Here is a 72,089-nt window from a genome sequence, read left to right on the forward strand (position 1 = left end):
TTTTTAAAAATCTGGAACAATAAAATGACTACTGAAGGTCTTACTACTCCTGATTTCAAATTATACTAAAAACAGTATGGTATTGGAATAAAACAAACAAAATATTTGATGGAATTAAATTGAAGACACACACATAAGTGCACATACCTACAGATACCTGAATTTTTATAAAAATAAATAGAAAGAAAAAAATGAAAGAAAGAAAAGGAGGGAGGGAGAAAGGAAGAAAGGAAGGAAGGAGGGAGGGAGGGAGGGAGGGAGGGAGGGAGGGAGGGAGGGAGGGAAGAGAGAAGAAATACACACTGGAAAAAAAAACATTTTCAATGAATTGTGCTAGTCAAACTTGTTGGCTACAGGTAAATTAATCCAAACTAATCCATACAAAAATGAACTACAAATAAATCAAAAACCTCAACATAATGTGAAATATACTTAATTTGTTGGTAAAGAAAATGGGGAATAGCCTTGAACACATTGCTACAGGAAAAAGACTTTCTAAACAGAAGTCCAATAACACAGCATTATAAACTATAATTTATAAATGGAACCTCATAAAATGAAAAGCTCCTGTAAAACAATGGACAATATCAATCAGACTAAGCAGCAGCCTATAAAATAGAAAAGGGTTTTTTCCCTAATTTTATATTCAATAAAGAACCAATACCCAAAATATATAAAGAATTCAAAAAACTAGATATTGAAAAAACAAATAACCCATTTAAAATGGGTTACAGATCTAAATAGAGAGGATTTCCAAACATTAATGGCTGAGAAACACAGAAATCTTCAGCAATCTTAATCATCAAAGAAATGTAAATCAAAACTACTTTAAATTTTTATTTTACACAAACTAGAATGGCCAAAATCAATTAAGACATAACTGTGTATGCTGTCAAAGAGTAGAATAAGGGTAACATTTATCTATTGTTGGTATGAGTTCAAATTTGTATAAAACAGTTTCTCAGAAAGATAGGAATTGATCTGCTTCAATATCCAGCTATAGCTATACACACAAAGGACACTTTTTCCTACCAAAGGGACACTTTCTAAACCATGTTCATTAATACTCTGTTTATAATAGCTAAAAATTGCAAAGAACCTAGTAGTCTGTTGATGGTGAACAAATAGAGGGAACATACTGTTGCACAATAGATATCACTCAGACATTATAAAGCATGAAGTGATAAAGTTTAAAGGTAAATGGATTAAAGTAAAAAAAATTAACCTGAATGAGGTAATTAAGGTCTAGAAAGACAAATAGGATATATAATTACTCATATACAGATAATAGCTATTAAGTCATTGATATCAAACTTCAATCCATAGAACCACAGATGTTAGGTATAGAGTAAGGGGCTGGAGTAAGGGAGAAGATAGATCTCCTCATGATTCAGAAATAAAATAGATAGCTATGAACAGATTAGAATGTGACTCAAACAGGAGAATCTAGTGGATGGGTGTCTGGGGGAGACAAAAGAGGAAATACATGGAGATACAGCTAAACTTTAGGGCCACTTGAGGAGTAGTATGCAAGCCTAACAGTAGAACTTCCTAAAATATATAGATATCTGAATGTGGTCTAAATGAAATTGTCAAATAATGGGGGAGAAAAAGTCCCAACTAGACATCTCCTGTCACCAAATGATGCTTAAAATGCCAGGATTGAGTAACATCTAATTGAGATGTTGGCCAAAGGAGTTCCATGGGGAGCCATTAACTAGCCCAGGCTGTTCCCAAGGATATTGGTAGCCCTCTACAAACTGAAGAAAACACTCCTGCATCTACATAGAACCTTCCTAACTACATGCTAGAATCATTGGTATAGTAAGTTACTTTCTGCATGCAACCAAAAAGTATAAACATTAACCCAGCCATAAGCCCTTTGACCTACAGTGAGGTGTTCCTTGAAAGATATGCAAGTGCAATAGTAAAACAAAGCTTGTTTGAATAACCAATGTATAAACACTTATAGCCCACTCTTTGAGATGGAATCCACACTCAACACTCTTTAGGTGACCAAGAACCTAAGACTAGATTGTCAATAGACCTGGGGTAAAACAAAATATTAGTACTATTTACAACCAACCAACAAAAACAAAACAAAACAAAAACACATAGCAAATAAAATGATTCCTGGTGACATTCTGCTATACTCTTAGATCCATGACTTTCTCAGTCATTATTAGAGAAGCTTCCTACCTCAGCAAATGGGACAAATGCAGAAACCCACAGCAGGATAATAAGCAGAGAATGAGAGGCCTTTGAACACCTAGCACTAAACAGAATGTCTCTATTAAATGTGTCTCCTCATGGTTCAAGGAAACCCAGGGCAAAGAAGATGGAGAGAGTGTGAGAGCCAGAAAGGATGGAGAACACCAAGAAAACAAGGCCTTCAAAATTGACAAGATCAAATTACATATGAACTCACAGAGAATGAGGCAGCATGCTCGGGACTGCACAGATCTACATGAGACCAAAACCTAGAGATGAAAGGAGGAGTGGACGTGTGCCCCCATCCATCCCTAACCTATAAATAATCTCCAATTGATTGATTGATTGATTGATTGTTGACTGATTCCCTTGCATAGGAAAATTTAGTTTACTTCAAGAGAGTCTCACTGGGGAAACAAACGACTCTAACAGATTGGCTGCATGCACAAGAAGTAACTGGCTATCAGGGAAGAGAAAAATAGGCAACAGCATTTTGGAGAGGTTTCTTTTATTATAAAGTTATATAAGAGATTTTCTTTTTTCTAAATTATTTTTCTTTTCTTTATATTTTCGTTTGTGTGTACATTAGAACTCCCAGTTCAGTGTTTCAAAGGATCCCTGAATATGAAGAAAAGTGAGTTTCCATTTCTTGTGCCTTCTTTTGGACTCTTTCTTCTTCTAGTTTTGTACAAGTCTAATGTATTTATTTCATTTTTATCTTACCTTATCTTATTTTATTATTTTCAAATGAAATGAATGTACAACTAGTCCTTATGTTGAAAACTTTTAACTTTTGAACACTAAAGAACTCTAAGAAATGTACCATTAGAAAGCTAAAAAGTGCCTGGATTGCCATAGCTTTGTATTTGAAGCACTGTATTTGGGGGTATGATTTCATGATAGAAGTGTGCTGGAAGAACACCCCTGTCCAAGCTGTCTCCTTTATAGAAATGAAATCTAAATTCGAGTGAAAGTGATTTTTGAGTGTCTGTCAAGCAGGGTATCTGGAGCGACTTTTCAAATTTACTAATAGGAACCAGTATTCACAAAGGCTCCTAGACCTTCTGATATCTTGACTTTTGAGTTCTTGGACAACTTTAAAGTAGCCTGAGACTTGCTCAGTCTGTAGAAAAGAAAGAAAGAAATGTCAGGGTCTAGAAAATAGCTCACTGGGAAAGTGTGGGGGTAAAATGCTTGGCGTGCAAACCTAAGGTCCAGATCCGGGATCCCAACACCCATGGATAAACCAGGATTAGCTGTGAGCACCTATGACCACAATATTGGGGGTAGGGGAAAAATTGGGGGTGGGGGAGAAAAGTATATTTATAGAACTTGATGGTCTAGACTAAATAATGAACTCGAGACTCAGTGAGAGGTGCTGTCTCAAAATGTGAGGTAGGGAGGAGTAAAAAAGGACTCCTAGTATCAACTTTAGCTTCCTCATGCACATTCATGAACATACACAGACACACACACACACATACACACACACAGACACACACACACACACAAGAAATGAAAGGAAAAAAGAAATATCAGTCAATGGCAGAAATGTAATTATTCTGTCTAGTAAAGGATGAAAGGAAATAAAATATATTTGAAATGACTAGTAGGAATTTTGTAAATATCTGTCTCTGGAAGGCATTGTTTCTATCTCAGCATGTAATTAAGACACAAAGAACCACGCCCGTTCTGCCAACTTTGGGTGCCACCCAGGGACTGGTAGTCAGAAGGCCAACACACTCTGCTTAGACAGTCAAACCCCAAGATAGTCACTAGATTTTCTACTTTAAACATATTTATCAGCTTAAGGAAACTCTGAGAGTTCAGGTTGAGATCCTGCCCGAAATTTTCTGAGGTTACAAGGCATATACATGCTTCCATGGCTGAAATAGACATGAAGCAGAAGTCTCTGTCATAGCACAAAGCAAGGTCTTCATTTTGTACCACTAGGGTCACTCACCCACTAGTCCCCTAAGCTTACTTTCTTCGTTCCTCCCTTGTCCATGTTCAGGACATTCTGGATCTGGGCAAACCACTCAGATAGAAATAACACTGAATTTCAAGGCAGCATTCAATGATCCCACTTAATTCTTCAGTAAGTCTTCTTAGCATTTCCCCCCTAAGATTACTAGTGTGCTCACAAAAGCTTCCAGATTCCTACTTTATACCTTCCTGAATTATTCATCACATTTTCTCAGCATGACTGGACTGTACCACATTAGAATTATGCCATGTATTCTTTATCCTCGGTCTCCATTGCCTCAAGGGGAAGGTGTTTCTCTTTAGTCTCAGAGTGTACCTGTCAGAGAACAGCCTTCAGTGATAAGAATAATCGTTTAATATGCTCTTCTAGAGAGCCTACAATTCCCAAGAAAATAAAATTCTACATTCATAAGAAGCAATAGAGGACACAAGAAAATTAGTTTGAACCAAAGCCTAAAGCAAGGAAGGGGGAAAATGCCTTTACTAACTCTTATATTCATTCTTTATTTAATAGCCATTGCCAGATGTTAGTTCTAAGTACTCATCCCCCATCTGGCAGCCAGGACATAAAGTTGGGACATCTGATCTACTTAGAACATGCTGAGTTGTGTCTGTGTTAGTTGTTTAAACTGGCACTGCTTTTGCCCTTGACAACATCATCACGGCATCTATGACACTTGTAAAAAGTCTTTCTTTCAAGATTCACTTTTATTTTAGTTTTGTGCAGAGGAGGGTTTGTGTGCATGTGAATGCAGGTGCTCAGGGCAGTCAGGAGACACTATCAAAGCTTCCTAATCTCTAGTTTTAGATGGTTGTAATATGCCTCACATAAGTGCTGTATACTATAGTTATCTGAAAAATTATGGTTATCTTAATCTCTGAGCCATCTATCCAGCCCCATGTTCATTTTAACATGAAAGAAATCAGAGGAACACAAAACCAATCCTGTCAGTTCATGATCCCTTGTTCTCACACCACTGATTTAAGGGTTCATAGCACTGATCTGGCCAATGAGTTTTCAGAGTTTTGAAGATTCTAATTTACTCACTAGATTGAGCCACAGCTGAAAGCTCCTTAGAACCTAAATTGTTATGCTTGGTCCTTTGTCTAATTCACTTATTCAAGTCAGATCTCATACATTTGCTCTCCAGAGCCCAAGTCTACCAGGAAAACTCTGTGGAGCTCAGAGATAGACTAAGAAGACAGGGACAACCAACTTCATGGACTGGGTACTTACAGTAACCCTGTTCCTTCCAGTATGTAGATGGCTATTGCTTGGCTATCAGTCCCTATCTGGTATAGGCCATTCCTGCAAACCCTTTTCATAATATGTGTGCATTCTTTAGTTCTAAATGTTTAGAGCTTTATTAGACTTTGCTCTCCATTGTCTGTCATCTGTACTTTCTATCTCTAGAAGTCTAGGTCTTCTAACAGATTCACCCATACGTTTAGTGTTCTAACTTAAAACTGAAATATTTCTCCATAGGATTGTGCTAGGAATGTCTGGCCCCCAAATTCTAACAGTATCTTGAAGGTTGTGAATGACTAGAAAAAGTAGCATCTTTAAGGCTGGAGCTTTGAACATTGAATGGATCAATGGTTCTGACCTGTTATCTCTGCTTCCTTATTCACCATAATGGGTAGGCCCTTGCTGCCATTTTCTCAGTACCTAAAATTCTGTTACTCTACCATTATTTTCCTACTACAAAATCTGCTACCTTCCGAAACAGTGAGCTATAATAAACATGGCCTTGGCTATAAGTACCTAACAGACTTGATCACTTGATGCTAATATAAATGCTTCAAATGCAAAGCCATTTTAATATTCACTCATATAACATCCAACCAGATAATTTTTTTAAGATTTAGTAAAGCAACAACAACAAAAAACACTAAAAAAAATTTAGTGGTCTCAATGGTGTTCTAAAAACATATCATGTGGAAATACTTAACCACTTAGAAATATCTTGCAACTTCCATGTAAGAAGGATGACTCAAAGCTGTATTCCAGGCAAACCCCAATAGTTCTACTTTGGTATCTATAAACTGATAACTGGTTTATTCTAAGACAATAATCTTCCACCTCAGCTTCCATCTCAATAATCTGAGTACCTTTTTAAAAAGTCTTATGCTAGGGGAATACCACACTGTAATAAGGGTATACTATGGGCAGAAATTTTTGGTTGACTTGGGTCAAGGATTAGCCATGAATATTTGTTCAAATCTTATCAATAATTCCATCTTACAATTAGGATTACTAATTGATAACTGATTTCCTAAAATGACTGCATTAGTAATGGATCTCAAGAGCAATCGTGTGTGTGTGTGTGTGTGTGTGTGTGTGTGTGTGTGTGTGTGTGTGTGTGTGTGTGTTTTAAAGAAGGGCTTTACTAGACTGAACTATAGCTAGCAGTAGCTGGCTAGTCCAACAGTGGCCATCTGTATGCTCAAGAGTCTGAAAATCCAGTAGTTGTTCAGCCCATGAAGCTAAAAGAATCAGCAGTTCCAGTGTGGCCCAGGACTGAGAAATTTCAACATGGTTGTCTTCTGCCCACAGTAGAAGACAAGAAAAGTTGCTTTTTGATGGCAGGAAGGATTGGCGATGTCTACTCCAACACCAACGGAATACATGCACTAGAAGAAAAGTCAGGCAAGTAAGCAGCCTTCTTCTTCCTACTTAGATCCCAGAAAATCCTGAGAAATGCCTCAAAGACTCAAGAGGAATGGTTTTTACTTGATTCCAGATCCAATCAAGTTGCCACTATGAACAAGGACACTTCAGAGATATTACTTTTTTTTTTCATTACACCCCTCCAGTATTACAGGTGGTCTTGCAAAATTTCTTCTATTTCTATAGCTATGTTAGGATAGGTTCTATAGTTGCTTTCTTCCTAGGAAAAAGTTGTTTCTAACTCCCAAAGCACTATACTACTCTTTCTTAAATGTTATGCTTCTGAGGGCTCTAGTCTCCCCAAACCCTGGGGGCTTGAAAATCTACTCATCATTCTCCATTAAAATCTACTTGTTTCTTACACAAGTGAATAAACCTAAATAACAATTATTCACAAATGTTGCAAGTCCTGTAAATAAATGAACTCTCTTTTGTCTTAGTTTTTCAAAGAGATCTTCAAGGGCAAAACATAAATAAAAGTGCATTTATAATTTCACATTACTAAGCCACTAGCATTGTGGAGCCTAAAACTGCAAACACCTGTCTTTTGGGGTCTTTGATAACTTTGTTCTAAACTTTACCCAGCTAATTAGAAGTGTTCAAAGGTTCTTATTTTGAACCACTTAGTTGATGAGAAATGCATGCTTAATGGGCATCCTTGAAGACAATTTAATGAATCCAGGAGCAAAGCAAATTGATTATTATGCAATGATTTGAGAACGCTCCTTGTGACCAGCTTGCAAACAGAAAGACACAGAGGTAACCAGAACGTGGGGGTTGGCAGCTCAGGTTATTAATGAGGACACCAATTGTGCTAATGATCAAGGAGCATTTTTAAAAAATTAAATCTTTGGGGGCTCTAACACAATATTCCAAGTTAATATTATTCAAATAGTACTTTGAAAGATCTAACTTAACCCCCATGAGCTATTTAATAGCTTCAGAAGGGATGAGAGAAAACTATTGGGTTTCTTTGGCTGAGAAGACTTGAAAGGCATCCTTCCCCCAAGAATTCTGTGGCCTCCACATGCAAGGTAAATTATGATAATTTGTCATGTTTGAACTGAGTTCCATCTGTATGGCTTTAGCAAGGTTTTTTTTTTCTGATACTTAATAAATGTTTGCATTAGGAATATGGAAGGGAAACAACAAAGTAGGTAGCATTTTGATTATTTCAAAATGAAAGTGGGATGGTTAGCGATAATGTCAAATTGACAGGATTCAGAATCATCTAGGAGATGAGAATGTTTGTGATACTTCCCAGGTTTGGTTAAGTACGATGGAAAGACGGGACCTAAAATGGAACCCCTAGACCAACTGCCCTGGGGTGCTGTGCCAGACTGAATACAAAGGAAAAAGCAAGAGAAGCACCAGCATCCATCTCTGATTCCTCTCTATGAATGGAATGTGCCCATGCCTCACACTCCTGCAGCCATGCCTTATGTGCAGTGATGGACTGTTCCCTGGAACTGTGAGCCAGTAGGAACCCTTTCTCCACTAAGTGTCTTTTGCCAGATATTTGGACTTAGCAGTAAGTACAGTACTAACATAGAAGGCCATCAGTCATACCATTTTAATAACATTGAGATCAAGCAGGCTGAGGTTCTCATTACCTCCTCCTCCATATTCCACTGGGTTAGAAGAACAGCATTATGAAGACCCAAAAAAGAAAAAAGAAAAGAGATTCAAAATAAAGTTTAACTCTTCCCATACGATGCCATCCATTGTGCCTTCGACACCTCCTTTATTTGCACACACACACACACACACACACACACACACACACACACACACACACACTTTCCTCTTCAGGTAGTTCAAAGACCTTAGTAAAACACATTATGAAGTTTCACTCCCACAGTTTCTGACTCAGTAGCTATGGGGAAAGCTTTAATAATTTGCATTTATAACAAGTTTTAATGGTGCAGAGTTCCTGAGCTAGAAACCACATTGGCATTCCCTCTCCTGGGCATCCACTGGTTTCAACAAGCAGTGTTAATTACTATTACTGTCTGCATAGATCTTGTATCATTCAATAGCAGATTTATCACTCTCCATACACCTAAACTCAATTAAAAAATAAACCCTGGACACCACTATCATATTGATATCCTCTGTTCTAGGTCATGGTGTGTGTGTGTGTGTGTGTGTGTGTGTGTGTGTGTGTATGTGTGTGTGTGTGTGTGTGTGTGCATGTCTGCTTGCCAGAGCAGAGGTGTGAATTTCAGAGGACAACTTGAAGAAGTCAGTTCTCTTTCATCATTTGGGTCTCAGAACTTCAGACTTGTCAACAGTTACATTTATCATCCAGCAATATCACTGGCCCTTGCTTCTTGAATTTCCTGTAAGCATTTGCAGCTTTGTTGTTTCAATCAAAGCATGCGTGTATTTTATGTTGGGATCTGAGTTTCTGTGTGTGCATATGTGTATCAGTAAAATAGTATATCCTTTTATATCATGTGCAGAAAAGTAAATATTAGGATGGTAATATATAGCAAACTATAAATGTACCTAAATTATGAAGATAAGATAAGGATCACCAAGATGGTTCAATAGGTAAAGTATTGACACGTATGAAGAGCTGAATTCAATATCCACAGTCCACAGGGTAGAAGTGAAGAACCAACCCTCACAAGTTGTCTTCAAATCTCTTTATTATGCATGCACATATGAATATAGACACATACACAATTAATTAGTAAAGATTATCATATAAATCATTTGAGATGTTTTTATTTTGTGAGTAAAGATGAGTTTTTAAAGGTAGATTTAACCTGTTTATGGTAACTGCCAAACTCCTTATCTCTGAGCTTTTTCTTTAAGACTGAGTACGTTTTTTTCAAGACTATATGGCTTATGAGTTGCTATTCTAGTTTTGATTCATTTGTTCCCAATAAAATGTACCTCTTTGGCTCTTTGTTATTGAGACATGAGATGAACCAGAATACTATGTCTACCAGTGTTTGCTTTAATAAGGGACCTCTCCTTTCATCTGTTTTCCTCAACCATTCCATTCCCTCTTTCAAATGAGACTCAAGCATCTTCACTTCTGCCCTCCTTCCTGTCCATCCTCCTTGGAATAGCATGGGTACCCTGTATTAATGGCTAATATTCACTTATAAGTGAATACATATCATGTTCATTTTTTGGACTGGGTTACCTCATTCAGATTGATATTTTTCAAGATCCATTCATTTGTCTGCAAAATTTATGATATCTTTGTTTTTCATAGCTGAATAGTATTTCATTGTGTAAAGGTACTACATTTTCTTTAATCATTCTTCAGTTGACGAACATTTTGGTTGTTTCTAGTTTATAGCTATTACAAATACAGCTGTTATAAATATAATTGAGCAAATGTCTTTGTAGGATTGTGGAGCATCTTTTATGTATCTGCCCAGGAGTAGTATAGATGGATGAAAGAGAGACTAGGAAGGATAGTGGGAGGGGTTTGAAGTCAGGTGTGAGTAGTAGGAGGTATGGGGGATGGCTGGCTGGATGACCATGAGAATGAATGGAAATCTGTAACTGATGGGGGTGAGAAGGTAGAGGGTATCTCCAGGAAAGGATAGAGACCTGGGATAGGAGATGTGCCCAAGAATCAATGAGGGTGTCTTTAGCTGTGACTCACAACATTAAGGATATGAAGCCTGGAGTTCCACCTCATTTGGCCAGGTAGGAACCCTGGTGGAGCCATAGGGACAACAACCCACCCACAAAACTTTTGACCTAAAATTTATTCTGTATACAAGAAATGCAGGCATTGTGAATACAGCAGAGACTGAAGGAATAGCCAGCCCATGAGGAAACACCAAACTCTGACACTATTAATGATACTTTCTTGTGCTTGTAGACAAAAGTCTAGTGAGGCTGTCCTCTGAGAGGTTCCACCCAGCTGCTGACTCAGACAGATATAGATATCCACAACCAAACAGTGGATGGAGCCTCGAGACTCTTATGGAAGAAAAAGATGAAGGATTGGAGCCCCTAGGGGGATAGGAAATCTACAGGAAGACCAACAGAGTCAACTAACTTGAACCCTTGGAACTCTCAAGGTATGAACCACCAACCAAAGGGCATACACAGGCTAGGCATAGGTCTCTACACACATATATAGCAAATGTGCAGCTTGGTCTTTATGTGGGTCCTGAAAAACTGGAGCAAGGACTATCCCAAAAGCTGTTGCCTGTCCCTGATGTCTTAGTTCCACCACAGAACACCTGTAAGAATCTGAGCCATGTGGCACAGGATGGTAATCTCAGAGGTAGGAAGGCAGATACAAGATCCCTGACACTCACTGCTAGCCAGTCTGGTGTCATCAGCAAGTTCCAGTACAGTGAGAGACCCTACCTCAAAAAAAGGGGTGGGAGTAGATGACACCCAAAGATCAACAGTTAAAGTTGTCTACATACCAAAATATTAAAAGAAGGGCTCTCTTTTAACTGAAAAGGCACTAAGCTCCCTTTGTGAAGAACAAGTAGACTAGTAATCAAAGACAGAATTCTGTCTTCTAATAGTCTCACTGAGCTTCAGACACTTAACATTACTCTCTCCTTCAGTAGAGCCCAACATAGAAATGCCTTATGCAGTGATCTGAGAGAAAACCAATTTATTTTTAAGTGGTACCGGAAGCTCACCTACTTGTGTGTTACAGTAATATTAAATTTAAAAAAATGGTTCAACTCTTTTTTTAATCTAATTTATTTTTTGTTATTTTTAATTTATTTATTTTATAAAATACTATTATAGCATCAGTTCCCATGGTCTGACTCCTCAGCTGCCACTTGATATGGAGCCGCATGCAGGGAATCTGTCACTCGGTCTAACTCCCCAACCCCTACTCTGTGGTCTCACTCCGTCCACATGACTACCTCCATCTGTGTGAAATTACTTTCCAGGCATGCTTTTTTACCCCAACACCCAACACATACATGACTCTAAGGCCCTATAGCTTTTCATACAAGTTTATATATTCAATTCTCAATCACAAACCCTCTATACAAAAAGATTGAATTCAATGGACAAAGATATAAACTGCCATACCATATGAGATAAAAGACCTATAAAATCCTTAAAATGTTCATAGCTACCTAAGGCAAATTAAGCCCACCTGGATCCAGCTCATCCTTCCCAAGCTCTATTTTGATCTTCCTCTGTCTCCTTCTCTCTCCCTTCCCCTGTGACCCTTTCTCTCCACATTCCCTTCCTCTGCCCAATCACCAGCTCTCGCCTTTATTTTACTAAGTAAAATGGTAAGGTTCTGATGAAATCACCTGAGTATGTGACTAGGCAGCTCTTCTTGAGGAAGTTGAATTAACATCAAAATACAAATGACTGTGGGGCAATCTACAACACTTGTGCCTTGTCATTGAATCTTATTTTATTTTTCCGGTGATTTTAGAACTAATATTCGGTGGTATGGTTATACTCTAAAGAGCTTTCTCCTTGAAAGTGAAGCCCCAGTGCAAGTCAGACCACCATCAAAGTAGATGCGCAGGACACAGCTGGTTAAGCGCTTAGAGCCTCTCAAGCAGGAGAACCTGAGTGTGGATTCCCAGAACTCTTGTAAAAATTCATGTAAAACAGCCACAGAGCACTTGTAATTGCAGGGCTGTGAGACCGGAAGTGGTGACCATGGTGACTCACTGGAAGCTTGTGAGTCAGCTAACCTGGTGGCATTCTAAGGTAATGAGAGACCTTGTTCCAGAAAAAAGACAGAAGGTAACTAATGAACAGCACTCAAGGCTACTTTCTGTTCTCCATACATGCACTGCTAACTGCCACAGGCCAACACACAAATAAGAACACAGATAGCCTACACTGTGACTGGTATGTTGTCCAGTAATGTATTAGGTAGTAAGTCAATTTGTCACAAGCTCCAGTCATTTTGGAAGAAGCTTCAATTAAGAAATGCAGCTAGGAGGTGGACAATCCTTTGGACAAGCCTCTGATTCATTTTCTTGATTGATGATTGATGTGGGAGGATCCAGCTCACTGAAGGCAGTGCGACCCATGGGTTGGTAGTGCTGGATGCTGTAAGAAAGCAGTCTGAACAAACCATTAGGAACAAGCGAGTGAGCAGCTCTCATCCATGGCCTCTACATCAGTTTCTGGCTCCAGGCTTCTGCCCTGAGTTCTTTGCCTTGGGTTTCCTCAGTGATAACACTTACAAGCTGAAAATTGAAATCAGCTCTCCTCCTCAAGTCATTTAGGTCATGTTGTTTATAACAGCAATAGAAGCCCTAAGACCAATGGTAAAATTAAAATATTACACAAACAGAACCGTTTATGGAACACACTATGTCTTGGGTTATTCTTGTAGGTCCTTCCCCATTATCGTTACATTAAGAACTGCATTGATTTTTTTTTCCAACCTTACCCAGAATGCCCTCTACTCCATAGTGAATGCTGTCTTGATAGATGTCTTTCAGAAGAAGTGTTATCACTGCCTACCAGAACCAGCATTTGAACACTTAGCTGACTTGTTCTTTAAGGTTCATACATCAAGAAAATTGAAAATTCATGCCTGCTGGAGACAGTGAGTCTTTTTTCTTTAGAGTTGTAACAACTGGTGAGTCTAGTAAATAATCTCTACACCTGTCACCATGGAAGTAACCCTAATTAAATGCAGTGAGTCACCAAATAGAGCCTGTTTAAGTGCTAAGAGCACTTGCTGCTTTGGAAGAACACTGGCGTTGGGCTCCAAGGTCCTAGAGCAGTTGGCTCACAGTGGCCTGTAACTCTAGCTCCAGGCAGGGGGTCCAATGTCTGCTTCTGCTCTGCAGCCTCCTTCATACACAGGCACACATACACACATAAAAAATGCAAAACATAAAAGCAAAATATTTTAAGAGACCTGAAAGTAGGAGAAAGACTTGGAAAGAAGAAAGGGTTCATGGGAAGTGAGAGAGGAATAAAAGGTAATGGGATGAATATGATCAAAACACAATATATGCGTGTGTAAAAGCATCAAAGAATAAACTTAAACTTCTTAAAAATCAAGAAAAGGGCCGCATATTTAACACAGTTTTTAGGTAGACTGGCAACTCTTTCATGCCCCTGATATCTTCAGGCACCCATTAGTACTCAGTTTCTTGCCAAGCTGTAGCACAGCCTTTGGTAATTAACATTAGTATTGCAAAAAGCTGAACAACAATAATTTGCTCCTTAAATATCTGCTATATTAACTCACTGTCATTTGGTAATTTGCATAATTACTTTATAATTACTTATAACTCACACTAAGCATGTATTTACAAAATGAATTTGTTGGTATTATCCTGTGTTTTCTTGCATTGGTTCTTAGGTGTATTGGTGTTCTTCCATTTAAAACCACATTTTTATGTGCATAAGATACCAACACTTTGTGGCATAAAAATTAGCATCTTTCATAAAGATGCTACAAGGTAAAGGCTCTGAACATTGCACTTGGTAACCAAGTTTCAAATAAGGGTTCAATTGGTGACATTTTATTTCTGTGCTGACTTTTTTTCCTTCCTGGTTGAATGTTCTTCTTTCTTTCCCACTAGACATGAAACACATCAATGTCCTCATGAGGTTTCTAGCAACGTCATACACCAGGAATCTACCTACATCTGGCACAGTAAAAAGTCTCAGGCTGGTTAGGTGGGTCCATTTATCTGGAGTTTATGTGTGTGTGTGTGCCTGCAATGATGTTCATTGTTAGTTCCAAAGCATATGAGACTAACTATGGACTAAATTTCTAAACACATCAACCAAAATAAACCCTTTGTCTCTGAAGTGCTTTAAGGTAGATATTTTCACACTGCGATGAGAAATGTGACAGGTAGTATACAAACGCCTTCTATTGCTAGGATACTTTAATCCAGTGACTTGCTTAAAATCTGTAATCTTAGTAAAGTAAAGCCCTGGGGTATGGTCACTATGACTCCAGCAACATTACAAACACAAAAAACCTAAGAACAGAAAAATTAGGTAAAATTGGTCATGGTTGTGAAAAATGATAGATTTTCTGTGGTGGAAATTGTTTGACTGACATAGAAAGTCATTCAGTGATACTTAAAAGTCCACACTGGCTCCTAAACCAAGAGCATCGATGTTAGGAAAGAAGTGGTCATCAAAGATTGAGGCAGGGAGTTCTCTCTGCAGATGAGGGTGACTGGGGCCAGGGTGTCTGGGTGGATATGATTAATAATAGTAATCACACTTCAGATATTTGAGAGGCTATGCAAGGGGATTTGCTGATGGATCTGGAGTTGATACACTCCAGTGAAAGACTGGAATCCAGGCTCACTGGCAGGTGCGGAGGAGCAGCAGGAAATTCTAGACCTGCTTCAACAATGGGAAGTGAAAGGGAGGAAGAAAATTTGAAATAAACCCAGAAATCTCCTTCAAACATTTAATCCTGACAAAGACTCAAGTGATTGCCATTCGTGGACACAAATGTAATTAAGAATCCATGAGAGTCTAGTTTGGAAGCATCTTAAGAGACAATGGTCATTTAAACCCAAGGATTATATACAATTTTCTGGTTAACAGGGGAGATAGAGAAATACACTGAAGGCTGAGGACTGAGATCTGGAGCCAAAAGGTGAAGCCTGACCTGAAGGATAAAAGAATCTAGGCTGAAGAGACAAGGAAAGTGTCATCAGAAACTATAGTCAGCAAAGAAAATGGGAGATGTTATTTTGGAAAGACCTGTGATAAGTTAGAAATGTTTACTTAACCTCTACCAAAACCAACTGCATGTGGCCAATGGAATATAAAATTATAAACTAAAATTTAGATTTATATTTTAACACTCACTTTCATTGAAGTGTAAATATCATAAAGTATTTATTTAAAATTAATAAATAAAACCTGAACTAGCTAGGTGGTGAAGTATTTTCCATACAGTGTGATGACCTCCCTCATTTTAGAATATGATGAATCATGTAAAGTGGGACACAGTAGCATGCATCTGGAATTCTAGATGGGAGGTAATGACATGATGATTTTTAGAAGCTTGTGGTCCAGCTACCCTGGCATGCACACCAGCAAACAGCAAGAAGACTCTTCCTTAAACAACATTAGAACATGAGGCATAAGACCTGTATACACTGTGTGGCATGTATACACTCAAATTCTCACAAACAACCCATGCTCACGTGCACAGAATACACACACACACACACACACACACACACACACACACACCACAAGAATAAAACCTAAGAGAAATCAAGAAGCAAGAGAAGTTAAAGAAAGATGGATGTGTTTGGTCCTAAGGATTTTTTTGTTGTTGTTGTTGAAGGTAAACTCGAACCTTTCTTTTGGTCATGAGTCGCAAAGTTCTAGCTCTACTAATGAAATGGAGCCTCATAGAACCATCCTAACTACCACAATGGTGGTATCTCAATGTCCTAGGCATCAGTAAGAGTATGATACAGAAGCAAAGTGTCCAAAATCATCCATTTCTGTACTATGTGTTCCAAAGAATATTCTATAGCAGCATGCTTTCTGTTCTGAATGAGTAGTTTACTGAGTATATAATAAGCCCAAGTAAAATAAATGTTAATATTTAGTTAGTTTAATAGATATAGATGATAAAAAGATGACAAATGGATATTTGGAGAATAGCACATAGATAGATAGATAGATAGATAGATAGATAGATGATAGATAGATAGTTGACAATAGATGATAGATAATAGCAAAAGATCATTATAAAGAATAATAAAATTATCCATAACAAATTTCCTGGGAAAGCAATGTTAAGACAATCAACTGGAACTCCTGATAGAGAAACTATAGAGCAGAACAGGGCTGATTATGCCCTAGATCAAGGCTTCTTAATAAAAAAGAAAGAAATGGATAGATATGATAAACTTGCATACAACATGCACATATAACCTTCATGCACATAAGCATATACACATACTTAACACACCCACATAGGTACATGCATGAACAGACATAGAGACAGACAAACAGATACATCAAAACTAAAACCGAGTCTTACACTTTTTGTAGCAGAGGATGGCCTTCTTTGGAAGGAAGAGAAGCACTTGATCCTGGGAAAGGCTCGATACCCCATTGGAGGCAAAAGCCAGGGCAGGGAGGCAGGGGAGTGGGTGGGTTGGTGAGAGAGCACCCTCATAGAAGCAGGCGTAGGGGAATGGTATAGGGGGTTTCCAGATTGGAAACTGGGAAAGAGGAATAACATTTGAAATGTAAGTAAAGAAAATACCCAATAAAAGAAAAGGAAAAAAAGATGCCTGATCCTACAGTGAAAGAGCTGGAAGAGAATGTATTTGACTTTCAGTCATATATTCCTTTCCCCTAAACCACTTCCGTTTCCCCCAATGCTATCTTAATCAGGCCAGCAGAATCTCTACTTACTACTTAAGAACTGAACTCATCACTTAATTATTTTTGGATCCTGAACATTAAGCATCTAGAGCTATGAAGATCTTTGAGCCACAGACAGAGAGACGAATTGAGCATTTTCTTAACCTTTAAAAGACATCAAGATCATAAATCAAAATACACCAAATTGCCTTCAGAGAAATGAGCAATTCTTTAATACAAATACCTTGGCAATTCTGTAGGTAAGCGGTTATTTTCTTCAAATAATGTTCAGACTGGTGTGGTTTCTTCAATGTGCTATACAAAAAAAAAGAAAAAGAAAAGAAAAGAAAAATCTCCCATTCATACTGAACAGCTGACAATTTAAGGTCTAAGAAAAGCAAGATAAAAATGGAACCAGAAAATGGTTATTTGAGAAATTCCCAACAAGATTTACTGAACTTTTAAAAAATAAAAGTAACCGTGTTAGCATTTGAAAACTTGGCTTTGCACTTGAAGTGATTAGATTTTTTTTTTTCCAGCTACTGAATGTTCAGGCAACTGTCACCTCAGCACCTCTGAAACTCTTGGAGGCTGACTATAAACATATGCCAGAAGGCTCCTTTTCTTAGCCCGAATAAATTCTACGTTTGTTATTTCTTTTGAATCATGGGTTTGCTGATTTGGTTTTCTTGTGAAATTCCCACAACCTAGAGAATTTCCTTGGAAGAGGGAACCTCAGTTGAAAAATTGCTTTTATCCAATTGGCCTATAGAATTGTTTGTGGAACGTTGTCTTGATGTGAGAGAGCCCAGCCCACTGTGGGTGGCATCATCCCTAAGCAAGTAGAGCTTGGCTGTTTAAGATATACAGTGAGTTAGATATTCCATGGGGTCTGCTTCAGTTATTACTCTGAGTTTTCTCAGTGATAGTTGTAACTTAGAAGTGTAAGCAGAAATAAGCCCTTTGTTGCTTTTGGTCAAAGATTATAATTCTGGTTATGATTGTTATTATTATTTATTATTATTATTATTATTGTTGTTGTTATTAATTAATGCCACAGAAAATCAAGCTAAAACCAAGGGTCATGGTTAAAGCACAGCTAAACTACAAAGTTTTGTTTTGTTTTGTTCTTGAGACATAGTTCACAGTCAACCACAGATAACTCTACACTGATCTAACAACTTCCGTGTAAACAATTGAAAGGCATTAAAATTTCTGCTTGGCCGCTGAAAAAATAAGATGCAGATACTTACACCCAACCAATGAAGAGAAGCTGTGGACCCCTGAGATTGAATTAGGGAAAGGCTGGAAGAAGCTAAGGAGGAGGGTGACCTGATAAGAAGACCAGCAGTTTCATCTAACCTGGGCCCCCGAGATCTCTCAGACACTGAGTCACCAACCAGGCAGTATACACAAGCTGATATAAGCCCCCCCCAACAAATATACAGCAGAAGACTCCCTGGTCTGGCCTAGGTGAGAGAAGATGCACCTAACCCTTTAGAGACTTAAGGGCCCAGGGAATGGGGACGTATAGTGGGGTGAGAGGTGAGGACAACCTCCAGGAGACAAGCGAGGAGGAATGGGATGTGAAACAGTCAGAGGGTGGATCAGGAGGGGGATAACAACTGGACTATAAAATAATTTAAAATAATAATAAAAAATAAATATAAAAATAAAAAGTATAATCAACATTAACTTAAAATGTAAAAAAAAAAAAAAATGTTTCTGCTTTGAAATGGCCTTAGCTGACTGAGGATTCAAATCAGACTGTTGTTTCTTCAGGCTGTATTAACACTGTTCTTCATCTATCGTGTGTGTATATGCCTTTCTGAACTGTGCTCAGATCATAGGACAAAATCCTCTTGTTTCTTTTCATTTCATTCATGTCTGTCTATTATATGCCTGTCTGTCTGTCTGTCTGTCTGCCTTTTAGACACAATATGCTTTCCTTTGTTTTTATTTTTATTTTCACATCACACAGTCGTTTGTGAAGGCCCAGCCTTCTTCACATTCACATTATTCTTCGATAAATTAAGCTACAATTTTATTTTGAGATAGAAGAAAGCAACAAGAAAGTTGCTTTTAAGAGGAAAAAAAATCTGATCTAAAAAGAATAGATGAGGGATGATGAAAGATAAACCTTATAAATGTGATTGAATTGTTCTTTCAATAGGAAAGAGGGGGAGGGGAGGGGAGGGAGGAAGGGGTGAGGAGGGGGATGGGAAAGAGAGAGAGAGGGAGAGAGAGAAAGACAGAGAGACAGAGACAGAGAGAGAGAGAGAGAGAGAGAGAGAGAGAGAGAGAGAGAGAGAGAGAGAGAGAGAGAGAGAGAGAGAGAGAGAGCAAGTGCTTACTGGGAGCCAAGGGGCAATTTTTCCAGAAAAGGTTTTATTATGAAGTCACAATCTCATCCCAGGCAGCTTTCAGATATAGCTGCAGGGCAAAAGACCTTCTGCCTCAATAAAGGCCAGTTGCTATTGAATATATTAAAATTACAGTTACCTCAGAACACAGAAAGAGATGTATCGGACTCATTACCATGTAAAGAAAAGAACAGTTATTGTAGTTCTGAAAACGAGACAAGGTTAAATCCTTCTCCAGTAAAATCTGGTGTTACCATAAGCACCTTTCAGCAGGTACCAGTGTTGTACGGTAATGTGACTATAGTGTAAGACAATTTTCTTCTGGCTCAGGACCATTGTAAAAGATTTTCTAGTTAGTTTACTCAGGGTTTTATCAGAGCTCTGGTCTTAGATGAGAGAAGAATGAGGCTATCTCTAGTGAAGTGTGCTACATCAAGGGTTAAATTTACTTCAAACTGTCCTTATTGGAAATCTGAAAACTGTGCAGGTTCAATGCATGTCTACATTAGCCTGAAACCCAAGAGAGTTGTGAAAAAAGGAAAAAGAATAATGTTAGAATAATGTTAGAATAATGTTAGCAAATGTTTACTTTTCAAAATCTAGACAGACAAAGCAAGAAGCTAAGGGATTGGAGTATAGTGCAGGGAGACATGATTCTGTGGCTAAAGCTATTGCCAGATGAGTATGACAAGAGTTCCCATCTCCATCACCTCATAAAGGTAGGGTGCATGTGACATGCTTGAAAGATGGATAAAGGATCCCCAGAGAAAGCCAGCCAGTGAAAATGGCCAAATGATTGAGCTCTGGGTTTTATTAAGACACCTGTCTCAGTGAATAATTTGCTGTGGTTGTGATATAGGATGATTTTTCATACTCATATTGAGCTTTCATGGGCATAAATCCTCACACACTAGTACAAACATAAATGCATACTCACATGCATACCACACACACATATACACAGAGACACATGTAGAGACACCTGTGCACACACGCTCCGCTCGCTGGCACACACACACACACACACATGAACACACATACACACATATGCACACACACATGTACATACACAAAGTAAACATGTAAAAAATGCATTATATAAATACACCCAGTTTCATTTAAGTGTGCACATACAGAATAGGTCGACAGACTTTGCAAGTACTTTGCATATGTTTGTATATACTCAGATATGTGCAAATGTGTGCATGCACATGTTTACATGCATATGTAGTTGTCAGAGATCAACACTGCTATCTCCCTCAGTCACTCTAACTTAACTTTGAGACAGGGTCCCTCACTGACTCTCCAGCTCATGAGTTTGTCTTGACTGCCTGACCAGAAAGCTCAAGGAAACTGCTTGACTATGTCCCTCTGGCATTGTGATCACAGACATGAGTTGCCATCCCCAGACATTTATGTAGGTCTGGGGATCTGAACTCTGATCATCCTGTTTCTGTGGCTCATTTCCCAAACCTGTGTGCTAGCATCTTCATAATCTAATACTTGTGTGTTGCATCAATAGTGAAAAACTGTGATCCCTCTTAAGCATTCAAGGATGTATGTATTGATGAAAGAATGTGCAATAACAAAAACCCTACTGGAACAAGAAAAGCAGTTCTAGTTTGTGCTTTGGCCTGCATACCTCTTTGAATCAAGTCATATGTATTTCCTGGGCCAAACTGCAGCAAAGCAAACCTCCCATGTACCAAGAGCTTATAACAGTACAGGTTTATTTCTTGCCCATTCATCACATTATATGAGGGCCAGCTACAACTCTGCTCTGAGCCTAATTTATTCCAAGGCTATAACCATTTTCAGTATCCATTCATCAGTTAAATGGCATTTAAGTTGTCTTGATTTCCTAGTGTTTTTTGTGAATGCAGAACCAATGAATGTGGTTGAGCAAGAATGTGTGGAGGAGAATGCCAAATCCTTGGAGCATATGTCAAGGAGTAGTATCGCTGTGTTGTGTGATGAATTTTTAGCTTGTGATGAATCTCCACAGTGATTTTCATAGTGCCTGTACCACTTTGCAACCACACTAACAGTGAGTGGGTGTTCCCTTTCTATACATCCTCTGCATCGTTTGGTTTGGGCTCTTTTGTTGAACTTTGTGATTCTGAATAGGATACAACATCATCTCAAAGTTGTCTTGACTTGCATCATTGATGGGGTCAATGAACATTACAAAAATATTTGCTAGCCATTCTTTTCTCCATTAGAGAACTTTCTGTTCAGATCCCAGGGCCGATTTTTGAATGTGTCATTGGTTTTGTTTATTTGTTTTTGTTTGGACTTTGTCACTTTGAGTTCTTACATAGTCTATATATTTCCTGTTAGATGTAGAGCTGGCAAAGATACTCTTCAATTCCCTAGGCATCTTCTTTACTTAATTGGTTGTTTCTTTAGATATACAAAAGAGCTTTAGTTTTATGAAGTTCCACTTATCAATTGTTGGCCTTTATTCTTGGGCAACTAATTCTATTCAGAAATTCCTTTCCGATACTTATATCAGGTAGATATTGTCTATGTTTGTTTGTTCCTATCAATGTCCATGTTTCTGGTTTAATATGTAGGCCTTTGATTCATTGGGAGTTAGTTTTTATATAAATGATACATCTGAGTCTAATTATACTCTTCTGAGTGTGAACATTCAGTTTCCCCAGCACTTCTGGTTCCCATATCTTTGTTAAATATTAAATGGCTGAACTTAGGTATTGTTTGTGTCCTCAGTTTTTATCATTGGTCCACGTGTTATGTTTGTGCCAAGACCATATTGTTTTGTTTTGTTTTTTTTTTATTATTATGGCTCTGTGGTGTATCAGGAGATCTGGAATTGTAAAGCCTCCAGCACTGATATATTAACTAAGGACTATTTCAGCTTCTGTGGTATTTGGACCACATGGTTATATGAATTTTATAACAGCTTTTTTATTTCTGTGAATAATAAGTTCTCTTCATGACCTTCATCCCTTCCCCTAGCTCTTCCACAAGGGTCCACAACCTCACTCAGAAGGTAGGCTATAAGTATCTGCATATGTCTTAGTCAGATTCTGGTAGAACCTCACAGAGGACAGCCGTCTGGTTTTGGTGTCTGCAAATGGGATAGATCCCAAACTGGAGAAGTCTCTAGTTGGTCTTTCTTTCAATCTCTTCTCCATTTTTGTCCCTGCCTTTTCTATAGACAGAAAGAATTCTGGGTCAATAATTTTGAAGGTGAGTAATTGGCCCCATACCTCAAATAAGGGTCAAATCTATCTACTGGAAGTGGTGTCTTTAGGTTCCATCTCACCACTGTTGGGCATTTAAGCTAAGGTTATCCCCACGGGAGCCTCTCACATCCCTAGTGTATCGGACTTTCTAAAGGTTTCCCCTGCTTATTTCTATTCTTTCTCCTGGCACTCTGGGCTTCCCTCTTGTCTTCACCCTACCTGATCCTGCCCCCTTTTCTTTCCTCCTCTCCTCTCACACCCAGCTTCCTCCCTCCATTGGCTTCCCATGATTATTTTGTTCTCCTTTCTAAGTAAGACTGAAGTATCAACATCTGGGCCTTCTTTCTTGTTAAGCTTCATATGGTCTGTGAGTTGTATCATGGGTATTCTGAAGTTTTTGGCTAAAATCCACTTATCAGTGAGTACATACCATGTGTGTCCTTTGGGTTTGGGCTACCTCACAGAGCATATTTTCTACTTGCATCCATTTGCCCGAAAAATTCATGATGTCCTTGTTTTTAAAAGTTGCACAGTATTCCATTGTGTAAATGAAACACATTTTCTGGGTTTTTTTTTTTTTTTTAGTTAATGGACATCTGGGCTGTATCCTGCTTCTGGCTATTACAATTAAGTCGGCTATGAACATATTGTACCATGTCCTTATGATATGTTGGAGCATCTTTTGGATATATACCAAAAGGGTGTAGATTCCAGTAGAACTATTTTCAATTTTCTGAGGAAATGCTATTGATTTCCAGAGTGGTTGTAATAGTTTGCAATTCCACCAGCAATGGAGCAGTGTTTCTGTAGATTCATGTTAAGGCGATATATGATTGGGCATGAGGAAGATAGGCAGGGAAAGGTTGAGGAATAAAAGTGGAGTCAGGAGGTGGAAAAGGAGATTCTGAGAGGATCAAGGTGGAGCTGAAGAAAGAGTATCTAGATCCAGGTGGACTTAGTTAGTGATAGGTGGCTGTGGATATTTTTAAGGGAATCTTTAGGTCTTTTCATCTTATATAGAAGGGTAGTTTTGTATCTTTGTCATTTGGATGTAATCTTATTGCGTTGAGGGTTTGTGGGTTGAGAATTTAATATATAAACCTCTTTAAAAAGCCACCAGGCCTTGGAATCACATTTGTGCTGGGCAGTAGAGGAACGAAACACACCCGGGTGGTCATATCCACCCGAGGCAGAAGCAACAGGGGCAGTGGAGAGAACCACGCCTGAGTTCTTAGAGGAGGCCTGGAGTGGCAAGTGGTGTGGGGACCAAATGTGTGTGCTCAGCTCCACATTAGAGCGGTGTCCTCGGAGTGAGACCATGGGCACAAGGAAAAGGTTAAGCCATCTTTTAATATTTACCACAACATATTTCTTCTTTCTCCACATCCTCATCAGCTTGTGCTGTCACTAGAGTTTTTGATCTTAGCCATTTGAGTTGCATCATTAAGTCTTTTCTGTGTACTCTTTCCTTATTTGTGCTTTGTCTGTGTGTGTGTGTGTGTGTGTGTGTGTGTGTGTGTGTGTGTGTGTGTGTGTGTTAGTTAATGGCTATCTACTGAATTTGTGTATATGTCTATGAGTTTGGGTTTATTTACTTACTCACTCACTTATTTACGTCCTAAATTTCACCCTCTTCCCAGCTCTTGCAACAGGGCTCCTAAGCCCATCCCTTCTCCCTTTCACCTCTAAGAAGGGACCCCATCCCAAGTCTCTAGGACTTCTAAGACATTGCCCCCACACCCCCACACCCTCACACCCAATAGCTGCATATTTCCATTTATTCTTCTGGTCCCTTTGGCCCTTCTCTTGTCTGTCCCCATACCTGATCCTGTCCCTTATTTCCCTCCCCCTTCCCTGTCTCACCCAGGTTCCTTTATCACCCTGCCTTCCATGACTATTTTGTTGCCCTTTCTAAGTGAAATTCAAGCATCCTCACTTGGACCTTCCTTCTTATTTACCTTCTTTGCATCTGTGGACTGTATCATGGGTATTTGTATGTCCTTTTGAGTCTGGGTTTCCTCACTGAGGATGATATTTTCTAATTCCACCCATTTGCATGGGAAATTTATAATGTCTTTGTTTTTAAGAGATAAGCAGTGTTCCATTGTGTAAATAAACTGCATTTTCTGGATCCGTTCTTCAGTTGATAGACACCTAGTTCCAGTTTCTGGTTATTATGAAAAAAACCTTCTATAAACAAATTTGAGCACATGTCCTCGCTGCATGATAGAGTGTCTTTTGGGTATATGCCCAGAAGCAGTATAGCTGGGTCTTCAGGTAGAACTATTTCCACTTTTCTGAGAAATTGGCTGATTGATTTTCAGAGTGGTTGTATTACTTTGCAATCCCACCAGCAACATAAAAGTGCCCCCTTTTCTCTATATCCTCACCAGCATGTTGCTTGAGTTTTTATCTTTGCCATTAAAATTGGTGTAATGTGGAATCTCTGTGTTCTTTTGATTTATATTTCCTGATGACCAAGGATGTTGTACACTTTCTCTATTGCCTCTCTACCATTCAAGATTCCTGCGTTGAAAATTTTGTGTTTAGGTATGTACCCCATTTTTTAATTGTGTCTTTTGGTTTTTATGAAATCTAACTTCTTGAGTTCTTTATATATTTTGGATATTAGCTCTTTATCAGAAGTAGGGTGAAGATCTTTTTCTAGTCTGTAGAACATTTTGTCCTGTTGACAGTGTCCACTGCTTTACAGATTCAGAAGGTCCATTTATCAATTAGAAGATGAGAGATTTGTAGGGGAAAGAAGTTGAGATTAAAATCTGTTTTCCTAATTGTTTCTTGATTGTGTCAATAAAGATGGCAAAAGAAAATCACTGGGTGAAAAGAAAAGGGTGGGATTTCTGGGTGCCAGGAGGAAGAGAAGGAAACCCAGGGAGGACTGGAGATTCAGACAAGGCTATGGAACAGATAGGAAGTGCAGACATGAGGTCTCTAGGAGCACCTATAGTATGTGGCTTCTAACACCAGTGGAGGCCAAGGAGGATAGAAAGGTCTACTGTAAGATTAGGTGAGGAAATTCTTCACCCAGACATTGAGTTATCTGATCAGTTTAAAATAATGAAAGTCTCTAGTTTTTAATCCGTGGGGACTAGTGGGACAGAAGAGAGCGGGACGCCAGGGTGGTTAGCAGGTAGCACAGGAACAGCAACTTCCAGCGTTTTCAGAAAGGGTGATTGTTGGCAGCTTGGCAAAGCCAGCTGGAGGAATGGGCTGTTCTTAGAGCATAGCCAGGAGTTCGGGAAAAGCTCTGGAGAAAGAGCTATCAGGTTTTTTAAATTACATGCAATAGCCATTGCTGTTCTGCTCAGGAAACTTTCTCCTGTGCCAATTTGTTCAGGACTATTTCACACTTTCTCTTCAATTAGATTTAGTGTAACCAGTTTTATATTGAGGTTCTTGATCCAATTGGACTTGAGCTTGTGCAGGGTGATAGATATATGCATTCTTCAACATGTAGACAACAAGTTAGACAAGCACCATTTGTTAAAGATTCTTTCTTTTTTCCATTACATGGTTTCAGCTTATTTCAGTTTGTTTATAAAGTGGGTTTGGTTGATATATTTTTTTGTATAATGAACCATCCCTGCATCCTTGGAATGAAACCTACTTGATTGTGTATTTGGACTATATTTTGATGTGTTCTTGGATTATACTTTGGAAAATATTATTGATTATTTTCATAATGATATTCATAAGCAAAATTGGTCTTAAGTTGTATTTTGGGGAGGTCTTTGTGTGTTTTAGTATCAGGGTAACTGTAGTCTCATAGAATGAATTAGGTAGTATTCCTTCTGTATATATTTTGTGGAATACTTTGGGGAGTGTTGAATTCTGCACTGAAACTATCTGGCCCTGTTTTGTTGTTGTTTTTGTTGTTGTTTTGTTTTGTGTAGGTTGATGTCAAGGTGATACATAATTGGACAGTAAAATGTAGGGCTGCAAGAAGAGTTTTGGTAAGGCAGAAGAGGAGGAGAATCAGGATATTTGAGATGGAGGTGGCAGAGAAAGATGGATCAGATCAAGGTGAACTAGATTGGTCTTGTCTAGGTGAGAGGTTTATATCTTAATTAATTGACAGTGAATTTATTGTTTAGATGTACTGTGGATTGAGAATTTAACATATAAATCTGTTTGATAAGTTATTAATTGTAGACTCATAATTTTATTGGGCTGTGGTAGATAGTGTGTGAAAGTAATGGCTGAGGGGCAGCTTAAGCATGCAGTTACAGCTCTGTTACCTGTGTGAGGTGAGAGCACACAGGGCCTGTGGAATGAGATCTGTGGGTGCCAGGCTTGATAACTAATTGCCTAGGAGACTGCATTGGTCTACATACGAGAGCAACTCCTACAGAATGAGACCTCAGGACCAGTAGCAACAGAACCATTTATATTTTTTCCCACAACAGTTTTGGTTTTTTATTTTTTTGTTTCTTGGGTTTTATTCGTTTTGTTTAGTTTTTGTATTTTTGTTGGGGGATTTTAATCAATGCTTCTATGTCCTTAAGGGTTATGGGACTGTTTAGACATTTTACCTGATCTTGATTTAGCTTTGGTATGTCATATCTGTCTAGAAAGACATCCATTTAGTAGCAGTACATTTTGTATGAAACTGGGTGTAATAGGAGTTGACCCATATATGTTCCTTATAATAATGTATTTTTAACCATGAACTATTTCCTTGATTAGAATGATGTGTCCTTCTTTATCTCTCCTGATTAATCTTAGTTTGAACTCTGTTTTTTCAGCTATTAGGATATCAATGCCTTCTTGCTTCCTGGTCCCATTTGATTGGAATACTTTTTTCAGTCCTTTTACTCTAAGGTGATACCTATCTTCAAAGTTAAAATGTGTTTCTTGTAAACAACAGCAGGGTGCATTTTGATCCATTCATTTAACTATGTCTTCTGATCAAAGAAGTAAGATCATTAATGTTTAATGTTATTATTGAAAAGTGTGTGTTCATCAGGGTCTTCGTGTTATTGATTTTTGGGTGTTATTATTTGTGTTCACAGTGATACTTTGTGATTTCATAATTATGAATTCATGTTTCTTTCTACGGTCTCTTGGTTATCCTCATTTTTCTCTTTAATTCAAAAACATTGCTTTCTGTATTTTCCTTATAAACATATTTATATGTTGAACATAAATGTTTAAGGCTGCTTATATCATGGAATGTATGTTTTTCCCCTTTATCTATGGCGAATAGCTTTTCTGTGCTTATTAGTCTAGGTTGGGCATTATTGGCATTTAGGACTTGAAATGCTTTGCCCCTGGCCATTCTGGGTATTTAAAATTCTCATTAAGAAATCAGCTATTATTCTGAGAGGTTTTCTTTGTATATGAGTTATGTTATGTTTTTTTTTTTTTTTTTTTTTTTTTTTTGCAGCTTTCAATAAACTTCCTTTTATCAGTATACTTAGTGTTTTCATTATGATATGCAGTAGGAATTCTTTTCTGGTCTCATCTACTTGGTGTTTTGTGCATTTCATGTATCTGTATGGGTATCTCTTTTTTTTTGGGAGGGAGGAAATTTCCTTTATGTCTCTGTTGAAGATTTTGTCTATGCCCTTGGCCTGGGATTCTTCTCTCTCATCTATTCTTGTAATGAAGTTTGACCTTTTTTTTCCATGGTGGCCCATGTTTTCTGTATATTCCCTTTCTGTGTTCTTACATTTTTATATATCCATTGATTATTTCATTTAGATTCTTATGTTTACCTGTGAGTCCACATATTCTATCTTGTGCTTGATTCATTTTACTTGTGAGGATATCCTTTGAATTTCTGCTTGGGTTACTGTGTGTTGTAGTTTCATCTCTCTTTCTTTTATATACCCTATAATGTTTCTATCTCCTTGTTGAATTCCATTCTCAAATGCTGGATTGTTTTAACAATGTCCATCAGCCTTTACTTTGTGTTTTCTTGTGTGTAGCACTTGAGTATTTGTTTTCAAGTGCTTGTTATTTCTCTTCGAGTTCACCATTCTGCTTCTTTGAGTCTTCTTTGAATTTTCTGAATTACTTGATGAAGTTTGTGATTGTCATTTAAAACCCTGTGTCCTGGGGTAGATTTAAGTAATTTTCATTGGTAAACATTTCTAAATGACTGTTGAAGGGTTTTGGGGGTTTCCACTTTTACCTTTCATATTGTTTATATTTTGGAATGAGATTTAGATATGTGCATGCTTGGTTTGGACCTAAGGGTTGGATACGGCTCAGTTGTTTTGACTTCAGGGGGACATAGAGAACTTGGCTGGTGATCAGGATGTGCATCCTGAATCAAGCCTAGAGTACGGGGTAGATCTGAGTGTTGGGAAAGAAATATGCAAAATCAGGCATTCTGATTTGGCTAGACATGGAGAAGGATGTGCAGGATCTGGTAAGGGAAAAACGTTGGATATGGCATAGGCACAGTCTGTCAATCATTGGGTAGGCAAGACATATATTGTCAGAAGCCTAGAATTGGTCATGATGCAGGTAATGGTGGCCAGTATTGGATGTGAAACTTAGGCTACATCTGGGGAAAAAGAGACTTGCAAGGATTCATCAGACTAGACCCTGGAGAAAGACATCCACAGGCTGGTTTTTAAAGCAGGTCACATAACTAGCTAGACTACCCTGAAAAAAGGAATTTTGTTATTTTCTCACTAGATGTGAAGCAGATAATCAGTCTTTCATTATTATTCTTTTATATGTTACTCCCTTCATTCTCCCTAGTCCTCCTCCACACTTTCCCCATCTACCCTATCCACTCCTCCTCCATTTCCCTTTCCTAAAAGAATTAGGGAATGTTAATGAAATATGGCATATACAATTACAGTAAGACTATGTAAAAACTCTCACATCAAGGCTGGGCAAGGCAAAAATGCCTTGTACAACAAAGATTAGTCTTTAAGTTATGTACCCACATTTCTTTCTTTTATGTGAAATCTTTTCCTTGTGAAAAAAATAAAAGCCTAAGTTATATTGTTGCAATATGAGTTTCATATCTAAGGACTTCATAGAAGTATCTAGAGTCCACTCCAAACATGATTCCTCTCAACCTGGAAACTTTCAAACTAAGATGAACAGTGACTTGTTCCTCAGACACCCAACAGGCAGTGGTTGGTGCTAGGAACAGGATAGAATGTCTATCATCAGAAGCCCCAGAGTGGAAAAATCAGCCATCAGTCATAACCCAGGCTGTCCTCAAACTCACTATGTATCTGAGGATGACACTGAACTTGTGATCCACTTTTCAAGTGCTGGGATTACAGGTATGGACTATCACACCTGGTCCATGGGAAACTAACACTCAAACCCTGGCTTTAATGCATTTCAGGTTAGCCCCTTACCAACCAAGATGCTTCTGTTGCTATTTCTTCTTGGTCATCAAACTTAGGCCTTAGTTCTGAAATCATGCTGGCCAGTGTTGCAAAGACCCCTTCCCTGGGGCTGGGAAGTGATGTTTTAAATGTTTCATTTCCAGTCCATGGTTCTGTTCTCTAGGAAGCTCTTCAATAACCCTTATCCTTGATTCCCTGTGAAGAGAACACTGATTCCCCTTAAAAGATGAGAGAGCTTCCGCAGTAAGCTGTTCACCCAAAAAATCATAGTATCACCACTCACAACAGTGTATTATATGTTAGCTAGAAGGTTGTGTAGTTGAGAGTAGCGTGTTTCTATAGTCTTTAGTTTTTATGCATTGTTTCTGCATGTTTGAACATTTCTATGTGTGATTGTGCATTTCTGTGCCTACCTTTGTAGTTCTGTATAAGTGTCTATGGACAACAAATAACATTCTCAAAATATAAGTTTCCTTTAGATTCTCTTGGCCCATTCAAGTTCAGACATCCCCAGGGCCATTTTCCAGACTGGGTTTACTTTTCCCTTTAGACTTAATTTCAGACACTTAGAATGTTGCCAGCTGAGGACCTTTCAGCTTCCCACACTATTTTTTTTTTATTCCAATGAGGTTAATAGACATTAAATCAGCAGAAACTGATGGCCTCACCCCTGACTTGCTTTTTGCTGCCCCTGTGAGCATTAATTGGTCATTTCTACCCAAGTTATTTTTTTGTATAATCTTTTCAGTAGCTATAAATGGGAAACACATCCTTTAAAACTGACAGTGGAAATAACTAGCAGATAGTCGATCAGTTTTGATCCTCAAATTCTTAATTGAACCTACCTCAATCTAATACTAAAGTGACGTTTTCCCTGATGAAACAGTTGTTTGTCAGTAGGCAGGACTAGTATGGTATGTCCCAGCCTGTCTTCTAGCTCACTATGTATATAAGGATGACATTTAAACTGTGATTCTCTTGCTTCCATTTTCCAAGCTCGTGGTCTGTGGGATGCTAAGGCCTTGATGTATTTCAGACAAGCACTCAACCGTCTTAGATATTTCTCCTCCCTAGTACTTCCTATTGGATTTGGAACTTAAGCCTGTCTTTCTATATTTGTATTAAACTCAACATATTAGTATTTTTATGGGTGATATTGCTAATTTACATGTCGTGTGTGGTGTATGCACACAGGACTAAGTAAATTAAATCATGATTCTGTGTTATAAAAAATCTCTGACACATGAGAGCACAGTAACATGACATATATTTGTCTTTTCTTTATGGAAATAACTCCTGATTGACATTTTTCACTTAAAAATCAACCCAGAGTTGGAAATTTATATTGATTTTTCACATTAGTTTGAATTGCTCTGTTGCTATACACAGCTCTGTTCAGATTATCCATTCTCCCCCTGGTTAAAATTCACTCACTCAATGCAAACCAACCAAAACTGAAAATCTAGGTCTTATTTTAATTGTTAAACTAATCCCACAGTGGTATATTTCTTTGAAAATGGTCCAGTCAGTTACTGAAAAACAAAATCCCATAGAAAAATGTAAGCCTATATGTTTAGGAAGAGATGGCTATGTGAATTCTGTTTTCCTTGTCATGACAGATTGGGATAAATAAGATTGGCTGAGGTACGGAAATACACCTGTTCACCATCCATATAACATCCAGGAAAAACTGAGCAACCTCAAAGTGGCAATTAATTCAATTATCTAAACCTCTGGCCATGCCATGTCTCAGTCGGGTGCTATTTTTATATTTTTATCATTCTAATATTAGCTTTCTGTTTTTAGTAATGTAGCCACTAATGAGTTATCTGTGCTCCTGTAAATACTCCCTGACTCATCTTCATGCTAATTAAATTCAGTGGATGAAGAATGAAAAGACATTAAAGCATATTGGGACTGGGTGGAAGAAAGGAAAACCCCAGGGGCTCAACAGGAACTAGAAAGGGGTGGGAAGAGATCAATTAAAGTTGGGGGGGGTCAAAATAATCAAAATTCATTACTTGCATATATGAGATTATCAAGGAATTTAAAAACAAATTGTGGGCTAGGAAGCTGACAAGCTGACTCAGTCATTAAAGTGATGGTTTAATAAATACAATGACCTGAATTCAAACCCTAAAATCCAGAAAAAGACCAAAAAAGAAAAAAATCAAGATGTTACATACCTGCAATTTTAATGTTGTGGGGGAGGGCAGTGGAAACAGGAAGATCCCTAAACCTCAATGGCTCCCTACCCTTGTCTACCTGGTGAGTTCTGGGCTAATAAAAGACTCTGTCTCAAAAGGCAACAGGCCTGAGGAGCAACAGCTAGCCAAATTGTTCTCTGACCTCCACACAACCTGGGTATACAGAAACACATATGTGCAAACAAAAGCAAACACACACACACACACACACACACACACACACACACATACACACACGAAAATAATGGTTATTCTAATAAATTCTGCAAACCATAATGCTGGATTAATATTTCAATATAATATAGTTTAACATATAATATAAATTAGTGTATTTTGTAATAACTATATTAACTAAAGTTAATTTTCTACTTATGTAAACATAAGTAATTTTCTACTTATGTATACTGTTTTTCTCAGAATCCATTGCTTTAAGTTGAAAAAATAAGTCAAATAAAAAAATTTAGATGGAACAGAAAGTAACAAGGCTTGAGTTAATTAGAATATATCTCAGGCCCTAGGGGTGCTCAGTTTACCTTCCTGGTGACAGTTTGAAATATTGTGCAAATCCTTAGCTATAATAGTACAAAAATGTACTAACCAGAAAGCAGGATACTGAAAATTCTGCAATGTGAGCAATATTTGTACCCTAAAAGAATGTTCCATGGCATATTGCTTTTGACCTAGTATGGTCCTAGTATGCTGAGGACCCTAGTATGGGTTCTAATACTGACACCAGGCAGCTCCCAACTGCCTGTAACTCCAACCCCAATAAATGTGACATCCTTTTCTTGTCTTCAAAGACACTGTAACTCATGTCTACCTCCCGCCACACACCCCAACCTACCCCCCCCCACACACATACAATTTAAAATAACTTCAAAAAGTGCTGCACAAATCAAAGAAGTGAATCCTTAGTTTCCTTTTGTTTTGTAAACATTTAAAAATCAAAATTCATATATTTAACTAAATAACCAAAATTGTGCTTGCAAATGTGCAACTATCACTTGGAATATTCTATAGGATAGGGCTCCATCCCTCCTGTCCCACAGCTAGTCACACTTGTCTCTGCTTTCACTACAAGTTAATTTGGGTTCTTCTAAACTTTTTACAGAATATCAGATACTATATACTTCATTAGCTGTACATATGTGTACAGGTCAGTCATTGTATATGTTGTATGGTGTGTGTGTGTGTCTGTCTGTCTATCTGTCTGTTGGTCAGTCAGTCTGTTGGTCTGTAGACATCAGCAGACATCTTTGGATGTCATCCCTCAGGCATTATCCACCTTCTGTTAGAGTTCCTTTTGGCCATAATCTTGCCCACTAGGCTAGGTTGCCTGGGCAGGGGGTGTCCCAGTGACCCTTCTGTCTCTATCTTTCCATTACTTAATTTAGGAGCAGAAACCACCATTCTTGACTTTTCAGTTCAAGATGGGTCTTGGGGATCAAACTCTGATGCTTATACTTTCAAGGTAGCACTTTATTAACTGGATTATCTTCCCAGAGACTGTAGAGTCTTTCATAATCATTTTTGTTTACAGTTTATCAGTGATCTTCATCTGTAATACTTCAGTGGCAACAGTTACCCATTTTTATTGCTATATCAAACTCTTCCTCTAAATACATTATGAATTGCCATTTGAATGACAGGGGACATGATGGTCTCTTTAAATATTGTACTGCTATAAACATCTCAGCATGCATCTTCTTGGATGCTGCTTTTGTTGAGTATATTTCCTAGGATCAATAGAATTATTGGATTATTGAGTTGTAATATGTTCCTTTTGGCAAACATTATAATGCATTTCCTAAAATGATGTCTCTATTTGTATTCCTGTCACATTTGCTTAAGTGCTCTCTTCTCCATTTCTGGTGGGATTTGCAAGCTGGTACAATCACTCAGGAAATCAGCCTGCTGGTTCCTCAGAAAATTGGAAATAGTTCTACCTGAGGACCCAGCTATACCACTCCTGAGCATATACCCAAAAGCTTCTCTAACATATAACAACAACACATGTTCCACTATGGTCATACCAGACTATAACAGCCAGAAACTGGGAACAACCCACATGTCCCTCAACAGAGAAATGGACACAGAAAATGTTGCACATTTCTACAATGGAGTACTATTCTGCTATCAAAAAACTATGACTTTGTAAAATTCACAGGCGAATGGATGGAACTTAAAAATATCATCCTGAGTAAGGTAATCCAGTCACAAAAGAATAAACATGGCATGTACTCACTGATAAGTGAATATTAGCCAAAAATAAACTCAGAATACCCATGATACAACTTACAGACCATATAAAACTCAAGAAGAAAATGGTCCACACTAAAGTGTGGATGCTACAGTCCTACTCAGAAGGAGGAAGAAAATAATCTAATACTGACACCAGGCAGCATTAATCCTATTCCCGTTGGTTGGGGTATTCAACTGTGGCAGTGGACTTACCTTGTCTATAATTCATGTCACGTCTACCAGGATGGAACTTTTCTAACATTCATGTCTTAACCATAATGTTAACTCCCCATGTACTTATCTCTAACAAGTAGGATGTCAGTTCCCAGGGAGGTCTTAGGAACCTTTACGAGACCACTACTCAAAGTTGAAGTCTTATTCCAAATAGTTTCTCATATTGGTGCAGGTGTTTCTCTTATGCTGGGATCCATCCCAGGGGCAGCTTGTAAAAGCAAATGCCATAAAAGCTTACACACAGGTGCAGGAAGTGCTGCTGGGTGCTTGGTTCTGACACATGCTTATTGTGGGTAACTATATAAAACATTTCTACTATATAAAACAGTTCTAGTGACTTCTATCACAATTCGTTGCCAAGGGCATGGAATATAACAGCATATGTAGTCAACTTTGGCATGAGAAATTTTCCAAGTAACAGCAGAAATAATGTACGAGAAAGTTTCCTTATGATATTAGCAATAGCACAAAATGACAGGCTAGCCAGGAAACAGTTACTTACACCTTAACATTTTACCTAGGCATTAACATTCCGTCTAGGCCTTAATATTTTACCTAGACCTTAACAGTAATATATGCATTACTATAGATATATACATTTTAAAACAGTAATAGATAAAAATACTTTTTATAAAGTGCTTCTTAAAATACTATGTGCATGTGATAGAGTTGAGAACACTTCAGTCACTACAACTTTACCTCTGATTGTCTTCAATCTCTTTAATGATAAAGAGATGGATGAAGGAAGTACATATATCCAAGGGACTCTTAGGAACAAAAGTCCACTGATAACTTGCAGTACTCTTCTGACCTCAGTTGTCCTCTGCCACACTACCCACAGCTCTTCCAAGCAACTCAAATCAAATATGTATAACATTACACTAAGACACTTTAACAATCCCTCCACACCTAGGAATAAGTGCCAGAGTGACTACCCTGCATGTCCTTCTGGAAGCACCAGAAGGAAACTGGTTCTTGAGGTCTTTTGCCTCAGAGGCTGCCTCTGTCTCAACATGGAGTCTTTTCTGCCATCTTCAGAGCCTACAGTGGCAGATGACATCTTACTTGCTGTTTGGACTCTTTGGTTCATCTCCATATAAGGATAATAGTAGTTACATGGAGCACCAAGTTCCTCCTCAGTGATCTGACTGGAAATAGCTCTTTTAACACTCATGGGTATGCTGCTGAAATGCTGTTGCTTTAGAATTTACACTTTGTAAGTGTGGATGCATGTGTCTCCATGCCAGGACTGCAGCTGTGAAGTGAGAGCTAAGGGAAGCTTGAAAAACCTTATAGTGTCTTTGTGACAGTGTAGTCAGAAATGACTTGGCCATACATTGGGGACAGGAAGGACAGAGGAGTGGAGGGGAGAAAAGAAAAGGACTATTAATAAATCCTTAATCTTATTGAATCTTTCTGATGTCACACGGACAGTATTGCTATCATTCTCAGTATTCCAAAACACAAACCAGTGATCCCAAGTTCTAGAGATGCTGTTATCAATCTTATCATCATGAGTGGTGATGACCATTCAGGCACATGTCAAATGAAATGCCAGAAAAGTATAGAAAGGCTGAAAATCTTCATCAAGAGGGACACCAAGATGTTTCAGCATCACCAGAACTGATGTTCAGCCATAGATGCAGACTGATGATTCAGAGTCATAATTTTTCTTAATACATAAAGTCTCCATGACATAGAATGAAATTAATCACCAACTTCCAAATCTATAGGAACTTTGAGTGTCTGTGTGTGTGTATTTGTGTGTGAATGCACATATATTTATGTTGTGTATGTGTGGGGAGGTGTGAGTATATGTGCATATGAGTATGTGTGTGTTGTATGTGTATAAATCTGTGATACTGTGTGTGTGAGAGATGTGTATGTATGTGTATATGATATCTGTGTGTGTATATGTGAGTGTGTGTATATGTATGTGTTATGTGATTGTGTGTGTGAATGAGGGTGCTTGCTTATTGCATGTATGTAGAAATCTGAAGAACACTTCCAGTGTCAGTGGACCTTGTTCAGCACAAAGCCCCTTATTGATTTGCTGTTGTGTCTCCAGGCTAACTGGTCCTCAAGCTCCCAGTGGTTTCCTGTTTCTGCCTCTCATCTCTCTGTAGAAGTGCTGGCATTAGAGGTTCCTGCCTACATACCCATAATTTCTAGGGATCTGAACTGAGATCTTCATGCTTGCATGGCAAGAGCATTAACCACTGAGCCATCTCCCCCAAACATTTTTATACTTCATTTTAGAGAAAAGGAGTTGAATCCCCCCCCCCCAAAAAAAGAAGACACATATTAGATATTTCTTGCCAGGAACAAGAATAAAAATATCAGCAGGCAAGTGTATAAAAATGTATGCATAATGCAAAATCAAGAACTACAGAGCTAGATTACAGAATTAAAACCCAAAGTGCCCTGATACCCAAAGCTCTGAACCAGCAGTTCTCAAACATGGCTGCACATTATCACCAGCTGGGGAGCTTTGAAACACCAGTGGAGCCTGGGCCCTACCTTCAAAACCTCTAATTTAATTAGCCTGGGTCATGACCCAGGCATCAATAGTTTTAAGAGCTCTCCAGGTGATTCTAAAGTATAGTCAGGGTTAAGACCTGTGTCTCAGCTCATGTCTAAGTTCACTCTAATAAAGGTTTAGATGTCCTGGTTGTCAGAAGTGATAAGAAGGTGGCAGAGATCAAAGTAACACAATGCAGAATCTGAGTACTGTGATGAAAGGGAAAAAGGAAGATTCAGAGAAAGATGTGACTCAGTACCACAAACCGCAGTAATGGATGATGTGTTTTCACTTTTTTGGTCTTGAGCTTAAGAACAACAACAAAAAAAAAGTGACATCAGAAACCTCCTGCTGCTTTATGAACAATAGGTGGATCAACAAAGTGGTAGTACTTTAATATGCATGGGAAATTAGAACAATACTGACCAAGAGAGTAGCAATAGTTGCCTCTAGAGCATGGGATAGGAGGTGTACTCATTTTATTTCATGTATATTATGGGATACTAGTATTCAAGTGGTTTTTAAAATACCCCTTAAAGATATAGGTGAGTTAGCAGAGCTCTTGCCTAGTATATCTGAAGCCCTGGGTTCAGTGCCAGCATCTCCTAAACAGGACATGGTGATCCACATCTGTAATCCTAGCATTCAGGGGGTGGCAGACAGAGGATCAGAAATCCAAGGTAATTCTCTACCACAGAGAAAGTTGGTGGCCAGTCGAGAATGCACAAGACCCCGTTTCAAACAATAATGATAATAAACCAGATGACAGGAAGGGTGGCTATGAAACACTGCCTGCTGGCCATGATATAACCATTGTATTCATGAACTTATTCACAGCAGGCATCTGTAGTTGCCTCCACTGAGCCTACATGAAACTGGAGACAGCAGCATTCAGTTGTAGACAGAAGCACTCATTAGATTATACTGCTACCTGGAGACCTATTGCTTAGTGGTGGATTCTGGGGTTGGAGCATTGACTTCAGTTGTACCCACTGGTAAGCCCAACATGCTACTATGTATAGTCTTAAACCCGTGCTCACACTGACATAGTTAAATTCACTGTGTCACAAAACAAAACAGAAGACATGAACTACGGCCAGGGAGCTGTAGAAAAGAGGGAGAGTTGGCTGGGATGGGAAAGATATAAGAGAGAGTTTAAAAGTATTTAAAAGCTCAGATTACCCAAGATAATATTCACAGACCACATGACACTCAAGAGGAAGAAAGACAAAAGTGTGGATGCCTCTGTCATTTTAGAAGGAGGAACAAAAACATCCACAGGAGGAAATATGGAGACAACGTTTGGAGCAGAAACTGAAGCAAAGGCCATCCAGAGACTGCCCCACCTGGGGATCCAGCCCATATACAGCTACCAAACCCAGACAATATTGCTGATGCCAAGAAGTGCATGCTGGCAGGAGCCTTATATAGCTGTGTCCTGAGAGGCTCTGGGAGATCATCACAAATACAGATGTGGATGCTCACAGCCAACCATTGAACTGAAAACAGGGTCCCCAATGAAGGAATTAGAAAAAGGATTGAAGGAGCTGAAGATGTTTGCAACCCCATCAGAACAACAGTACCAACCAAACAAAACTCCCAGGAACTAAACCACTATCCAAAAAGTACGCATAGATGGACTCATGGCTCCAGATGCATATGTAGCAGAAGATGGCCTTGTTGGGCATCAATGGAAGGAGAAGCCCTGGGTCCTGCCAACACTCAATGCCCCAGTGTAGGGGAATGTCAGGACAGAGAGGTGGGTGCGGGTGGGTGGATGAACACCCTCATAGAAGCAGGGGGAGGGTGTTATAGAGGACAAACCAGGAAAGGTGATAACATTTGAAATGTAAATAAAATATATCCAATAAATAAGTAACGATAATGCATTTTATATATGAGTGAATTGTTCAGAGAATGAGTTTAGTAAAAGACAAATATCTAATTGTGGCAAGTTCAAATGGGAGTCATTGTCATTATCCATTGTTTCTTATCATTGTGCCATCTATTTTCACTTCTTCTAATCCAAATAGTGGGTCCATTTTGAATAATCCCATTTATTGCTCATTCACTGTCCTCACATGCATGGAGTTATGCTAATAATAACAATGAGCTCCAATACTTTAATGTTCCATAGAACTGAGGACTTGCTTAAGGCCATAGTGCTATAGAACAGTGTGGCATGAAAACCATAAACCGGGAGCATGCTGTGTGCAATACAGTGATGGGCTGCCAAGAGTATCCACCAGACTGCATGTATAGAGCATGGGGACAGGCCAGAGCGATGCTGTGGCTGCTGTGTAGTAAAAGAAGAGAAAAAAAAAATCAAATTTGCATTAGCTTGTAGGTTTTCCTCCTTTGATAGTTGCCTGGAGTTCTATGGAAATCTAGCTCTCAATTCTACTGATAAGTTCACCTTTGATGTTCCTTTTTTAACAGTTTGCCCTGTTAAAAAGGTAGGTGAGGTCAGGAGAGGAAAAGATCACCTTTGAGTCACTTACTAATGTTCCTCCAGTCAAGATTGTTTTTTCCTCAAACTACCTGCCAGCAGGAAAACACTTCATTTTTTTTTTTTTTTTTTTTTAGAGTTAAAGCCACCATTCCAGAGAATATGAACATGTGGGATCTGTGGCTAATTTTATTATGGCATTTCATAACCTTGGACTCTAAACTTCACCTATGAATGGAGAACACTTCCAAAGACAAATTCCAACTTTTTAATCTCTCTCTGACTTTATGGATGATGTTGCTTAGTCAGCAGCAGCCTCTACAATGTTAGCCAGCATATTCCCAACTTCACTAAACTTACCTCTCATCCTGCAAAACCAACGATACCAAAAAAAAAAAAAAAAAGAAGAAGAAAAAAAAATCACAATTTGCATTTAGTTCAAGCATCTAATTTTCTAAGATCAGAATACTGTTCTATTTGTGTATATAAACAAATCAATTTTTCTCAACTGTTCACTTGGCCTGAAAATGTAAAACCCCAGACATTACATTGTTCTCATGACCATGCTAAAGTTTGGTGTTGCGTTCCAAACACTAAATGACCTTGTTAAACATACCTTGATGGTTTTATAGGTACCTACTTGGTTCTGTCTGGATGCATAAAACAATGTCATAAATAACATTTTAAGAAGATATAGGCTGAGTTAGAACCTTAATTTATATTCAACCAGTAAAGTATAAAGTAGAAATCAAATCTGCTATATCAGGAATTCTTTCCCTGGGGAGATGAAAATAAATATTCACTCTCTGCTATTGAACTCCAATAACAAAGCATACTATAATCACACTAAAGTCTAGCTTGGGCAATCAACAAGTTGACAGGGCTTACTTATAGAGTATGGGCAGGGGATTCTTACATGTTCTTGAATGAACCTAAGGCACCACTAAAAAGTCCTTCCCTAGACAGGATGACAACTTACCCACAGCTGCCAAGAGGTACCTCCCTTCATTTTGCCTTCCACAGTCTATACACTCCAGAAGCTCCAAAGACCACAAAGCCACTGGTAATTAGGGCAGCATTACAAAGAACCCCTTAGCAGCTGCAGAAGAGAGTAGAAGACTCTTAGGTGATGACACTTTCTGATTCCCTTCTAGAAGTGGAGAATGTCAAGTCAAGAAGCTGCATTTCAGGGGCCTCTTGCAGAGTCACAGATGCTCTCATAAGGATGGAGTTCTACACTATGTGTCAAGTAAGAAATCTTTTTCTAAAAGTTCTTTCTAAAATTGTAGCCTATGGATTAGACTAAAGAGTCTGCAAAGCAATCATTATCACATTGGCTTGACTACAGAGTTGACAAGCTGTTGAACAATGATTAATATGGAGAAAACAAATTCTTTCTTTACAAAATAAGGTCCTCTTCAACTTGAGAATTATGAGGAGAAAAGACCAAACCCAGTGTTGTCCAATTAAACCAGCCTGTTTTGGGGGGTGCACCAAGGAATGGCCAGCCAGCTGTCTTACCATAAACCAGAATTCTAAAGAACACCCCAGCTGGTCTCTTGAAGTCATTTTTATAGAAGAGAAAGAGTGTTTATAGGGACAAGAGTTGGCTTTTACAAATTGTTAGAAGTATACAATGAAAGGAAAGGAACAAGGGGAAGAATTACATCATGTGAATGTGGTCACAACTTTAGTGTAGGTTGAAAAACATGCTTTGCAGCTTACATCAGATCTAAGAAACAGGAATTTTTTTTTCTTAATTACAAATAGAAACCTTAAGTTGCAACTACTTAACACAGACACAACAGGAACATATTTTTAACTGTCTTAACTTCAGACAGAACTCTTAACCTGCAAGGTACATTGTTTTTGTTTTTGTCTCCCACTAACTTGCAAGTCATATTGATCCTGTTTTGGACTCATAGTCCCAATGAATCTGTATTCCCACATGTTAAAAAAAAAACTGTATATTGAACTATTTTACAAGGGCAGTTGTAACCAATCAAATGGATTTTAGTCTCCAGAATTTTTTTTTCAGAAATGAACATCATAGCCAAAGGAGAAAGAGCTAATATGGGATCAAAGGAGAACATCTCATTGTGATTTACAACTTATATTTTCTGATCAGACTTACAAATCCAGCTAAAGTGTTTAATCAATATAGAGCACTTAAAATGATGTCAGCTGTGGAAAGAAAGCTTTTACCTGAAAGCGGCCCATAAGCTAATTTCCTATTAAAATTAAAATTTAAAAACCTTATTTCTTTTTAGCATTTATTTCTCCAAATTAAATCTAAGCTTAAGATGAAAGATCAACTCTAACCTGCTCCTTGAACTTTTATTGAAGTGGCTGTATAAAATAAAGAATAAATAAGAAAAAAATAGCTGCCTAAGTATTCCCAAGATGATTTGTAGGGCTTTAAATGGCCAGTTCAAGGAACTCTGTTTCTGCATTTAGAAATCTGTATTTCACTTGGAGGTCACCAATGGATGCTGGGAATGTTTCTGTCATATTCCAGGTGTAAGAACTGAATCATGAGATTCTTGCTTTCCTATGCTGATATTTGGAAATTAAGCCTATTTAATTCATTAAGAGAAAGCTAAAAAAAGTTTCAGTCTAATTGAGTAACACAATGCAGGATGGAGACTGAGTAGAAATTAAGTCGCTAAACTGCCACACTCTGCTATCACTGACCAAGACAGTCATATCTAGTCCCAACTATCAAAAGCAGAGATTCGAATGTTGAGTTGCAAGCTTATTATATTGATGAGTCTAGTAACAATTCCATAGATATTTACAATGAGAATTTAGTTACGAAGAACATGTAAACGGCCAAATCTCCAGATGTCTGCCAAGGACCAACCTCTAAAACAAACTTTCTAAACAAAGGAAGGAAGGAAGGAAGGAAGGAAGGAAGGAAGGAAGGAAGGAAGGAAGGAAGGAAAAGGAAAGGACAGGATAGCTTCTGGGTAAGGTAGAGGAGAAAGTTCATTGAAGATAAAGAAATTGCATAGCCAGAGACAAGGACATATGGGAGGGTGCAGAGTGCCCATGGCCCTGAGCCCTGTGAGGAGAGGGGTTGGGGAAAAGAAAAAGAGGGAAATTAGTTTCAGCAGCCAAGAGGGTCAAGGTAAAAAAGAAGCAGGTATCAAAAACGGCTGGGTTATATCCAGCCACTAAGCTGGGAGATTAGGGGGAGGGGAGGTTGATCATGGAGTATGCCAGCCATAAGCTGCAACAGCTAAATACTGAGGCATGCTTGTTGGGAGAACCTGGAAGCACTTCAGCCATTAGTCGCAGGGCTTGAGAGGTAGTCTCTTGCTGTTTATTCTTTCCTGGGCATTGCCCTTACAATGTTCTAATGTAGACCACTAAGAGCTTGCTTTGCTCAGTTTTTTCTTCTCTTCTTCCTCCTCCTTTTCCTTCTCCTTCTCTTCTTTATTCCTCTTGCTACAGGGAAATTCAGAACTTATCCTATATGAATGTTTCTAGCTATATCAAACAAGAATCAAACTATTAACATGGATGTATTTGAGAAGAGTGACTCAAATTTTGGCATATAAATCTTTATAGTATACCTGGGCTGGAGAGATGACTCCACCAAAAAGCTAGGGTCACAACCAAAAATATAAGACTATTATACCTATTGTCTTTTACTACTATAACAAAATAGAACGGTTGAGAAATGTCTAAAATAGAAAGAAAAGCATAAAACACTGCATGATACTGCATTTGCCTTTTATCGTATAATTATTATTTTCTGGTTGTTTTTGTACATGTGCATGTGTGCAGGAATAAATGTACAAAACACATGTGCAGGAGTACATGTGCAGGTGTACATACATAGGTGTACATTTGCACATGTGTGAAGAACAGAAGCACACATCAGATGTACTTCTCTATCATTCCCATCTTCGCTTTGAGACAGGCTCTCTTCTAAAACTGAAGACTATCAAATAGTTGGCCAAGTTGGCCAATGAGCTCCAGAAATCTTTCTGTCTTCATCCCTAATGTTGGATTACACACACATGCCACTGTTCTTGGCATTTACATAAGAAAGGGCATTTGAATTCAGTCCTCTTCCTGAGCAACAGCTACTTTATCCATGGAACCATCTCCCCAGCCCAAATAGTATATTTTGTTTTGTAAGAGTAAATACTGCTTCTTGAAATCCTACTTGACTATGTTATGTGTTTCTCTCTCTCTCTCTCTCTCTCTCTCTCTCTCTCTCTCTCTCTCTCTCTCTCTCTCTCTGTGTGTGTGTGTGTGTGTGTGTGTGTGTGTGTGTGTGTGTGTGTGTGTTCACCAAGTAAAAACAACAATGTAATCTGTACTTGGTGATTTTCAATCCATTTGAGAAACATCCCTCCAGAGAAGTCATAATAAATAATTCTTCTGTAAAATTGAAGTCTTTGGTTTTCACAGTCAGCTTAACCCGAAGTCACAGACACAGCAAGAAGCAGCAATGTCCACTAACCACCCTGCTGTGACTCCCACTAAGATCCCAGGACCCATGAAAGACTCAATATGTGCAATTTCCTGGGGCACACCCAGACCTGCTCCAGTTCCCAGCAGGTACCTTCACTTTATAACCTGGCTTTGACCTGCCCAGTGGTTCCAATTCATAAAGACAGGCCCAAAATTTATACTTCAACCTTTGTGGGAACTCACACTTGTGCAGAAGATTTTGGGGACACTCTGGGAATGGTGATTACATTATCTGACTGGGTGGTGCAGTTGGAAATTTGCTAACGGGAGACCCAATGGATACTGATTTTACAGATGAGACTTCGTACTACAAATCCAGCTAGGAGTATATTGTTGCCCTTGGAAACAAAAGCTACTAAGAAGTCAGAAGCTGCTTATAGGAACCAGAGCAGTAACAAAACTACACATCAAATGTTCTAGTTTGGTTTCTATCGCTGTGGTAGAGCTAAACTAAAGCTGAATTGGAGGTGTGGGGTGCTTTTGATTTACAGGGTACATTTCATCAGCCAAGTCAGGATCTCAAGTCAGGAATGTAGAGGCAAGGACTGAACTACAGGTCTTGGAGGAAGGTTGTTTACTGACTTGATTTCCCTGGCTTTTCACTTACCTTTCTTATAGAGCTGGACACTGACTGTCTAAGATACTCCCATATCATTCAGGAGTAAAAAATGCCCCCAAGACATGTGTATAGGTCAATTCTATGAAGGCAGTTTCTCCTGTGAGAGTCCCTCTTCCCAGGTATGCCTGGGTTTGTGTCAAGTTGATAAAAGCTATAACACTGAGAATCCCAGGATTCCACTAATGACTTGTTTCTTGGGAACTCTTGAGAAATATTGAGCCTGCAACTTCCAAACCAAAGTTCAGGTCCTAATGAACGATACTAATCTGTGTGGTATGGTGAGATTGTGCTTTATAAATTGGATATTACTTTAAGAAACTTTGGAAAGCATATATCTTCTTAGCCTCTGCTTACTATTTTAACTGAATGAATACATACATATATTTAATGATCCTAACAGGAAAGACAGGAAACCCTGAACTAGGCACAGAACACCACAAGACCAAGTTCTCAGCACAAGGAGAGTTATTTGATCAAGAGAGAAAGAAGGCAGGGATAAGAGATAAAGACAGGAGGTAGAGAAGATGGAGAAGGCGAATGAGACAAGAGACAGGGGAGAAAATGGGAAAGAGAGAGAGTTAAGGGGTATTTGTCCCAGAAGAACAAAGGACTACTTCTGAATAGAAAGCAGACAGACCTGGACCATAAACAAATGGCCACTTATAAGGGTAAAGTGGAAAATCCTATGTTAAGTTGAGTTGGCTAATTTTGATTGGACATGTTAATTAGGTAAGCCAAATGGAGCTTTTAATTGCTAAACTTCAGTAGCTAGACCATGGTAGTCAGCCTTAGGAGGAGGAAGTGGCCAAATAAGGTAATAAATCTTGGTGGCTAGCCTTCGGAATGTAATATAATAGTTTTTAGCAAGGCAGAGGGAATGGGGAGAAAAGTTAGAGACACATGCTCAAGGGGGACAGTATCCTTTCTTGTATTGTTATAATACACATTTGGGGATAAATGTAACGACTGTAAAAAGTAGGAACATATTCAATACCCCATCTACTTACCATTTTACAGTGTGATTATTTTATGGCTACACCTTTAACAATTTAAAGATATGGTATATTGTTAATTATAGTCACCATGCTATACAGTAGATCACTTCTAGTTAAAACTGGGCCATTCAACCAGCATCTGCCTGTGTTCACTCAGTCTCCACTAACAATATCCAACAGGCAAGTGTGTAATTTGAATTCAGATGTAAAGTGTAAAGATTTTTTAAATATTCATGTAAGTGTTAGAGACAAATTTTAGTGGTTATTTTGCTCTCTGTTTTTAGCTATAACCGTTTTTCGAGTCCACGTAAAAGTGGAGACTTTAGGTGATTTTATTTATTTCTGTGCAGGGTTTATTCTCATTAATATCTTCCAGATTCATCTATATAATTAAAGGTGATAAAACTTCCTTCTCTTCAAGGAATAACATTTAAATTATTAAATAATATTGAATATTGAAAATGTTGAATAATATTTCATGGTATGTACATACATATTACATGTGTGTGTGTACATATATGTGTGTCACATTTTCTTTATCCACTATTGCTCACCCTGGGTTTTCCAGCCCCGTCTCTGTCTCTTTCATTTTTTAATTAATTCATATTATGCCCAGCTCACTGCCTCCCTTCTAGTCACCTCCTACCATAATCCTTCCCCCAATCCCTACCTCCTTCTCTTCTAAGATGGTGGGGGCCCCTTAGGTAACACCCCCAACCCTGGTACATCAAAGATCTGTAAGACTAGGTGTATCTGCTCCCACTAAGGTCAAAGGGGGAAGCCCAGCTAAAAGAACATAATCCATGGACAGGCAACAGGTTGAGGCATAACCCCTGCTCCAATTGTTCAGGACCAACATCAAAACCAAGATGCACATCTGCCACCTATGTTTAGGGAGGCCTCAGCCCATGTATGCTCCTTGGTTTGCAGGTTCTGTCTCTGACAGCCCCAAAGATAATTGACTCTGTCAGCTTTCTATGGAGTCTACCCCCTTCATGGCCATAATCCCTCCCTGTATTCTTCGTTAAGAGTCCCGAAACTCAATCAGCTGTTTGCCTGTGGGCATCTGCATCTATCTGAGTTAGCTTCTGGGTAGAACCTCTCAGAGGACAGACTTGCTAGCTAAACTCTGTCTGCAAGCATAAGAGTATTATTAATAGTGTCAGCGATTGGAGCTAGTCCATGGGATGGACCGCAAGTTGGGCTGGTCATAGCTTGGCCATTCCCTTTTCTAGGTTCTCTTTGAAAAGTCATTTTTTGGTGCTGGCCTGGTGTTTTATCCTATATTAGCTTTCAATGTTATATTGTTATTATATTACTGTGTATCTGTAATTGCCTTTTTATAAGCATATCTTCCCCAGTTTAGCATAGAAGTTCCACTTTGCATTTGTTTCCTTCACCTGCTTTGCTTCCTGTATTCTGAATACCTCACTTACCTTAATATGTCAATATGTATCTAAATCAAAACTGAAAAAGAGGCTGGGGAGAGACTACACTTGGTTGTGTGTGTCACACAAGCATCAGGACCGCAAATTAAGCCCCAGAATCCGTGTAAAAATCAGGGCATGGTAACACACATTTACAATCCAGTGCTAGAAAATCTCAGGTGAATTTCTGAGCCTTGCTGGCTGCCTAGCCTGTCCACTTGGTGAGTTACAGGCCAAAGGGAGACACTGTCTCAAAAAAATTAGGTAGTCTATGTTTAAGGAACTCTGGTTGAGGTTGATTGACCTCTGACCTCCAAAAGCATGAGCGAATAAGTACATGTGCAGCCACCCATACATGACGCTCTCACATACACACACACATGCATGCGCACACACACAAACACACACACACACACTTACACACACACAAACACACACAGACTTACACACACACAAACACACACAAACACACACAGACTTACACACACACAAACACACACACACACTTACACACACACACACACAAACACACACACACAAACACACACACACACACACACACACACACACACACACACACACACACACACACACACACACACACACACCATAGATGATTAGAACCAGAAAGCTGAAGCCTGGGAGAAATCTTTGTCAACAATTTTGGTATCAGCTCCATTTCTTATCCTGAGCTCATTGCCTTTCGTCGCTGTACCAGCTCAAAAATGGGTTTGCTGCTCGTTTTACTGACACAAAATTATTGAAAGCCTTCCAAAAGAGGCCTGGGAGACATTATAACAGCCCCGTACCCACAGAAATTCCTCCATTAACAGTGAATCTATTTTACAGCACTTAAAGTTCAAAAACTCCAGGTGTGAAATGTTTAAATGCCACAACTGAAAGACACTTAAGGAGGCTGAGCGTTAATGTTAGACAGTAATCCCCTCTACTTCAATCCCACCCAAATGTCCCATTGCTTGTTCTAAACTGGAGGGGTTTGCTCACCCCAGATTTCTATGTGGAATGAAGCCTAAATATTGTATTCTTAACTGGTTTCTAGGTGAGCCTGAAGACTACACTGTAGAACCACTTTTATATTTCCTGTCGTGGTTCTCCCCCTCTCTCTCTCTCCATGGACATCTAGAGGCCAGAGGACTACATAAGTGTTCTTTCTCTATCATTTTCTATCTTAATTTTTGAGGCAGAGTCTCTCACTGAACCTGGAGCTCACTGAGTTTGTTAAGCTGACTAGCCATCTACCCCTAAGGTTCCTACTGTCTTTCCCTGCTCAGCACACTGCTTGTGGTTTCTACTAGGTGCTGGTGATCCAAACTCAGGCATTCATGATTGTACAGGAGACACTTTACCCATTGACCCATCTCACCAGCCCTGTGCCTTCCACAGCCACCGAAGGCAAGCCTGGGGTACATGAACCCCAAAAGATTACATTCAATACAACTAGAAGAATATCTAGAATTGAATTTGTCCAACAACAGACACTCTAAGTTCTATGCACAAAGGAAGTCTCCTAGGACTTGCAGAGGAGATAACCACTTTCTTAGGGGTCCTAAATAAACAACCAAGAACTAGGGAAACTGCTCAATCGGTAAAATGTTTGTCACAGAAACTTAAGGACATGAGTCCAAGCCCTAGGACTGATGTAAAAATGCATGGCAGAGCCTTTCTGTAATTCCAGCATAGGGAGGAAGATACAGATGGATTCCTGAGACTTGCCGAAAACATGTATCACCTAATCTCCTAGCATGGGTGCCAGTAAAATTCCCTGTCTCAAAAAACATGGTCCTGGGAAACAAGCCACGAAGATGACTTCTAGCATCAACAGGTACCCATGTGCACATGACCCGCATACACACATGACCATGCATATACCCTTACACACACAGTACACACAAATGAAATATCAAACCAAAAGACCTCTGAAGTTTGACTTGTCAAGGCTGCTTCAGGATCCTGAATGAATGCATGCATGCATGAATGAATGAATGAATGAATGAATGAGACTCAGAAATTAAAAAATGTACTTCCTGTAGCTAGTTTATCCTCTGGTCCACATCCCTTTATTAATTCAAGCTCGATCTTCCTTTGTAGTTGTTGTCTTTAATGTACATCAAAAACCAAAGCTCTCTGTATTCTTTGCATGGGAAGAGGGATGAGAGGGAGCTGAAGTAGAATGGGAGCAAGAGAACTATGTCTGGGAGATACTTGCTTTTATCCATCCATCACATACTTCAAATAAGTGGAGGGCTTAAAAAGGTCTTCATTCTCTCTGGTATGCATTCTGACCAACAGAGAATAAAAAATTTAAATGAGGGAAAATCAATTATTGATCAGCATTCTTTCTTCATGGACACTTGTGTGCAATTATGTGATGGGAGAGAGCATGCTTAGATTTCAGCAGTGTACATCATGCAGAGGGATTTTTGGCTTTGTTGAAATAAAACTGTAAGGTTTCCAGATCAGCTTTAACACTTTACCCCCAGGAAAATGATTACACCATGAGTCAAGTTGCATCACAACAAAATCCTATCTTGAAATGATTTCTTTCCCTTTTTTCTTTTGTTTATCAAAAGCAAAACATTTTCAAGAAAATGGTATGTGTGTTTGAATGTGTGTGTGTCTGCTTGTGTAAACATGGGAATACATGTGCACACGTGTGCATGAGTATGTAGAGCAGGATGTCAGTGTCAAGTGTCTGTCTTTATTGCTCATTGGTTTCTGAGGCAGAGTCTCTCACTAAACTTGTAGTTTGCCCGACTTGGCTGGACTGGCCAATAAGCTCCAGGTTTACACCTGTTGCTGTGCCCTCCAACACTGAGATGACAGGCCCTGCTCTGTCCCCCTATGCACTCCGCGCTCATGGCCTCTGGGATGGAGTTCAGGTCCTCATGCTTTTGCTGTAAGCACTTTACTGATTGAACATCTGCCCAATAACTTCACTTTTTTATACCAAATATAGGATAGTAGCTAGTAAAATGTTTCAGACATTGCTGGTGCTTCAACTTTCCTTTTTGAGACATTCTGAACTGTGTGTGCAAATGTACTATGTTTCTTTCAGGAGACTGGTGGTAAATGCATCCACACAGCACCTCTAGATTTCTGTGGAGTGTCCTAGACTCTACACAATGACAAAAAGTGCATTAACCGAAAGATCGAGGTGCCTAATCAATTTACAACCACGTTGAAGGGCTCAGAAAGATGGGTAATAAGCAACTTGACTTGGTGACCAACAAATCATGTTAGACCTATTCATTTGCCTCCTCTCACAGAGGAGCAGGCCTTGCATGCAAGGAGGAAGAGACAGACATAATATATTTTGACTTCAGGGAGGCTTCTGACTCTGTTCCACATGACATGGTCATCAACAAGATGGGAAAATATGGCTTGCTGTCAGAGATGGATTAAATTGATTAGAGAGGTGGCTAATTGGAAAGAAAAGCAAAGTCACCCGTTGCCCAGATACACAAGTGCCAAGGCAATATGCTGCTGATTTGCATCTGGTTAAAGACAAGGGCAAACCGATATAGCAAGGCAGACCAGAATACAGTTATACGAAGAAATTCTTGCCTGTCAATGGAATAGCTCATTACTTTTAATGGCTTTTGTCCCGAGTCTCTGGGCATTAGCAAGTATGTGAATAATGGTTCTCTATACTCCTATACACATAAAAAAGTAATCACATTAGATTAAAGCATTGTATTTCCAAAAATGCTGTTAAAATGCAAAAATATGACTCTGTGTAATATTTTCTATTAAGCATTAACAGTAAGTTCTTATCCAGGATAAATTTGGCAGGGATTTCTAGATGTGACAGAATGGGCCCAAGAAATATAAGAGCTTGTTTTCAAGGGGAAGAAATGCAAGGGTGTTAGATTTCAAAGGCAGAAGCCTCAGGGATTTCTGATCCTGACTTACAGTCAGAGGGACCCGACTTTAATTTCCTCTCTTAATTCAGTTTTTGGAGCAAGACAACCAATACTTTGATCTAATGGAATAAGCTGGAACAACTGTCATAGACGTATGGTCCAACAGACGGGAGAGAGGTTTCAGCTCATGTGTGAGTTTGATCCCCAGAACCTATATTAAAAAGTAGGGTATGATGGCTTGTGCTCATAATTCTAATGCTGAGCATGCCAACCAGCCAGGCCTACTCAGAGAGGTCCAACCAGTGAGAGACCTCATCTCAGAAAATAAGGTGGAGGCATCTTAAGAAATGGTAGCCAAGGTAGTTATGTGACCTTCATCTGCAAGTGTGCACATTTGTATGATGTATATGTATATCTGTATACACCTGCACCCACCCACCTACCCCACACACACAAAAAGTGAAAATAAATTAATCTTTAAAAGAATTTGGTCATAGATTAAGGACTTGTTTATTATAAGATATTTATTAACTACTAAGTCTCTGCTAGCCACAACTTCTGCAAAAGCCAGAGGCATAAAAGGAGATCACATCTGTGAGAAATATTGTCAATTCATTCTAATCTCTTTTTTCTGCAACCTCTGGGATCTCTTTCCTGAATGTGCTCTTTCCTCCCTTTCGCTAGGATTTTTCCCTGGTATGATTCTTCATGATGGATTCTTCTCCTTTAATCATGAGCAAGAGATTCTAAGCAATTAAATACAGAAAAATTATATTCTGACACTTTAGTGACTGACTCCTGTTAAGTGCCAAAGGTGCTGTTCACATGAACAATATCCCTGTACTTGACAATGGGCCAATGATGACTTTCTACCCGCTAAAGAAATAGACCCACAAAATAAGCAGAGGAGTCACAATAGGTTTTAGCCCTTCTACAAGTCACTGGGCCTGTTCCCAGGATGCACACAGGGGTAGGAAATCATAAGAAAAAGAGAATCCAAAAAAAACCATTGCTTTGAAGGCTCAGCAAGTTCAGTTTTACAAAATACAAAAACCCAAGGAGCCGATTGTATGACAGACTTTTCTTGGGGAGATACAACACACGTCTTGACTCACCTCAGAAAGGGAACCTGAAACAAGCCCAAGTACAGACTAAACCAAAGTGCAGCTCAGTGAACCAGTGAATTTTTCCTGCGGCCGATCAGGACCATGAGTGAGGAGTGACTTACAAAGAGTAGCTATGATTCCAAAGAGCTGTATCACTGGAAAGCCTACCCCAACACAAGTGAAGGCTCTCAAACACTATAGGCCTGGATCTATCTCTTTGCACAGGGATCAGGATGTTAACACTTCGAGAATCTCCATAGGACTTGGCTGGTCATGGTCTCCTTCTCCAGCAGTTATTTACAGCATTTTCTATTCCTGGGGAGAGGCTCAGAGAATTTTTCAAGTTTCTGTTCTCCCAAACTTGTGATCTTTTGTTTACCTCTCAAATAGCTTAAGTCATCCCTGTCACCATTGTCAACTGTGACCTTCTCCTGCAAGCATGCACATTTGTATGATGTATATGTATATCTGCTTACACCTGCACCCACCTACCCTCCCCACACACATTAAAAGTGAAAATTAATTAATCTTTAAGAAAAGTTTTGGTCATAGATTAAGGACTCATTTATTCCAAGAAACCACCATTTAACACCAATAAAACAATTAACATAAACCACCTAGTAATCAAACACTAGCACTATATCACCAGGAATATGTAACTCTAAACACCAAACACAATGAATAAAATAAGACTTGCACTAGTAACCATGTAAAGCATCATTAGCTCAAAGCTGAAGAGACGGCTCAGCAGTTAAGACCACATATTGCTCTTACAGAGAACCAGACTTCAGTTCCCAACATACACATGCACACACACCCACACACACCCACACCCACACACACACACACACACATGGAAACTCCTAACTATCTCACTCCAGCTCTTTTGACTTTCATAGTCACTGCACTTGTGTGTGCATCTATATATACAGGTGTAAACACACAGACATTTAAATAATATTTAAAAATAAAAATAAATCTTAAAAAGGCATTACTAGCTCAAGTGCAAAATAGACAGATGCTATGACTCAGCAATTCACAGCCAAGTAAACAACACAAAAAAAAATGCACACTCATAGACATGTTGATGCATGGATAATATTTTAATATTAGCAAATGGTATTATGTCCTAAACCCAGGCAAAGACCACAATGGGAGCAAAAATATGCTATGTTGATAATATGCACCAAAGAAATTAAGCCTAAAACAATTTGCATCAATTTAGGCAAATTATGTAAATGTATATTGACTGAAATAAGCATGAGAGGAAATACCACATGTATTTCATAAATCTATATTAAGATCACAAAATGCAAAGCTAATAGGCAGTGTGAAACAATCTGGGTGCTGCTAAAATAAGAAAGCAGAGCAATAGGTTATTACCATAAACTTTACTGGTTAGCTCTACTGCTTGGAAAGAGGGAAATCCCACTGATCCACAAGGACTGTTCTAGAGATTTCTGGAATGTTCTGTAGCCTTCTGTTCTCAGCCTGCCTGCTAGTCTGTGGGTTTCATTTCCATAACGCTGGTTATTTTTATTTTATGCATTTTCCTTGGTGTTAAATACCAAGATAAAAAGTATACAGAATAGAGACTAATGTTTTGCAACCTCAACTCCTCAAACTAATTTCAAGTCTCATCAGACTATTGGTGACAATTTTCAGATATTTTTCCCCAAAATCCCATGAAAATATCAGAATGATATTAATTTCCTGTTTCTTTACTGTTTCTTTAACTTGAAAGTATTCACTGACGTGTTGACTGGAAGAATAATGGCTGTGAGTATGATGAAAATATGTTATATGCATGAAAATTTCATAAACTGAAGCACTATTTTATACAATCAATAAACAGGAACAAAAAAAATAAAATATGAATTGACTGCATCATCATAGGCTAAGAGCTCCAAAATAATGGAACAAATAAGAAAATGTTTTATTCTCATTCACTGAAGGTATATTCAAGCTTAAACATAAGTAAGAAAATACTTTAGTAATTATGACATGACGTTCTATATATATATGTGTATATATATATATATATTAGTAAAGTGAAAATAGCCCTAGAAAAGATTGAATCCGGCATTCGCATAGCATCATACACCCTCTCTCCACCATAAAGGTTCATTTTAGACTAATTCCTTGAGAATCCTCATAAATTACAGTATATAACTTAATTTGATTTATAGCCACATTCCTTTTGTTTGTACTACAAAAGGAAAGAAAAACTATCTATCCCCTTCTATATATATTAACAGGAGTATCTCTAGTTGTCCACCTGAGAGTCATGATTTCATTAGCGAGCCAATGACTTCGGACAAGGTAATAGTGAACTCTGTCAGATACAAGCTGGCCTTCTACCCAGTGCTTCAGAGCTGCCACTCCTAAAGTCAATAGCTCTGTGATAATGGTGTGGAGTGCTGAAAGGAGTTTTCAAAAGAATATGTTGAAATTGGAATTGTGGGGGCTGGAGAGATGGCTCAGCAGTTAAGGGCCCTTTCTGCCCTTGCAAAAGACCCAGGTTTGATTCCTAACACACACAAAGCAGGTCCTGCCTACCTGCACCTCCAGTCCCCGGAACTCTTGTGCCTTCTTGGGGCCTTGATGGACTTCTGTGCTCATGTACACATTCCCACACACATGGATACACACACACAGCACAATTTAGACAAAAACTGTTGCCATCTTCTGTTCTAACACCAGCACTCTTCAGCCTCTTGGCTAAGCACAACCACATTTTTAATAATCAATAGCCAGATATGGTAGGGAGGGAATCAGGGGGTCACTTAGAAGCATAAAAGAAAAGAGAAGAAAGCTGAACAGGAAATAAGGAAAACCTAGCAAGACTCTGGTACAGAAACCATTGTTTCCAAGTGAAGCATCAAGGAATACTTTATAAGTTCCTCATCCTCAGAGCTGCTTGTCGGCCTGTCCCTAGAAGAGTCAAGAGGGAAATCTGCTTTCAAAATCAAAAGTAAAATAAACTCAAGGGCTAAGAAGAGGGCTTGTCCCTAAAGTTCTTGGTGTGCTAGACAAGTATGAGGCCTAGAGCCTGGGCCCCAGAGTTCACCTAAAATCACTAGGTACATTGGTGCAGACGTGTAAACCCAACCCTGGGGAGACAAAGACAAAAGGACTCTTGTGGCTCACTAGCTAGTCAGTCTGACCTACTTTGTGCGTCTAAAAATAATAAGTAAAAAGTGCCTGAGCAACAACACCAGAGGTTGACCTCTGCCTACCACAAACAAGCTCATACAATGTGAATATGTGCAAACACACACACACACACACACACACACACACATGCACACACACATGCGCCCATACACACAAACAATCTGACAGAACTGAAAGATCATCCTGGCTTCTTAAAACAGTCTGACTAAAACTAGTGATGACCTTAGAGAGCTATGACAAAAAAAGGCAACACCAAGACTGTGACCAGAAGCAGACTGAGTTTTACGAGCCCTTATCTTTTTAGCCAGGATTAAATACTGCTTTTCTTAAGCAAGCCAAAGTAGAGAACTTTATAAAACAGTCAATAAAAACCAAGGACATGGTCAGGGAAGAAAACTGGAGGGCAGAGAAGGAAGAGAGACTGGCTCTGAGCTTTTGCTGTTCGCTTAAATCAAACTTTCAGAAGGCCTTACTTTGGGTTCATGAAGAGCTAAATGGCTCTCACACCATGAGTCCTGTTTGCTTGCTGGCTCACCCTGAGCTTCTGAGCTTCCATTACTAGAATATTTCCCTTGGGTTCAGGGAACCAGAATGACTGTGGTTACCTGGCTCAAACAGTACTTCAACTTTCATTCCTCTACAATTGGGGTCTGGCTCCTGTCTATATGAGAGCACTCTTTATGCATGATAGGCACTTCCAAGATTAATGACATTGCTGTGATGAAAATGTCTAATGCCCACATTCTGACATTAGTCATAGGACTGGGAAAGGCAGCCTGGTTTCTAGTTGAGCTAAGGCTAGAAACCCTAGTGACCCTGAAGGGAAGGTAGACACTTTACCTGATTCCTGGGCACCAGACCCCTGTCATTAGCTACAGCCCTCCATAGATTTGTGGTCATTAGTCATGTAAGGGCAACACCCCAATCCCCTCCACAAGTAGAGGACAGTACCTCTGGTCAAATAGGCTCAAGACAGATCTCCATTTTAATGAAGTACCTAAAGGCCTGGAGGCTTAGCCATTAAGCTTTCCTTCCCTAAACTCCTTCCTGCAAAAGGTATTTAATCTCAGTCCCACCCTGAAAAAGGGGTTATGGTTTTACTCATCCATTTTCTTCCATGACAATAAATGTCTTAAAACTATGGACTGCCTCTTTTCAGTGGGACCTGCCCTGGGGAGCTGTGGAGAAGGCCTTCACTTATAGAACAGCTGTCGAATTTCCCATAGAAGGCCTCTCTCTCTCTGCACTCCCAGCTAAAACCACTACCAAGCCAAGTTCAGGCCCACTACCAAGTTCAAGCCCATCACCAACAAGCCAAGGATTCTCCCTGTGGGACCAGAGCTCCCCCATTTGCTCCTTGGCCCCGGGTTAGATCCAGTCTGCAGGCCACCACTCAGTTCTCAGCTCTTCCACGACATCCAGCCACCCCAGGGTGTCTGAGAGCCTGAGAACAAGACAGGGACCCGCAGCCAGTTCCAGGAAACTCACACCTCAGACTGTGCTTCCCCACCCAGGAAAGGTATCCTTGGGCTGCCCTACAACTGGGTGTCTGATTCCCTGGACAGCCTTTCTTCCCTTTGGGCCTATGACTTCTGTATCAAAATCCATCTCTAGCCACTTCCAACTAATTTACAGACTCTTTCTGGAGCTAAAAAGATGACTCAGTCAGTAAAGTGACGATCTGAGTTTAATACCCAGACCCATGTAAAAGTCAGGTGTGAAAGATACATACAAATAAAAGTTTATGCATTCGACAGATTATAACTAGGTATACGTGCAGATGCAACACATGAATGCATCAAATAAGAAAAAAGAGGCCAAAGAATCTGAAGGAGAAAGGGAGGGGTATATAAAAGTGTTTCGAAGTAAGAAAAGGAAGGAAGAAATATTGTAATTAAAATGCAATCTAAAAAATGAACATAAAATAAAACAGTCAGGTGCGGGTACAGATCTATAACCCCACCACTGTTGTAGAAACAGGTGGATTCTCATTGCTGGTCAATGGGCTCCAAATTCATTGCAAAGACCTTTTCTCAAATAAATAAATAGATAGATAGATGGATGAATGGATGAATGGATGGATAGATGATGGATGGATGGATGGATGGATGGATGGATGGATGGATGGATAGATGGATGAATGGATGGATAGATGATGGATGGATGGATGGATGGATGGATGGATGGATGGATGGACAAACAAACAGACTTGAGAAAATCAAAAGCAGGCACCATTGTTAACCTCTGGCATCTACATGCATGCTTACCATGTGCATGCTCACTGTAACACTCAAATGCGCTCACACACGTGAACATGTACATATAACATACACAAACTCTTTGGGTTATGAGACTTTGTTTTGATCATATTTCTCAACCTCCTCACAAATTTTTAGACAATATAATGCTTTACCATCAATGATTAGCTGATCATAATATTAATAACTGACCTGGTCATTACCTGCATAGCTTGTGGATTGACATAACTGGGGCAATAGAGAATAAAGATACTACAAACACACACACACAAAAAAAAAACCTGGGAACAGGTTAGCCACATTGTCTTGGGGTTCTCTAAAGAATTGATAGAAAATATACTTACATACATATATACATACAAATATATGTATGTATGGTATACATGTATGTATATACATACCTATATGTATATAAATATATACCTAATGTATATATATATTTATACCTATATCCATATATACCCACACACACATATTTGGGAGATTTATTAGACAGGCCACCATCCAGCTAATCTAACAATGAGTGTTTACCAATGGAAAGTACAAGAATCCAACAGTTGTTTATTCCACAGGCTGGGTGTGTATGGTGGCCTTCAGTATATACTGAATCCCAAAGAAGTAGTCTCTAATGTCAGTGAAGGAATTCACATGCTAGTGAGAACAATGGCTAGCCAGCAGAGAGCTTTCTTCCTATACAGATGTCACCAGAAGCTAAGGTGACAAAGGTGAATCTTCCATCTCAAAAGATCCAGATTAAAAGTGGGTCTTATAATGAAGTCCTCCACAGGTGTACCCAGCTACTTGAGTTTCAAGGCAAGACATTCAAGACAAGAACTGATGCAGAGGCCATGGAGGAGAGCAGCTTATTAGATTGCTCACCCTACTTTCTTATAACACTCAAGCACACCTACCCAGAGGCATCACTACGCACAGTGAGATGGACTCTCCTGTCTAACTTACTAATAAAGAAAGTGCATCACAGGCTTGTCCACAGGCCAATCTGGTTGGGGGCATTTTCTCAATTGAGGGTCCCTGTTCCAAGTGACTCCAGCTTTTGTCTAGAAGACATTAAACAAGCCAACAAAGTTGGAACCATTCAAAATTATCTCTACTGACTATTTGCAAATACATAATGATTGATAAACATGAGTAAGATTTTGTTTTTTTTAGATGGGAGGAGCTTAGATTAGGTTCTTAACTGTTCCTTAAAGTATGCACATGTTTAATATAATTTTTATATGCTAATTTTTCATAGATGGAAAAGTTTTTTTTCATAGGGCCAACAAGATATCTTCTTGGGTCCAAGTCTTTCCTTGTTGTGGTAACCACATTATGTACCATTTTATTTCTAGTTACCACAACATTTCCCAAGACTGAGGACCTGAGTTTGATCTCAGGAACATATGTCATAGAAGCAGATAGCCTATTCCTGACAGTTTTCCTCTACATGTATGCAAGCACCATGGCATGTAAGCAGTATAGGCATGCATGTGGGCACACATGCACCAACAGGTACACACACACACACAAACACACACACACACAAACACTGAAAATTTAAGTCAATGACTGCAAACACTTTGAAACCCTGTATCTTCAGTATGGGGACATACCTGTGACACACACCTGTATACATGAGCTAGACTTAGAGGCACTTTCTTATAAAGGTAAATGTTTCTCTATTTCATAAAAGAAAAAGTTTAATGAGAAGGTTCCAACTGGAACAGCTCCTTGAGGACACAAGTAAAGTCCTTGAGGACCCAAGTCCACACCCCATAAAAAATGTGAGACATGGTGTCAAGAACTTGCAGTCTCGGGGCTGAAAAAGCAGAAACAAGCAGATTCCTGTAGCTCACGGGCTTAGCTGAATATACAAATCTCAGGTAGAAGTAAGAGATCCTACCTCCAAAAATAAGATGCTGATACCGAAGGTTGACTTCTGACCTCCACATACACCTGCACACATATGAATATGTACACACATTCACATGCACATGTTTTAAAAAGGGCACACATCTTAAAAAAGACACTAAAGACATCAAAGGAGGTGAGAGATAAATAACAAATAAAAGCAGTGTCATCCCTCAGAATGTGGATTTGAAGGATGAAAGACAGACACAGATGACAGTGACTTTGACAGTGATGGCCCAGTGATGGCTCTATTTACTCCAGTTGGTAGGAAGTGAGACTGCTCCAAAAACTGGGTCTCTTGGCAACAGGGAACCAACAGTACTTTTCCTCTCCAGTTTATTGGGTCAATGCCTCTTGTGAGGAAGCCAAGAGTGGCAGCAATATAGCTGATGCCCAGTGCAAATGCCAGCCAGTCCACCAAGGCCAACATTAAGGGCTTCCCAGCACAACAGGAGCTCCAAGGCTGTGTCTTGCACTTGGCAAAACTGCATGTGTCAACACTACAGGGGACTGCTGAACTCCAAGCCCACACAGATTTTAATTTGCACCAGTTGTTTTATTAAGCTCATCATATCCAACTTATGAGAACGGAGCCATAGGGTGTCCAGCTTTCCATCTCACAGTACCTTCTGCACATATCACAGTCTCCCTTTCTCTGTATCTAGGACAGAAGTATGTAACGGGTTTCTGGTCAAGCTGACCAAGAAACAACCTAAGATGCCACATCTTTAGCAAGTTCCCAGGTGACCTCAGTACTGCTGGTCTCCACACTCCATTCTGAGTTAAAAAAAACTCTTAATTAAATATATGTATAAAATGTCTGAAAACACAACTTATCTATCTATATAACGTGTATTAAATGGTATGTAAATATAGCTCAGGTTCAACCTAGGACATCCTATGAGACTACCCGTTCAAGTCAATGATTAGCATGGTTGTCAGTCAAGACTAATTGATCATCTTTTCTGTTCCCACTATGTGGGATGAAGACAATTACTGGTTATTGCTTCAGCCTTTGTTGAATTTATTTTTGACTCACTGAGAGGCAGGAAGATATTCAAAAAAGTATCACGAACTACTAGGGATGCTTTGGCTATAAATGGTGTATTCAACTAAGCACAACTGCACCTGAATCTTTTTTTTTTTTTTTTTTTTTTTTTTTTTTTTTTTTTTTGCTTGTCGATATGATGATATGATGTTAACTTCCATGGCAAGCCTTGAGTAAAATTCATGTAGCAGTAAATCACAGCCATTCTTTTTACATTAGTTTCTCCTATGGATGCTTAGCTAAAGAAAATACACCCAGTCGATAAGCCATGGGAATACAGCTACTTGGTTTATACACTTCATTTGGCAAGGTGATGCTGCACACTTCAGATGCCTTTGAAAACCACTTTCAGATATTCAATTTTTTTTTTCTTTCAAGAAGAAAAACAAGTGACTTCCAAGTTCTAATTAATGGTATTCAGTTTATAGGTTAGATTTTTGTCTTGTTTTGTTTTTCTTTCCACGTTTAGGGTGCTTACTCTTAGTAATTTTCTTAGAAAGTTTTATGAGGAAATTCCTGACATAATTCTCCAATTTTAGTCCAAAAGAAGCAATCCTACAAGTTGAACATTTGAGTCAGAAGTCCTGCTAGAGAGAAGATTGTAGTTGAAATGCATTTTCTCCCTCCCATCTTTGACAATTAAGCAACACAACCAGTGGAATCTTCAGTGAAAAGCTAACTAGGAGGCTGGTAAGATGGCTCAGTGGGTGAAGGAGTCTGGCACCAAGCAAGGTAGCCAGATTTGATTCATGGGACCCAGAAGGAGGAGAGAATTAACTCCTTCAAGTTGTTCTCTGCCCTCCATACATGTATTATGGATCTTGGAAGAGACCCTGAGATTATACTGGCCACCTCTCCCCACATCTTTTTCCTCCAGGAATCTTCTCCTTTCTTCTATGGTACAGTGGCATCACTGATAAACTGAGACACAATGGCTGTAAATGTAAATACTGTATGCTACCACATTGTCAACCAGCTCTGCCAATGTTCACATTCACTGCAACTGTATGAAATTAACCCTGCAGATTTCATTTGTTTGGGTAATTAGCTTAGTTTCTGTTTGGTTTGGTTTCAATGAAATAACAAGAGAATTGATGAAGTGCATTTTACTGTTCACCAAAAAAAACACAAACAAAACAAAACCAGACAATCCATGAAAGGCTAATACAATTTGAAACTGAAATAGGAGATTTGTTTTAGTATCATTTAGCATTAAAATGCTACAGCTGAGTTTGCTTTTTATAAACTTAGATGGACAGATTCGAAAGAAAGAAAGAAAGAAAGAAAGAAAGAAAGAAAGAAAGAAAGAAAGAAAGAAAGAAGAGGGGGGAGGAAGGGAGGAAGGGAGGGAGGAAGGGAGGGAGGGAGGAAAAAAGAAGGAAGGATGGAAGGGAGAAAGGAAGGAAGGAAAGAAGGAAGGAAGATTTGTCTGAACTTAATAAGCTTCAGCTGTGATGTTTCTAATGCCTAGGAAAGAGAATGGATCGTTACAAATAATGCTAATTTTGTTCACTAATTAGAAAAACAGAAGTAAGTCTCAATTCAATTCCTACACGAAAATGAACTCCAGATGGACAAAAATTTAAGTATAAACAACATAAATAATGATTTTTTTAAATCAGAGCTAAGCAGAAAAAGAAAGAAAAAATGAAAGGAAAGAAATACAACCAATCTAAATGTAGAGTTGTGGATCCCGGTGTCAATGGATATATGTATATCCAGTGCACCTAAGGCTCAGGGAACATTGCAGAAGAGGGGGCAGCAAGAGTGTACGAGCCAGAGAATGAAGGGTTTGCTGTCAGACTATCTCCTACATAGTAATATCAGAATCTGTAGCCATAATGTCTCACAAACAGGATCTGAACACAAACCTACTAAACTGGGTGGGGAGAAACCCACAGGCCTCAACCCTACAAAATAGCTGCAGGACACAGAATAAAGCTGGGAGCAGGAGAGGTAGTTTTCTCTAGTGAAGCATACACCAATTGTTTGTACAATACCAACTGGTCAGTATAGACTCAACAGGTTATACTTGGGAATATATATGAATATACATATGTGCATATATTCATGCAGTAGCAATTAATGAAAAAGAGGCTATGAGTTTGAAGGAGGGGGGAGGGTATATGGGAGGGTTAGAAGAGGGGAAAGGATTAAATTACAATCTCAAAAATAAGCAGTAGATTTTTTTAATTAATAAGAGAAATGAATTTCACTAAATTAATTTAAAATTTTGAACATTAAAATCAAAACCATCTGAGTGGAGCATTACTTTAATACTCAGTTAGCTGAAGCAGGTGGATCTCTGAGTTAGAGGCTGCTGGTCAATAGAACAAATTCCAGGACAGCCAGGGTTACATAGAGAAAACATGTCTCAAAAACAAAAAAAAAGTCAAAAACAACCTTATGCTTGTAAGATATCAAGCAAAAGATTAATTTCCCAATTATCTGCATTTTCTGAAAAACCAATAAGATAAACATTAAAACTCCAATAAGAATAAAATTGACTTTAATCATGACACAAAAGAAGAAATTTAAATATTCCATCCTAGTAAATATTCCATCTCTATAAGTTACAGAGAAATATAAAGGAAAATTAACATCCTACATGTAGTAACAAAATTTTAATTTTTAAATTATATCTATTTATTTTGTATATGATTGAGGTCGCATGCATTCCACAGCACTCATGGGAAAAACAGAGGACAACTTGCAAGAGCCAGTTCTCAGTTTTCACCATGTGGAGTCTGATATTGAGCTTAGGAAGCCAGGCATGGTAGCAAGAGGTGGCATCTAGTTGGCTCAACATTTAATTTTAAAACTAAGATTATTTTTAAATAATTACCCAATATTAGGGAGGATGAGACAGATAAGTACCAAGGAATGTGTTCTTACTGCTGTTTTGTTGTTAAGGGATCTTGCTATGTATTCAGGAAGACTTAAAACTTTCTTTGTAGTCCAGGCAGTCCTGGATCATAAGATCCTCCTGCCTCAGACTTCTGAGTGCTAGAATTCCAGGAAAGCACCTTCACCCCTGATCCCAGCAATCTTCATAAAGAGTCTGCAAGCAGGAGTAATGTTTCTGTCAATCGAAGTTGTAATGTGTTAATAAACATTTTAGTTAGTGTGCTCCCCAGAAGACACCATATTCTGAGGCACCCGAGGTGATCTGCTGCACTGCAGGGCATCTGACACTGCAGCCTGAGGGCACACAGGAGATCCTCTGCACACAGGGCAACTGAGCAGCTAATAGGCAGCTTGTCTGCTCCTCTGAAGACACCACAGCTTGAAGGCATCCCTGGAGTTCCTGTGTAAACAAAACAACTGGGCAACAAACACTGCCCTCTGAAACTCTGTGGCACGTATGGTAACTGACCAACAGACTAAAAGCCTCTTTGGAGTTCTGCTGAACACAGGAAAGCAGACCATACACCGCGCCTCCCTACAGCAGCTTCGCACAGGAGAACAGTTTGACTGCTCCTCTAAAGACCCAACAGTCTGAAGACCTCTCAGGAGATGGCATCTTCATGGCATCTTCTCCAAAATCAACCATATAACTGGTCACAAAACAACCCTCAACATACAAAAAGATTGAAAGAATTCCATGCATCCTATCAGACTACCATGACCAAAGGCTGATCTTCAATAACAGCAAAAACAACAGAAAGTTCACATACATGTGGAAACTGAACAACTCTCTACTCAATCAATCATAACTTGGTCAGGGAAGAAATAAAGAAAAATTAAAGACTTTCTAGAATTTAATACATATGTTAACACATCATATTCTAATTTATGAGACACAATGAAAGCAGTGCTAAGAGGAAAATTCATAGCACTAAGTGAAACTGGAGAGATCTTACACTAGCAACTTAACAGCATACCTGAGAGCTCTAGAACATAAAAAGCAAACTATCAAGAGGATGATCTAGAAACATAGTGCAATGGAAATTCCCAGGAATTTATGAGGGTGACACTAGCTACAGCTCCTAACAATGGGGAGTAAGGAGCCTGAACCCGCCATCTCCTTTAACCAGGCAAGACTTCCAGTGGAGAAACTGGTACACCAACCCAGCCATAAACCCTTCAACCTACAATATGTTCTGCCTACAAGATGTTTAGGGTTAAACATGGTAAAGAAATGTGGGAGTGGTCAACTGTGACTGGTCCAGCTTGAGCCCCATTCTATGACAGAGAGCCCACCCTTAACAATGAAACTTTAATGTTTATCTATTACTGGAGTCATTAGACTTACAGCTAATAAGATAGATATACCCATGCATCCTCAATGAGCTAATTACAGACACAAATGAACAGTAAAAAGCAGAAAAGGAATATTAACTTCAGAGTAGCTACTTTGGGAAGAGAAATAAAGAGACCTAGCGAATCCCCTACCCCCACATATATCTTTGGAGTCTTGACATGAGGTTTATGTTTAAAGAAGCCAGTGACAGGCATAACTAACAGCTCCTTGGAGGGATGGTTCCTTCTACTCATTGTCTCTGCTCTGCACTCTCCAGCAAGATGACCTGACAACTTGTAAATCTCTCCCCAGGAGACAAGCTCCCTTCTGGCTGGGAGCAACTTCCACCTTTCATTTCTCTCAGCGTGAGACCACTGAGGAAATTTTAATTTGTGTTCATTTCAATAGTCTGATACCAAAGGGAGAGGCACAAGTGTCTCTTCACGATGTCTTCATTCCAGCCACGGGTTGGAATTGATGCTCCTTCATTGCCATATCACAAAACAAACAAGCAAACAGCAGGAGCTAAAGAGATCCATCTACTAAAAGCACTCGCTACTCTTCCAAAGGATCCATGTTTGGTTTGTTCCTAGCACCCACAAGGAGGCTCAAAATTGACACCAACTCAGTTCCAGGGATAACACACCACCATAACTTTACTAGTGGATGCCGAAGTTGTTCACTAGGGTTATTGTTGGTACTATTTTTTTTACAATTGTGTGTGTATGTGTAATCAATCAATGCAAGTGTGTGTCCACTTGTAGAAGCCGGAGGTCGACATCAGATAACTTCTATCATTGTCATTATCTCCGAACAGTTTTTCATATCTCTTTGTTTCTTTATATGTGTGTGGGTGCTTTGCCTACATGTATCTATGTAAACCATGTGTTAACAATGCCCAAACGGTCCAGAAGAGAGATGCCCTAGAACTCTAATTATAGACAATTGGAAGCCACCATGTGTCATGTGGGAAACTGAACCTGGGTCTTCTACAAAAGCATATAGCACTCTTAACCATGAGAGCCATCTTTATACTCCATGCTTCTGAATTTTTGTTGTTGTTATTGTTGTTGCCATTGGTGATGGTGGTGATCATGGTTTGGTTTGGTTTGTTTGCTTGCTTCAGTTTGTTTGTCTGTTTGTTTGTTTGAGGCAAGGTCTTTCACTAAGCATGAGGCTTACCAATTTTGATAGACTGGCCAGAGAGCTGCAGAAATCCTCATGTCTCTACCACAGCATCCTAGATGACAAGCATGTCATTAAGCCAGACCTTTGCACATGGGTTCCGGGAAGGGAACTCAGGTCTTTATGCTTACAAAGTAATCACTTTTATGACTAAGCTATCTCTATCTCCTTGGCCCCAGTACTTACAAATATTTGTGAATAGCCCTGTACTTTGACAATATCAGTTCAAGCAAAGCACAGCTGCATAGTCAGCAGTTTTGAGTCTTGCACAACTATGCCTGCCAAACTGTGTACTATCATCATGACCTTGGAGACACAGTATTAAAAAAGAAAGAAAGAAAAAAATATAATGTATCTGAAAATGGAGTTTGTACATCTTTTTGTTTTATCTTGTTTTATTTCTGTTGTTGTAACATGTACCTTGACCAAAGGCAACCTTGGAGAAGGGTTTACAATTCTACTGATCAAACTCAAGGTAGGAACTTGAATTTAAACCTTCTTGTGCTCTCACATAACATGAAATTCACTTCACAACTAAAGAATCATGGCAGGAACCATACGGGATGATTGTTGTTAGCTTGAAGTCATGACTGTGCTCAACTACTCTCTTATACAGTTCAGAGCCAACTGCTTATGGGATGGTGCCACCCATAGTGGCACATGTCTTCCTACATCACTCAAAATTCAAGACAATCTCAAACACATATCACCACTGGCTATTCTGACCTATTTGATTTCTCAATTGATACTATCTTCTAAGAAGAATCTAGGCAGTGTCAAATTGTTAGTTAAAGCTAACCAGGAAAGATTAACCACTCCTCAGGTATCCTGATTTGAATGTTACTGTGGGTCATTTCATAGAATCAAAATGAACATGCCTCTTTTTGCTTTTGTTTAGCATTCATTTTTCCCCACAAGATTGCATTTTCATGTTTTGGCTGCTGGTTAATTTATGGCCAATTTTGACTTATCTACAGCAACTGAATAGTGTCTCATGATATTCATTACATGTAATCAAACCTCTACTTTTCCTGTTTTCTTGATTTTGTTTTCCCCTGGCTGTCATTTCTGCACTTTTATTTTTAAGATTTATCCCATTGTGTGTATGCAGATAGAAGTCTAGATATAGATAGGCTGACTCAAATCATTTTCTGGCATGATTTAGAAGCATAAATAAATCAACAATACTTTTTATAACAACATCAATAATGCTTACATGGTTTGTCCTATATTTTCTTCAGAGTTTGTAAATGAAAACACTGTTCAAATACTATACTACTCCTTGGAATGTTCTGGGTTATACAAGGTGTCTTTCCTGAGGCCTCTTCAATGCATTTAAGAGAAAACAATGTAAGAGAAAAGATGGAGTGTTTGTGTGTGTGTGTTTGTGTGTGCATGCATGCATATATGCATTTAAATACCAATAGCCTATATCGGCTATCATTCTTCAAGCACTGTCTACCTTGTTTTTGAAACCAACTATCTTACTGGCCTGGAAGTCACCAATTCAGCTAAGGTGACTGATCAGTGAGCTCACAGAAGCTGCATGTTTTCACATTCCCAAACCTGGAGTTACAAGCAGCTATTATTTGCTGCTATGCCTGACTTTGTTCCCATGGAACCTGGAGGCAGAACTCAGATCCTAATGCCCACACATTAAGCATTGTTCCAATTAAGCTATCATTTCATATCAAATCTGTAGCTTTTAAAAGCTGGGAAACTGGCCTCGAGCTCTATTTATTTAAATCCCATATTCCTCTATGTGACTATAGTATCTACAGACACTGGAAGAATCAACAATTGTGTGTGATGCTTGGGTAGTAGAGGAAGGCTTTGTTAAGAACTGATCAACTGTATATTCTAGTTTCATTCATGACTAGAAGCAACATAGGGAAAAAAAGCTGTCTTCTAGATTGCAGCTTAAGGTTGCAGTCCACCATTGAGGAAAATCAAGGCAGAGAATGAAGCAGGAACTTGAAGCAAAAACCACTGATGAGCTCACTGTCACAAGCTAGCTCATGTTCAGCCTGCTTGCTTATACAACCCAGAACCAACTTCTCTGGGAATGGTAGGCTAGGCCCATTTCCCATTGTGGGCTAGACCCTCCTACATCAATTAACAATCATGACAACTGATAGACCAATTCGATAAAGACAATAACTCAAAAGAGATTTTCTTTTCCGGTGATTTCTAAGCCATATCAAGTTGACAGTTTATGCTAACCAGGACACTGGGATCTATCTATCTATCTATCTATCTATCTATCTATCTATCTATCTATCTATGTGTATATATATATATATATATATATATATATATATATATATATATATATATACACACACACACACACACACACACACACACACATATATATATATATATATATATATTCCAATGATCCCTTTGGGTCCTCTGCTGCATATTTTTTGTATGCTCAGGTTTTGGTTGAAAAAGATTCCAAGCAATAAGGACTTCTGTGTCCGACAGCGACGCCCCTAAAACCCATCAGGCAAATATCAGAGAGGAAGCTAGTCCTGGGTTTAAAGTGAAATGATTTGACCTTGTTTTAGGATCTCACTTTGGTTCAAGTGCCAATCCATGTTTATTTACGTAAATAGTTCCTCTTACTTGCTCCCTACAGCGATTTCTCTGTTCTTGCAGAGTTGAGAGTGGATCACTGCCTTTGTGGAGAGAAGGGAATACTACCTCAAAAAGAGTGCTGTGTTGACCTGCAGGGAAATTGTTGTACAACTCAGTGTGTAAAGTGCTTTCGTAGAAAGTTTAAAGGTCTGCATTTGAGCTTCAGAATCCAGGTCAAATAATTTTAAAAAGAAAGAATAATGTAAATTAATATATTCATTTTTATCCCCACTAGCTTCCAAATGAATGAGACACAGACTATGAATTTCTTATTTAGCTTTAGCCCAGTTAGTAAACCAATAGCCCCTGATCTATTTCCTGACACTAGACAGTTGATTCCCTAGCAATGCTCCTCATACATTGCAGTCTGAGTCTTCCCGATTTATTTCTGTCTCATCAGCACATCCTCTGTTTCACTTTGAGCATATATTACTGGTTTATCATGCCTGATGGAGACTTTCTATTCTCTCTGTCTCCATTTGACTTCATTTCCTTCTCCTTCTTCTTCGTGGTTCCTTCCTTTGAGCCAGGTAACTGAAGCTGCCTACTTCTATCCTCCCCAGTAATTGACTGTGGCCATTTTGATTTAACCAATAGAATAAACTAGCAAGCAAGGTTTACATAGCATCACATGATATATGTGCTGATCTGCTAGTCAGGGGCAACCAGATTTTGGGGGTCAGTGTTTAGCATTTGAATAAACAGCAGCACCAGACCAACAAAATAATATCCTAAATTAACCTCTGCCCTCCACACATAGAGGCACATGCATGAACACACACATATATGCACAAATTCACTTAGATATAAACACATACATAGCACTGTGCAAGCAATGTACAACTAGGTCACTGGGAGGTGGTAAGTTTGTAGGCAAGGGTGGAATTGTAGAGGCTACCTAAACATGAAGGCTAAACTGTTCACAGGGAGAAGAGCTTGTGTAGCCTTGGACAGAAGTCAGAGGGTCAGGAGGAAGACGTTTCTATGGCTATGGGCTGTCAGCAGTAATAATAAGGGGCACCAAATCCAGAAAGGAAAGCACAGGCTGGCTTGGAAGGTGAGCCCTCTGTTCGTCCTCCCTCCACACATGACAGATGTTCTCAGTGTATCTTACAACAGCCTTAGCCAGGAATGTCTAAGCAATGCAGTCCTTCATTTCTACACCATGAGCAGGATGGAGAATCACAGCCCTGGGAACTTGAAGCATCTAAGCCACAAGACAGACAGAGAGAAAGTAAAGAAGACAGCTTCCCTAGAGGGGCTGCCTACTGTCTCCCACGCCAGGGCACTGTGTATTTGTGTCCTGCGGACTATCAACAATGGTCCAGAATTAAAATTGTTCCCAAAATGCCATGATGAGGGAGGATGAAATAAGGAAAGGAAGCCTTTCGAAGGAGAAATCCAAGCTGCAGGATGAAGCAAGAACTCCGACAACCTAACGGTCACCGGTGGTAGTAAGCTCAGAGCAGACGCCCGGACCTACTAGAAAGGAAAAAGAATGCAGACAAAGAAAAGAAACCATGCAGGGACAATTGAACTTCTGTCTAGATTCACAATAGCACAGTAAATGGGGTGGTCTCATGTAGCCCTGCTAGCAAGTTGTGCTGCTAGAGAGCACAACAGACTGACAACGGATGGGCTTGGTGTAGATCCAACGGTCCCCTGTCCCCATGACTATATTCAGCATTTACGGTAGTAGAGACAAATGGTTGCACACTGGCTGCCTCTGAACCTTGTCTGATAGGTGCTCTTCCATTTATGACTTCGGTTGAACATGTGAGACTCACACAGCAGGGCAGGACAGCCAGGGATAAGTGCTCTTTCTAGGAAGCTAGACAGATGTTTATGCATAGTTTTGGAGATAACACAGATTAAACTGTCTATGAAGTAGAGGTGTATGTAAGGGGTGTATGTGTTTGTGCAACAATAGATTTGTCTCTGTGTGTATAAATGTAGGTTATGATATGTGTGAAACATTTGTGTGTGTTTGTCTATGGTGTGCATATGTGTGTGTATGGTGCATATATAAATATGTGTTGTCATATGCTTGTGTGTATCTGTGTGTGAATTTTTTGCATACATGTGTGTGATATGTATTTGTGTGTGTATCCGTGTGAAATCTAGAGATTAAAAACATAGATGTCTACCTCTATCACTGTTGTAGTTTCTTTTCTGTTGCTGTGATAAAAACATTCTTACCCAAAGAAACTTGGAGTGGGGAGGGAGGAAAGATTTCTTTGGCTTATACCAAGAGGTTACCAGTCCATCCATCACTGGTGGAAGTCAAGGCAGAGACCCAAGCAGGAAGTTGAAACAGAAACAGTACAAGAATTCTGTTTGTGGGATCACTCATAGCATTATGCAGTCCAGGATCACGTGCCTAGGAGTGGAGCTTCCAACTTGGTCTAATCCCTCTTGTATCAGTTAGTAATCAAAACAGTCCCCCATAAACACACCCACAGGCTAATCTGACCTGGACAATTCTTTAGTTTCCCTTAACATGACTCTAGACTGTTTCAAGGCAACAGGTAAAGCTGACTAGAACAGCTGCCCATGTTGTTTGCAAAGGTAAAGTCCCTCACTGACCCTCCATGCACTGCTTCTGCTGGACTATTTGACTACTGAGCCCTAGGAATCAACTTGTCTCTTCCTTTCACAGCAGGAATTACAGGTTTGTGCCAGAACACTTGACCTTTTGTGGGTTCTGAGATCTAATCCCAGGTTCTAATGTTTACATGCCAATGGAGCTACCTCCCAGCCCCAATCTAGCTCCTTTTCCTAGTGGTCGCTGTGGTTAGCACAAATGCTCTAAGTGCCCCGAGTAAAGTTTTCATTCAATGGCCTTACAAACCAGTAGTCTTGAAATATTCATTCAACATTTATTTAGCAAAGAAAGAAAAATGGTCTTCTACTGTACAAATTGAATAACTAATTTAAATTCAGAATATAAATGAGATTTTACCTAGGAAAACTTTTCAAAAACATGAAAAACAGGGATTTTTAAAAAATCCGAAAACCTTTATTTCATTTCACTTAAAAACATTTGGTTCGAACCTTTCCCCCTTTTTCTGCAGTTCATGTTAGTTTTCTCTTATAAATCTTCAAAGGATAAAATTATTCATGGTTCACTTTATGAAATAAAGAAAGTCATTTTTCCCTATTAAATGGCACGACAGAGTTTCAGATCAGCTATCGTTTGCTGCTTTAGACAGCAGATGACTGTCAGGCAACAAAAGATTCGGTGACCCTCTGTGAAGTTCTAATAGCTTAAAGGACATAAAGCATAAAGTAGTTGATGGAGAGAGTCAAACACTGATAAATATTATTCTTGTATTTTTAAAGTGTATGTGTGTGTT

Source organism: Micromys minutus, assembly GCF_963924665.1.
Source record: "Micromys minutus genome assembly, chromosome: 6".
Taxonomy (NCBI): domain Eukaryota; kingdom Metazoa; phylum Chordata; class Mammalia; order Rodentia; family Muridae; genus Micromys; species Micromys minutus.